General features: G+C 33.2%; 3 protein-coding genes and 1 long non-coding RNA gene across 4 annotated transcripts; 3 read left to right on the forward strand and 1 right to left on the reverse strand.

Annotated features, from left to right (window-relative positions):
- Positions 1 to 10,765: 10,765 nt before the first annotated feature.
- On the forward strand, positions 10,766 to 12,734 carry LOC114712428 (uncharacterized). The gene is made up of 7 exons (XM_028896964.1): positions 10,766 to 10,986; positions 11,139 to 11,213; positions 11,729 to 11,856; positions 11,946 to 12,030; positions 12,116 to 12,251; positions 12,343 to 12,506; positions 12,602 to 12,734. Exons 1-7 carry the CDS (start codon positions 10,871 to 10,873, stop codon positions 12,732 to 12,734), a joined length of 837 nt encoding a protein of 278 aa, XP_028752797.1. The 5' UTR covers positions 10,766 to 10,870.
- A 123-nt stretch (positions 12,735 to 12,857) lies between these two features.
- On the forward strand, positions 12,858 to 13,315 carry LOC114712447 (uncharacterized). The gene is made up of 3 exons (XR_003737240.1): positions 12,858 to 12,965; positions 13,078 to 13,110; positions 13,195 to 13,315. It is a non-coding gene; the product is annotated as an uncharacterized LOC114712447 (long non-coding RNA).
- Positions 13,316 to 14,853: 1,538 nt separating this feature from the next.
- Positions 14,854 to 25,252, forward strand: LOC114712429 (uncharacterized). Its single transcript, XM_028896965.1, has 16 exons — positions 14,854 to 14,986; positions 15,284 to 15,472; positions 15,563 to 15,751; positions 18,623 to 18,721; positions 18,796 to 18,882; positions 18,970 to 19,411; positions 19,502 to 20,427; positions 20,639 to 20,694; positions 20,921 to 21,599; positions 21,857 to 22,621; positions 22,973 to 23,497; positions 24,134 to 24,313; positions 24,414 to 24,499; positions 24,811 to 24,858; positions 24,959 to 25,094; positions 25,223 to 25,252. The coding sequence occupies exons 1-12, from the start codon at positions 14,854 to 14,856 to the stop codon at positions 24,160 to 24,162; spliced, it is 4,119 nt and encodes a 1,372-aa protein (XP_028752798.1). The 3' UTR covers positions 24,163 to 24,313; positions 24,414 to 24,499; positions 24,811 to 24,858; positions 24,959 to 25,094; positions 25,223 to 25,252.
- A 1,260-nt stretch (positions 25,253 to 26,512) lies between these two features.
- On the reverse strand, positions 26,513 to 29,361 carry LOC114712448 (ubiquitin-conjugating enzyme E2-17 kDa). Its single transcript, XM_028896989.1, has 5 exons — positions 29,174 to 29,361; positions 28,283 to 28,369; positions 27,772 to 27,899; positions 27,184 to 27,288; positions 26,513 to 26,893 (listed from the first exon to the last, which is right to left on the reverse strand). Exons 2-5 carry the CDS (start codon positions 28,350 to 28,352, stop codon positions 26,750 to 26,752), a joined length of 447 nt encoding a protein of 148 aa, XP_028752822.1. The 5' UTR covers positions 28,353 to 28,369; positions 29,174 to 29,361; the 3' UTR covers positions 26,513 to 26,749.
- Between the last annotated feature and the right edge of the window lie 24,177 nt (positions 29,362 to 53,538).

Genomic DNA, 53,538 nt, shown 5'->3' on the forward strand with positions numbered 1-53,538 from the left:
GGGGAAACCAGACCAACAAGTTACAGAAAGGAGCTAAGAGAAGTTCTGAATTGCTTGAGATTATATATACCAATATTTACTGCCTTGATTTAACCGTGCATAGTTAAAAGTATTTTATTATCTTTATTGACGATTACTCGTGATCAGGGATGGAAATAGGTCAGGTGGCTTGCCAGAGGCTTGCAACCTGGCCTGTATTTGGCTTGGCCTGGCCTGGCCTGGCTTGTTTTGAAATAGAAAAAGGCTCAGGCCTTTTTAATGGCCTGTTTAGTCTAATAGGCTAGGCTTAGACTTTTAAGAATGCCTGTTAGGCCTGTCAGGCCTAGCCTTTTTTTTTTTAATCTTATTTTTAATTTTTATTTGTGCTTATATTTAGTCTTATTTTAAATTTTAATATATAATTATAACTTGCTTCCAATAATATTAACTCTAATTAAGATTTAAAATATTACTTATGACATTAAAACTTAAATAAAAGATAATAATAAAAATAATTATTATGTAGTATGTATATTTTATATTTTTTATTAACTTATGTATTTTTTACTATGTATTTTGAAAATTTTAAAATTATAGGCTTTTTTAACAGGCTTAGGCCAGGCCAGGCTTTTATACAGGCCAGGCTCAGGCTGGAAAAAAAAAGCTTATTACAGGCCACAAACTAGACTTAGGCCAGTGTGTCACTAAATAGGTCTAGCTTGTTAAGGACAAAACCAAGCCTGGCCTGTTTCTATGCCTACTCATGATATATGTATGTCTACTTGCTTGATAATAAAAGTGAGACACTAGATGCCTTTAAGGAATACAAAGCGGAAGTAGAAAAACAAATTGGAAAATCGATTAAAATTGTAAGATCTAATAGAGGCAGTAAATACTATGGTAGGTACACTAATAAAGGACAAACACCTAGTCTATTTGCAGATTTTCTTCGAAAGCAGGGTATAGTTGGCCAATATACCATGCTTGACTCACCAGATATGAATGGTATAGCTGAAAGAAAAAATAAGACCTTATTAGACATGGTTAGAAGCATGATGAGTAGCTCTAAACTTCTAATTTCACTATAGAAAGAATCACTCAAGATAGCCGTATACATATTAAATAGGGTTCTAACAAAGGCAGTGCCTAAAACACCATTTGAAATTTGGAAAGGTGGAAAACCCAGTTTAAATTATTTGAAAGTATGGGGTTGTCTAGTAGAAGTAAGAGTGTATAATCCATAAGAAAAGAAATTGGATCCTAGGACTATTTTGTATGCTATGCAGGAAAGTCTAAGGGTTTAAGTTTTATTGTCCTCCTTCTTCGAAACGTTTTGTAGAATCTAGGAATGCTAAGTTCCTTGAGAATGACGCGTTTGGTGGGAGTGATCAAATAAAAGATGATCACATAAAAGAAGCCATTAACACGAATGGTGAGGAAACTTTAATGATCAATGACTTTCCTCCAGTTAGAGCTTTTAGAGAACATAGTGTAGATTTCATAACTCAAGTTGATAATGCTAAATATCAAGAATATGTGCAAGCTGATCAACCTGTCACACAAACTGAACCATCACAAAATGTGATAGGGAATGTTCTTAATAAGCAATTGGAACCAACTCAAGAAGTTGAATTAAGAAGGTCAACTAGAGAGAGAAGGCCATCATTACTTAGTGACTATGTTGTGTATTGAAAATGATCTTTGATGTTTACTCAAGCTGTGAAAAGTGAAAACTCCAAATTACGACATGATGCCATGGTTGAACAAATGGACTCGCTGGCAAACAACCACGTATAGAAGCTTATAGAGTTACTTGATGGGTCTAAAGCCATTAGCTATGAAAGGATTTACAAAACCAAAAGAGACTCACGAGGTAACATTGATTGCTACAAATTAAGGTTAGTTGCTAAGGGTTTCACACAAGTGGAAGGAATCGACTATGAAGAAACCTTTTCTCTTGTATTAGAGAAAGAATCATTATGCATTATCATGTCATTGATAGCACATTTTGACATGGAGTTGCACCAAATGGATGTTAAGACTGCCTTTCTTAATAGTGATCTTGAAGAAGAGGTTTATATAAAGCAACTTGAGGGATTTGTTGCAAAAGACCAAAAAAAACGTATGGTATGCAAGTTAAAAAATCAATCTACGGTTTAAAGCAAGCTTCATGATAGTGGTATTTGAAGCTCCATAAAGTGATAACATTATTTAGTTTTGATGAGAATATCATGGATGAATGTATATACCATAAGGTTATAGGAGCAAAATCATATTTCTGATGTTATATGTCGATGACTTGCAACCAATGATCTAGGACCATTGTACTAGGTAAAATAATTCTTGTTTAAGAATTTTGATATGAAATATATGGGTGAGGCATCTTGTGTTATTAGCATTAAGATCCATAGGGATAGGACTTAAGGCCTTCTAGGCCTGTCTCAAGAAGCCTCTATAAACAAAGTTCTCAAACGATTCAAGATGAAGAACTGTTCTACTAACATGACTCCTCTAGAGAAAGGGAATAAGTTCAATCTAGATTAGTGTCCCACAACCGAGCTTAAGAAAAAAGAAGTAGAAAGGGTCCCATGCGTTTCAGCAAGAGGAAGCTTAATGTATGCACAAGTTTACACTAGATCTGATATACCTTTTACTGTAGGCATGCTAAGAAGGTACCAAAATAATCCTGACGAGGTGCATTGGATAGCTGCAAAGAAAGTGTTTAGATATCTACAAGGCACTAAACACAATATGCTAACATGTAAGAGGATAGAGAATCTAGAAGTGATTGGTTACTCAGACTTTGATCTAGGAAGATGCATGGACACAAACAAGTCCATAAATGGTTACATCTTCCTATTGGTAGAAGGAGCTATTTCATGGAAAAGTACAAAACAAACACTAACAGCTGCTTCCACTGGTGACGCTAAGTACATTACATGTTTTGAGGAAAGTTTACATGCAATATGAATCAAGAATTTCATTGTTAGGCTTAAGATTGTAGAATTGATCTCTAGGCCGATTAGAATGTATTGTGATAACACAGCCGCTGTGGCCATATCAAATAACAAAAAGAATAAAAGTTGAAGTAAATTTGTTGAACTGAAGTTCCTATGCTTGAGAGAAAAGGTTATGCATGACCAAGTTTCGATGGCATATATCAATACAAAGAATATGCTAGCTAATCCTTTGACTAAAGGATTGAGACCGGATGAATTGGTTTTACATGTATCTCACATAGGACTTCGTCCTTCATTTGATTAGTTGAGGTATAAGCAACAAGATTAATTACTCTAATTGCAATTATATATACATTTGTATTTTGAGATTAATAAACATGAGGCAAGAATCGAACAAACATTGAGTTTATTCATAAGGCTATACCTATTAAGTGAAGGTGCTGCTTGTAATGCATGGAAGATAATACTTGACTTAAGGGACTTGTCACCATGATTCTGGCAGTATAGCCTGAGCTTATCTAGGGTAAGGCAATTGATCTACGGTACACAGGCCAAGTGGGAGAATGTGAGATATTTGATTATTATTAAAACTATTTAAATATTTAATAGGAAATTAATAAAATATCCTGAGTGTGGCCCATAGTCAAATAAAGCCTAAGCCCAGTAGGGATATTAATTTAAGTCAATATATTGTATTTACTCTGATGGTGAGAAACACAATTAAGTTTTTCTGATGGCTAAAAATATTGAGCAATACATTCAGAGAGTGAGAACCCTATCTGCTCTTTTGAGATTCGCTGATTGGTGACAGTTAATTCTAGTTACCGTAACTATGCTTTTTTGCCAGTCAGAAGAGACCTGAACAATTGTTTTCTTCTAACTCTAGTTCTGTTTTGCAGTTCCCATCTCCTATCTCAGATCCCAAGATCAATTAAGCAAAAGCTATGACAAGAGGTAACTTTATAGTCTTCTGTTGTATTTTTATAAAAGAATTTACATTTGTATTATCTAGTTTATGTGTGTGTGTGTGTGTGTGTGTATATATATATTTGAATCTGTCTTACAACAAAAACCAACAAAAAATGATCAGTAACAAGGTCTAGTTTGGTTTTAGACATTCAAAAATGAAGTCATTTGATTTGTGTTTTATCCAAAGCTAAACCAAACCAAATCAATTGGTTTGAATAAAAATAAGATTTAATAGCTTCTTTGATAATATCAATTTAGGAATTGATTATACTTAAAAAGTAAATGACAACATATTTTTGTAGTAATTTTTGATTTGAGATTTTGGAATTTAAGATTATTTTTTTTGAGGATTTTCTCAATCTTTAGACGCCCTTGATTGTGTGATGGCCAGAGGCGCTGCTCAGTGAGAAAGGAACTAAAGAGTAACCCTTGAGTTTATCTCTCCATAGCAAGCATTGCATATAGCATAAGAAATCAGTTATTTTTTCAAATAAAAGAACATTAATGCAATAAAATTTTAATGAAGACACAAAAGTATGATATCCTAAATCCTGTTGGCAAAAAAAAAAAATTCTAAATCCCAAAAGTAAAATTAAAATAAGAAGAAAAATACGCCATCAAGTTAGTTGATTTGATCTTTAATCATTTTCATTCTGCCATATATATAATTTCGCAATATAATTTTTCCTTATTTTGAATTATTGTTCATAATTTTGGGTTATAACAAGAATTAAATATTTTGGAATCACATTAGTGAAATTTGATTAGCAGCATAGCATCTCATCCTAAGGGTTGCGATTAGATGTTGCTAGCTCCGACCTTATTTTCTTCTTCCTTCTAAAAGATATATGTTGTGATATATTCACAAGTTATTTGAATTTGCTTTCGAAGTGAATCAATACAAAGAATTCTCTAGAAAAAAAGTCCTCCAACTATAACTCCTATTTTTTATCTTCACGGTTTCAGATCTAATTTATTCTGAGGTGGGAATTCCATGTTCTTTTATACAGGAGCTTCAAGATTGCAAGTACACTGTATCAAGAAGCGATTAATTTCAAGTCTGGGTGCGAACAAATTATTGGCCAGCTTTTTGCACCTAGATATTTTATCTTTACTTACTTTTTTCTCTTTCTCTCGTGTAAAATTGGGTTCTAGGATAAAATTAGGGGATCTTTCCACGCTTAATTCTTGTCAGTTATTTACAAGTTTTCTGAGTTGAGTTTGTATCTTCTATTTTATTATTAATACATTTTGATTCTCATCCAAAAAAGGAGAGGATATATTTTAAGAATAATGTCGGGTGTTACGATTGAAGAATGGAACTTTTATCTTTTTAACTCATATTAAATCACTATTTCCCATAACCCCAAAATTAAAATTTTTTAGTGTTTATTCTTCATATTGGAAAAATTAATTTATTAGTCCTTATAGTTCTATCTAATTTTTAATAAGTAATTTTTTTATTAAGTCTTTAAAGGCTTTCAGTTATAAGTATTAATCTATATACCCATAATTTATTAATTACGATTGATGTAGGTGTTGCATAAATGAATTAAATTATCACAAAATACTATTACAATGTAAAAAGACCGATGAAATAAAATTTATTTATTATCAACATGAAATTTAAAAATCATTATGTTTATAACTGTTTTTTTTAATCAATAGTTTGTAATTGTCTCTTTGCATCTACATATGATATGTAATGTGGTTAGTTTTGATTTTATTTAGATTCATAAATAAAATTAATTCAGGTGCATGTTGAGTGAGAGCCATGTTACCAACTACTAATATCTTTTCTTTTAACAAATTAGCTAATTATGAATATGGGGATCAATAATTATAATTGAGAAAACTATAAATATCCAGCAACAAAATTTATAAAGATTTTAATTAAAAATGAGGAGAAATTATAAGGTGTTTTAAAATAATTCTCCTTTTGAAAGACTATGACTTGCATATGCTTGGGCCTTGATGGGCTTAACGTGCTCATCAAATCAAAACATTTTCTTTTTTTCACACTGCCAATGACATCAAATCAAATCATGCTTGTTACAAAAAAAAAAAAAAATCAAATCATGCTATGAGAGTTCTTTAGTTTGAACCACAAAACAGGGGAGGCAGTGTGTATGGAGAAAATTGTTGGGAAGGATCTTGCTACGGTGCCTGACAATGCCTGAAATATTAATCTTTTAGTGTTCAGGTGAAACGATATTCTAGGCAACAGAAAAAAAAAAAAAATCAAAGTTGGGATATGAACGAGTAGAATGACATTTAATGAAGGGAAGATATTTTTTGTTGGCACGAAAAAAAATGAAGGCAAATATTTTAATTTAAGACTTGAGTTATCCATTCCAACAATTAAGAACAGAAAAATTGAATTTGGGAATTTATTGTTTGTTAAATTAACACTGACACTGTTATTATCGTTGAATAGGAATTTAATATTCATTACAACAAGATTAATTAATTAGACCAAATTGATAGATTTTTCAATGCAATTCAATTTTTTAGATTGAATGTCTAAATAGTAATATTTTTTCTGCCTATTATACGGACTGCATAGGTAAAGGGATCCGACGTGATCTCATCTCATCTAGTACTTTTATTTCTTAATATAAAACCCAGTCAATTAATTTAAAAAAAATAGTAAAATAAATTTTTTTAAAAAATATTATATTTATTATTTGTAAAACTAATTTGTCTGACTTATAAACTGATATATAATCATTACATAAGCATTTCAACAAGATCATGTAACATATATTAATTATAATTAAATAATTTTTCAGTTTTTTAAAATTAGTCAGCTAGATCTTATATTAAGAACCAACAATATATTTAATTTAAGTGGAACTTAAGATTATTTTATTTAATATCGATTCAATTTAAATGGAAACTTTTTTTTTAGGGGGATTTGCTCTTAAATGTCCTTCCAGATAGGACCAGGGGATTTAGGAGGATATTAATGCTGATATGGGACCATGCTGGAGCAGGAGTGCATGTGGAAAACGTGCCGCGTGGAAATTGACGCCGAATTGAGAGAATACCAAAACAATTTTTCAATCATGATTTATAAAATTACAAGATAACTATGTGACAAAAGTTGTCTCAAATTATGTGAATGAGTTTTTAAAACATTACTATTTATATTTAGAGATCGTAACATGATCTTGCAATGATGCTATCAATTTTTTTTTAACGCTAAACACATGGATTTTCTTAGTAGAGATAATTCTATTTGAGTCCTTCAGTGTCGGCAATTCTGGAGGGCTTCCAGAATGGATTAAAAATTACAATGCATAAAATTACAACTACATCTATATATACAATAAATAAAAATCAAAGCCAAGCTGAGCCATTTTCTTATTCATAATGGCTCCTCACTCATTTTACTGTTCTATGAACAGTAACGGCTGTGTGAACAGTACAGGCTTACATTTCGGGCTGCGTGTTGCTTACCTATTGCGTGTAACTCTATTGAAATAACATCCACATGTGCATGACAGTTTTTGCTTAGTATTGTACGTTAGTTACTCTATCCGGGTTTCTTATAAATGGTTTTGCAAATGGGTTGGCGCAGCTACTTCATTTTTGAGTTGGGGATATCTTTAGTTGAGGTAAGTTCTTTCCTAATTCGCTTCAACCTTTTTTTTTCTTTATACTATTTGGCAGTAGTTTCTTGACTCATCTCGGTGGTAAGCAGGGCATGAAAACACCGTTGAACGCACGAATATGGTTGTGTTTGATGATGATGTAACTGCACTTAGGTATTTTTTTTCTTCCAGAATGAATACACTCCTTGCATTTTCATGCGTTCTGTTGTTTGTGACCAATTCCCTCATATCTTGCTTCATCTTGTCCTAAAGATTGATAATTTTTTTATGGTTGGTGCTTTCAGAGGTTTAATGGTCTCGCTTTGTCATTCATTTCATAAAAATCGAGTGTTTAATGTAGTATGATTGATTTTATAACAATGTTTTTTTTTCCTCGCGGGGACAGCTTCTTGGCAAATTACACAAATGATACTAGAGTGTACTGGAACCCTTATTTTTATGAGATCATGTATCTGAAGAGAGAATTGTTGATCCCTCTGTTCGAATCCCTTTCAAACCAGTCAGCTTTTTTTCTTCTCTCCCCCTCTCTTGTACCTTCTTGAGCAGGTGGGAGCCGTTTCTCTTGTCATCTGGGCGAGCTTCTTCTACGGCGTCTCCCTCTCCGGCTTCGGCCGAGGGCGGAGACGTCCGTATACTTTGTAGTTCGTTGTTTTTCTTTGCGTCTCTTTGGGTTTTTTAAGGTGGTGTTGTTGGTTTTTACGGCTATTAATAGATTTGAGGGTCTCTATGGCGGCAAATCTTCCATGCCAGCTTTGATTCGTATTTTTGGGGGTTGGGGTCCGATGATTATGGTCCTTATTCTTGTTGGCTATACCTTTCAAAGGACTACGGGTGGTTTTTGGTGGCGAATCCGAATGGTAAGCTGGAGCGTAACAGTGTATATGTCGACCTTTTTGTTTGCCGTGCAACTGTTGGTAAGGTTACTTCCTTCTCCCTCTTCATCTCCTTTGCTAGTGACTGCAGATGGTCTTGCTTCTATGAGATCCTTTCATGGAGTTTGTTCAACATCCAGTTTGGATGATTTCTTGCCAACAAGAGGTGTGGATCCTTTGGGATGGTTCTTCGAACACCCACTCCTTACAATGGCGTTGTTGCCGGTGGCGGTACTCTTTCCTCTGCAGTTTTCTAGTGAAAAGATGACGGGGGCTCTGGAATCCTTGACGGCAGCGGTGGCAGCTCCCCTCTAATCTTTGCTAGGGTTAGGCTCTTTTAGGGTTTCTTTTGTTTGTAGTGTTTGGGCTCTTTTCCTGTAGACTTTTGTTGGGCTTTGTACCTCTCTTTTTATCTATTGAAATTACTATATTCTCTGGTCAAAAAAAGAAGAGAGAATTGTTGAGGCCCGATTAGAGAAGATGAATATGATTTGGAACTGTATTAGGGTAGTTAGGGCCATAGCTTTTGTATCTAGTGGTTTTGGGCTATAAGTTGATGACAAATGTTTTGTTAGGTCCTTACTAGTGGTGATCATTCATATGTAATGGGGTACTTCATACTTAAGTTTGTATGGGTTGTTGGATGTTTTAACTTATATGATGTATTAATTATTGATATATTAGTTATGACTTTCCGCGATGCTTACGCATTGTATATGATATGCGTGAGCTTGTATTAGTTATAATTATTAGGCGGATTATATGTTTGCTAATTATTAACAACAACATGAATGACTGATGAATGCTACATATATATATGCAGGGAACGTGTTCCCTGCATATATATATGGTTCAAGGAAGCATTAATATCAGCTTTAGCAGGGAATAGTCGGCTGCTTGAGTACTCAATGTAAACATGATTATATGGTTCAAGGAAGCATTAATATTTTTTTTTTGTATAGTAATAAAGGTGTTGGTGACGGTATTTAAATAGTTAACCCGTTAAATTTTTTTTCAGCTATTGAATAATTTTTCCAATCCAGCAAGTAATGCAAAATTGATTTCTTGAGTTTCTAGTGTTATGTAGTTGGTTATTGTGGTCCTTTGTTATGAGTTAAATGGCATAATGTAATGGCCGAACTAAATATATCCTAATGATAATGTTATTCTATCAAGTTGATGCTGGTGATTGTACTTTGGTTCTATTTTTGCCAAGGTACATTGACTTTTTTTGTTTTTTATTAATAAATAATGCAAGTAGGCACATAAAAGCTGAAAAAGTAGCCTGATTCATAGTTTCAAAGGAGTTCCCAGTGCAACAACTGTGTGGAACTAATCTGGTGGACAATTAGTTTGTATGATGTAAAATGAAGTTGTGAGCCCAATTTTTTTTTTTTTTACCAGAAAGATATTACCCAATTCATAGTAGTACTTTTGGACAGGACAGTGAATTTTGCCTCTGTCACTGTCATTGCTAATTAAAAGAATGTGGTAGCCAAATTTATTTAATATAATTTCTTATAACAATGTCTTTGAAGGTGTTCTTAGTTTATCGATTTGCTTGCTACTGGTCATATATTATTTTTTTCATATTTTTCTGACTTCTGGATGCTAAATCATTAATGTGAAGATATGATACCATATTCTGTTTCCATTACTTTGTTCAGTATTGAACCTGTCATAGAGTGATGGGTCAAATCATTTTCGTGAGGGTCATATAGCGATGGTTCAAATCAGTATTGGTAGTTTGTTAGAGTCATGATAGATTCAGGGATGGCACATATCAGTAAATTAGTGTAGCAATAGGCCATTTTGTGTTGTCTTGAGTGTGTTGCTTATTATTATCTTTTTTGAGCAATGTGAAGGCATGGCTACAATTGATGATTACAGTCTGACATGTTATGCGTGTCGTTGGATCAATGTGAATGCTCACTGCACTTCTGCATACAAAGGGAAAATAAGCAAAGCTTATTGTCTAAGCATGCATAAATGTCAGAACTTTTGGATATTGATTTCACAATCTGTGTTAGGTACTGAATTCATTAATTTTGTACAACTTTGCAAGTAAGTTAAGTGTACCATGTCATGGTTCCTAGGGTTTGCTGATTTTCATGAATGGCAGTGACGTGCAAGAGATTTGTGTGGCATGCATGCATCTTTTTGCAGTCTGTTTATGTGGGTTGACTTTTTCGTAATACTCAATGAATCAATGAATTGATTTATTTTATGTAGCTATCTTTTGTTGCCTTAGACAGATGATTCATTACTTTATTGATTGTGTTCTGGTTTAGTCATGTCAGCATGGTTGTGACATTTCTTATCAGAAGTTATAGGTTCACGCATAGATCATTATAAATTGATGTCAAGTGTTTGAATGTTTTCTACCTGTGTGGAGCTTCAGATCTTGTAACTTGAAAATCCAAACAGTTAATGACTATGTCTTCTTCAAATATATCAATGCTTAGAGTTGTTGATGATTCTACCGATCGTTGGAAGATTGTTGTTCGTGTTATTAGGAGGTGGAACGTATATCAAAAGGACTCACCCAATGACATTTTCTGTATTTGTTTCCTTCTCATCGATCATGAGGTTTGTTATAACAGCTATGAAATTAAATTGACATATATTCAATGTGTTATTCATTTGTTTTATTTACAATGTTAACTTGTATATGCCATTACTTTGAATTATTAAGCTTATGCTAAATAAATGTTTGATGGATGGATACTTAAAAAATACAGGGAACAAGGATCCAAGCGGCTGTTACAAACAGGACTGCTTTCAAGTTGTATGAGGACAAGCTCTTGGAGGGGAAGGTTTACTTCATTGCTAATTTTTCTGTTGTTAGAAACACTAAGGGGTACAGGCCCACTAATCATTCATTCAAGATTACTATGGGTTATCATACCTATGTCAAGGAAAGAGAAGCTGATATCCCTGAATATTCATACAATTTCTTACCTATTTCTGAGATTATTGAGCTCACCCGACAGAATAACATTGATTATCTGATTGGTGGGTATTCTAGATTGGATATGGTGTGTACTTTTAAAATTTTCTTAATAATATTTGTATGTAGAAAATAATTTTAAGCATCTAATTATTGTATTTATTGACAGATGTTATTGGATTTGTCACCACCGTTGGATCTCTTGAAGAGTGTCATTTCAATTCTGAGACAAACAATAGGATATGCTTGACTTTATTTGATAACCTGTATGAAACTTAAAAAATATTTGTGTTAACTTCACTTTTTCTTTGGGTAATGATAATTGTGCATTGATCTTGCATTTTTTATGTCAGTATATTAACTTCATTGTCGCATGTTTAGGGAAAATTCTGTTTCTTGTGTTTTGTATGATGAGTGTGCAACAAATGTGTGCATGACTGATTTTACTAAGATGGACGCCCCAGTGGTCATTCTCATTCAGCTTGCAAGGATTGGTTTTGATGAGAAAGGTGATCATTGTAGACATTTTTGATAGTTTGTTTGTGTAGTTTGCAAGATGCTAAAGATTAAGATGGTAAATTGTCATTTTAATATGCAGGGAAGGTAGAGATTTGTAGTGCTTTCCATGCAACTAAGATATCATTTAATATGAATTATCCAGAGGTTAGGCAATTTATTGAAAGGTATGAGTATTTTTTAATTTATGTTTATGTGTAATTTTCTTATGTTTTCCTAATGTCATGTTCTGATGAATTTCGGTAATGACAGTGCAAAGACATTTCCCTCTCCAACAATCAGTACGATATCTGCAAGTGTTGCATCTCAAACTTCCAATACTTTTGAAAGCACTCTTCTTAGTAGTCACCCTTTAATTCCCATTGCTGATATACCAAAACAGCGTGTGGTATATAAATACTTGATTCGTTAATTTGTTTGTTTGCTTATTTTTCATAAATCTAAGGAATACATTTTTGTGATTTATTGCATTGGTGTAGGATGATTTTTTCCTGATTAAGTGTAAGGTTATCAAGCTAGAGACTACTCATGATTGGAAATATGAGGCATGTACAAGGTGCGGCTGTAAGCCAAAGGAAGAGGCTGGGAAGAAGACATGTTTGAGCTCAGTGTGTAGGAAGAGGCCATTGTATTTCGAGTGGAAGTAATGATATTGCAATTATTATTGACTATTGATGTTATATAATTTTGTGTGACATCGATTGGCATGAATTTATGTAATTTTTTTTTCATGCTTAGGATGAGGGTGCATTATACAGTGGAAGATGAGTCAGGAAGAGTTGTTGTTGCGTTCTTTGAAAAGCTGGTTAGAGAATTTGTTGGTAAAACTCTTGCACAATTGGAAGAGGAGCTTATCAAGGTTGAATCATAATATTCAATGACTAATGCTTTATGTGAATGAGTTAACGGGTTAAATATTTAGGTTACTCCATTTATGCAGAAGGAGCGTCACTATGATTTTCCTGAAGACCTGGACATTCTTGTTCGTAAGACACTACTATTGAAGCTGAAACTCAAGAAGTATAATGCTGAATTCCCAAATTCAAGCATTTCTGTATCTTCTTACACTCATATTGCGGATCTTATGGATGAATTTAACAAAGTAAGATTATATATATTAAACTATTTTGTTTTGTGTTTTATATGTTATTATCAATTTATGTTGTAATTCAAAATTTTTATGATGTCATTATTATTATTATTTTTTTGCCAAGGTTGGAGAGACAAGTGAATATGTTGCGGATAAGGTATATTAATGGTTATTATAATAATCTTTTAGAATCTTATCATAGAGTAGAGATTTTTAAATGTGATTTTAATGTTTCATGTAGGATTCTCAGTATGTAATAGTTGATGAAGAGTTGACTGAGGGCAGTGTTGTCCCCGAGTCAGTACCATGTGTTACTAATGCCAGTATTGATTTTGAGTCTGTGACATGTTTCTGAGCCCAATATTATCCTCGACTCTGTGCAACATATTACTGAGGGAAGAAAGGAGGAGCATGCTGATCTAGATGAGGTCCCTTTATCTCAAATCAATCCAACAACAACATATAAAGGAAAGAGAAAGATTGGTGTGAAAAAGAGTTCTGTTGTCAAATCCAAGGATGTGATTAAGTCTGACGTATCACCTGTGAAGAATGCTTGGAAACCTTTGAAGGCTATCAAACAGGAGAAGAACTGAGGACTTGAAGTTATTCCTGTTGCTTTTGTTTTCAAGAATAGGTGGAATCACCTTTGTTATGTATTAGTTTCCTTGTCTGTATTTTGCTGTCATGGTCGTGTCTGCAGCAATTATGCTAAGTTGTTGTTTGCATCAGTTATTTTGGCCTTCAGTGGCATTGTCTTTAGAAGTTACTTGACTTATCTGTCATTGTAATGGGGAATGAATTCATGTCATATTATGCATGTACTATGTCAAATTATGAAATGCAGTAATATTATGGTATTTAGCTACTTACGAAAACTTAGTGTGTGTTTTATCTAGATAAATTTCATGAAAAAATTTGCTAATCCAATTTAATATAGTTTGATAAGTAGTGCTTTAAATTTTCATAGTTATCCAAATTATGAGTCAAGTCAGTCAGGTTTATGCAATATAGCTGTTATAACTATTTATGTTAGATTAATGGTGGTCTTTCTGGTAATATCGATCAAAATTTTGATCATAGGATGTCAATTTTTATCCAATTATATTCACAGCTTAGTCACTGGCAGAATGTTATATATATTAGTGAGATTTGTAATGTCGAAATGAGCTTTTTTCTATAGTATCTTGGTTTACTTTATAATTAATGGGAGCTGTTGATAAAATAAGCATACCTGTAGTGACACTGAAGTAATGTTAATGACCATTTACATACTCTAATTTTGTAATTTTTGTCAAATATAACTATTCTAATTGAAATTCAAGTATCTAAATAATTCTAGATGCTGGTGAATTTATGTGTTTTTTATAAGGAAGACATCGATTACATCAGTAATTATTCATGCACATACAGTGATGGGAATAATCATTCTTTATAGTCATATCTATTTTTTTTACTGTCATATATGGTAAGTATGCTTATTTGTTAGATTACTATCATCTTTCGTATCATGTGAAGGAAAACATTACATAAGAAGAGAAAACTATGAAAGGATTGGTAATGGTGAATGACTGAGTAGGGTGCTATTGTCCATATGATATATTTTGTGTAATATATATATATATATATTATTTTTCAGATATATAGAAGGGCTGAACAAAACTGACATATGTAGCACTTGTCATGTCTAAGGATAGGGTCTATGATGACTTGTGATATACACATCTGTTGGTAAGAAGATTATAATATCTTATACTTATTGCAGGACGCAATGCAGAGAGAAGTTACACATATGTAAGCTTCATGGTTTGAACTTTTCAATAAGTATATATTGAAGAATCATTGGTTTTATAGTAAATTGGCCACAACAAATTAGATCTTAGTTTTCGCTTTGTGTTTAGTCATGGTTAGGAGAAGAGTCATCAAGGACCAGGATGATACTGTTGATTCTGACAGTAATTTTGCTGATTATGTCCCATCTTCATCTATGAGTTTGATACTCAATTCTTCATGTGCAGTTTCTAATCCAGAGATAAGTAAGTGTCTAACTTAGAACTGATTTGTTGTTGTAGTTTATTTTTTTGTGATGGCTATTTTGACATTACCTCTAGGTGGTTCAGCAATCATGAGAACAAATTCATCGGGCAATGTTTTAGCTTTGAACAAGTTAATTAATCAATCTCCTTATACTCCCGGTATGATTTATTTTTTTTAAGTTTTTAATGTACATTTGGTTTTTTTTTTCAATTTAAGTACTGAGTTTATATGAAATATGAAAATAGTCTGATTTGGTGATGAGGGTGCTAATTACGACTTCAATGCTGTGAATATAGAATCTATGGAAGGGAAGGAGAACTTGTATGATGAGAATAGGATACTTTTGAGAAATACTGATGCTAGATCAACTGTTACGAACAATGGATTATTTGGATGCAAACGAAGAGGAAGAGCTATTGCTTTACAAGAGATGACTAATATGGCTTCTAACCTTGAATTCAGCTTTCAAGAGTTATCTAAATCTGGTAATATGACAAGTTTTATTTATAACAGAACCATACAGAGGGGTATCATTTATTGTATGAGTTTTGTAAATCTGGGATATTTGTGTATAGGTGATATACAATCGAACGGCACAAGTGGTAAGAAGGCTCGGAAGAGGTTATCATGTGTCAAGAATGATAAGTTCCCAAGTCAGTTAACAATGTCTGATTGTGACAGCACAATGCTTTGTACAAATAGTCAGCCTCAAACATTAACACCTTCCTGTTCAGCTACATTAAATCTGGGGAGCTCTGTTCCAGGTTTTATTTCATATTGTATTATTAACTCCTTCCTATTCAGCTATATTAAATCTGGGTAGCTTTGTTCCAGCTTTTATTTTATACTGCATAGCATCTTACATGTGTGGTGTTCTGGAATATTATTTTGATTACATGTAATTGGTTTGTTGAGGTTCTTTTATCTTGTCTGTTGTTTCTTCAATTAATTTCAAATTTATCTTTGTATTAATCTTGTCTATAATTAGTCTTTTGTGATGTTCCCATAATCGATGTCCATATATTCAGTTTAATTGTGTATACCAGTCCATGTTAACTATTATTACTGACTTAATTTTATTCTGATATACCATTGATTATGTTTCATGGTTCATTTGCTTAATACACAAAACTTTTTTAAGTTAAAGGTGCTGCTAGAAGTAGCAAGAGGAGTTCATTTTTTTCTTCGGAAGAATTAATGCATCAATTCTCTGAAATGGGACGCTATCATAATACATTTAGACCAGAGAGTGTTAATGGTTCTCAACATTATGATTTAGTGTCAGGTATGTCTTCCTTGGCTATGTTGGTAACCAAAATTAGTCATAGGGATATTCAAATTTTTTTTTTTGCTTGTCTTTATTGTCGTATACAATTATCTCATAGTAAATGGTTTTTATTGATAGTTGGGTTTGGAATGATGTCTATGTTTTCAAATTTTTGCCATGCTGCGTGTAAACATCTTAGTTATGCTTTATGTTAATATTTGCTTTAAAATTTGTCAAGTTATTCAACAGGGTCATCGAGGTGTTAAAGATACATCCTTATGTAGTTTAAATTGGGTATGTTGAGGCGTGGCCCAATACGTTTGATAGGATTGTGGACTTCAGTATTTTAGGTTACTAAATTTTGGTTAGCCCAAACACCGAATAAAAAACTATGGGTTAATTTAGTAAGTCCAGGATTTCTTTATTAGCCTAGTATTCAGTATGTTCAATTTAGATACATTCAAAAAAAAAAATTGGGCTGATAAGGAAGATGCATGATTTGAATGTTTATTTCTTACTTCGATGATTTATTATAGGTTTAGTACAAATGGTAATATCTAACCAAAAAAATATAAAAGGTAACAAGTATGAAATTGTTTCGTTATAAATTTTTTTAGCTTTAAATTGAAGAGAACAGTTACCCGAGTCAACTACTCAAAATTAATGTGACATTTTTATTATGTTTTAATTACCCTAAAAAAATAAAGATAGAAACAAAAAAAAACTTCTTATTTACAAAAAGGAAAAAATAAATTGTTTACAAAGGTGGACTTGATCTAGGATAAAAACCTAGGACCTATGTACCTTTTAGAGGGATCAAAACCCACGTAGTTCAGAGATAAAAATGTTTGTCACTTGTTTGTCATTTTTTAGAAAATATTTATTCAATTAATAAAGGTGTTCTTTTGTGGATTGATATTTTTTAATACATGAAAATAATTTTTGTATTTTTATTTAGAAAATATTGTTTTGAAAGAAATTTTGGATTACTCTTCCTGTGGAGATTTTCATAACCTCACACAGAGAATAATCATTCGAGCTTGCAGAGGTTCTAAAAACCTCACACAGCTTTGAAAAATATTTTAAGATTATGTATATACATATTTTTTTAAATTTTTTTATTATTCATTTATAAACATGTGCCCAAAATTTTTTTCTTTCTTTTTATTTCAAAAGGAAAACTTGCACAACCATATTGGTATCCCTGCGGAGACTACTATAGTCTCATACTGTTTACCAATAAATCTAGATACCTACAAAGATTCTGAAAACCTCACATGGTACATATTTAAAAAAAAAAAGCGCCTTTAAAAATAGAGAGAAAGAATACCGAAAAACAATTTATTGAAATTCAAGTTAAACACAGTAGCTAAAAATGAAAGTCTATACCTAATGCTCTATTTATTAATTGGCTTATCTTCTTTTTTATGAAAAAAATTCTGAGAGTCTTTCTTCAACCCTTACTCTCTAATTTATAGACTCTACCTAGGGTTTTTTAATTTTTTTTTAAATTTTTTTAAATTATAACTCATAATATAACTTCTTATTTAAACACTAAATCGTCATCAAATTGGGATTTTTTTTTATTTTCATTCTTTCTAAATTTTTACAATTATGAACCCAAAAGGCATTTCTAAATTGAGGAGTCAATTATCTTTAATAAGGAACTTTGATTTTCATTTTTAAATTTTCTTATTTTATTTTTTTAAAGACTCTACCTTGTATTTTCTAATTTGGAGGTCAATTAGCTTTTAATTCTTATTTTTTATTTTATTATCATTTATTGTAAGAGGGATATTCTTATTTACTTTTTCCTTTTTAATTTGCCACATGGTGGATTTCTCAAACTTAGCTTTCAAGAAAAAAACAAGGAGGATATTATTCTTTTATTTCTTCTTAATTTGTTTATTTTCATTTAATATTTTTGTGGGGCGCGCACAAAATTGGGTGTTCCAAATGGGCTATTTAACGGGGTAGTCATTGAAATGAGCTAATTAGCCGAAGTATTTGGATTTTTTTCCCAATATTGGTCAAAGGATGGAAAAATATGTTACGTTATTTGATATGTTTTCAAAAAGAGCAGTGATAATTGTGATTAATTTTCCATATCGCGAGGAACACTGTAAGTAGTACTTTAGTCCCAAAGTATTTAGTGTCTATATATATATTAGTATTAAATTGTAAACTTGTCGATATTATAAAGAATGTGTAGTATCTCATCTTTTATTATGCATTACTAATGTAGTATCTCAACTAAGATAAAACAATATTGCTTAGAAATAAATGGTGATATAATTGATATATATTCTTATTATGTGTGATTTATATATTGAATATTTATGTAGTGATCTATTTTATGTTGTAATAGGACCAATAGATTTGCGGTACAATGATGTACATTTTGCATATAATGGGAACCATAGCATTGATAGTGAAAGTGATGGTAATTTGTCAGATCAGTCTGAAGGTAATGATATGTATTTTTTATTTTGCATGATTATTTGTATTATTACCATTATTTGAATTGTCTCCTATATGCAGTTGATGAATCAGGTGGTATGCATTTCATATCTAACATGGTGCATATTTCTAGTGAGGATAATTCTTCCAACCCCCATTCATTAGTCGGTATGATTAGTGTCTGTTTCTTGTGTTAGTTTGTTTGAAAAGTCTTGTCAATACATGTATTATTAATTTATACCTTGCCCTATACAGATTACATAGATGAGGGTGATCCAACTTATAGATGTCAATCATGTGGTGCTATGATGTGGTTCAATGAGAAAGTTGGGAATTGCAAATCAATAATGACTCCTAGATTTTCAATGTGTTGTTTGAATGGAAAAGTTCAGCTTCCATTGATGACTCCACCTCTTGAATTGTTCATCAAGTTATTCTTTGACAAAACATCAGCTGAATCAAAGAATTTCCATTTGAATGTGAGGTCTTACAATAACATGTTTTCTTTTACTTCAATGGGAGGCAAGATTGATCATTCAATGAATCGTGGAGGCAGTCCATACACCTTTGTTCTTTCTGGTTTGAACTATCATAAGATTGGCAGTTTGTTACCTCCAGAAGGTGCAAAGCCTGTGTATTCTCAGCTATATATATATGATACTGAGAATGAAGTTTCAAATAGAATATCTGCCGTCAGGTATGCATTGTTATTTTACTAACTGTCATAATATTTATGTCCTTATTATTAACCTATATGTTTACTTATATTTTTATTATCTTGGTACAGCAAGCATATAAAGGAGAGCACTATTGATCCTCACATTGTTGACAAAATAAAAGATGTTCTTGATGAGGTTAATCCACTTGTCAAACAATATCGGTTGGCGTCTTCAATGATAAATGTGCCACAACATTCTGAGTTGAAGTTATGCTTAATCAGTACCAGAAATCAAGATGGGCGTAATTATAACTTGCCATCTGCATCTAAGGTTGTAGCTTTAATAGTTGGTGACATTGATAGGAATTTTAGTAGAAGAGATGTAATTGTTCATGAATTGTCAGGTTCACCTCAACGTATAGATGAGCTGCATCCATCATATCTCCCGCTTCAATATCCGATTTTGTTTCCAAGAGGTGAGGATGGTTATAGAGATGATGTTGAACATCATGCAGAGACTCTTAGTAGAACCAAAAAGAAGAAAATGCTTAGCATGAGGGAGTATTTTGCATATAGACTGATGTCAAGGGAAAATGAAATCTCAATATTGCTACATGCAGGAAAACTATTCCAACAATTTATTGTTGATGGATACACAATGATTGAATCGCAACGATTATTATGGGTGAGGACACACCAGAAGGAACTAAGGGCTGATTTATATCAAGGGTTAACAGATGCGTTATTAAGTGGGGAAAGGAATGCTTCATCAGTTGGGAAACGTGTCATAGTGCCTTCATCATTTACTGGGGGCGCACGATATATGCTTGGAAATTATAAAGATGCCATGGCTCTTTGTAGATATTTTGGATACCCAAGCATTTTCATTACATTTACATGTAATCCAGCATGGCCTGAAATAACAAGATATTGTGAGGGTAATTCTTTATTATCATCTAATAGGCCAGATATTTTGTCACGAGTATTTCATATGAAGTTGAAAGCCTTGATGTCAACAATTAAGAAGAAGAAGATATTTGGCAGAGTTTGTGCAGGTATATGAATTCTACATCTTGCTTTACTTTTTGTAGTGATAATGACATTAAAATGACTAATTATTTTATCAAAATTTTATTCCTTTCTTGTGTAGATGTATACACCGTAGAATTTCAAAAAAGGGGTTACCTCATCCACACATTCTGTTGTTTCTTGATAAAAATGATAGACCTAAAGATGCAAATGATGTTGACAAAGTTATATCTGCAGAGATACCGGATGAGGAACAAGATCCTGTTTTGTTTGAACTAGTGGAAAAGTTTATGGTACATGGACCATGTGGTCATTTGAATAGGAAATCACCTTGCATGAAAGATAATAAGTGCAGCAAGTATTTTCCTAAAAGATTTGTTGACAACACAAGCATTGATGATGACGGTTATCCGACGTACAGGAGAAGAAATGATGGGAGAACTGTAGAAATAAGAGGTATTCATTTGGATAATCGCTTTGTTGTTCCGTATAACCCATCTTTGTTGTGGCAATTCCAAGCTTATCAACGTTGAGAAGTGTAATCAATCTTCTGCTATTAAGTACTTATTTAAGTACATTAGCAAGGGTAATGATCGTGTGGTGGCCTCTATTTATGATACTTCACAACATCACAATGGTGAACGATCCTTTGATGAGATTCAACAATATTACAACTTCCGATATATTTCTGCATGTGAAGCTGCTTGGAGGATTTTTGCCTTTGAAATTCATCATAGGTATCCCGCTGTTGAAAGGTTGAGTTTCCACTTGCCTAATCAACAATATGTTATATATTCTACTGGTGATGATGTATCTGAACTTGTAGATAAACCAAGGGTGTGTGAATCAATGTTCCTTGCATGGATGGAAATAAATGTACATGATGTGTTTGCTAAAACATTGACTTACTCTGAATTTCCTCATCATTATGTGTATATTAGAACTAAACGAGCTTGGAAGCGAAGGGAAAAGGGGTTTGCAATTGGAAGGATTACTCATACTCCACCTTTTTCTGGAGAACTCTACTACCTTCGTATTCTAATTACTAAGGTTAGAGGTCCAACTTCATATGAGGATATTAGAACTGTGAATGGTGTTCTTTATCCCAATTTCCAAGCTGCATGTTATGCCCTTGGATTGCTAGATGATGATAATGAATACATAAATGGCATCAAGGAGGCATCATTATGGGCTTCAGGTTCAATGTTAAGGAAGATGTTTGTTAGCCTGCTTCTTTGTTCATCATTAAGTCGGCCTGATTATGTATGGAAAGAGACATGCAAATTATTGTATGAGGATTTGTTATACATTCCGTGTAATGATCCGATGTCTACATGTGAGTTTCCAATATATCTTTTATGCTTTAGTTGTATCTTAAAGTTTTATTGTGTTGTTGCATTAAACTTTATGAATAACGAAGTATGTAGTTGATTCATGTTGTTCTTGTGTCTACAGGTATATCTATTTCAGATACCATGAAAGAACAAGAAGCGCTGAAAGAGATTGAATTATTGTTTCAACAGAATGGCAAAAGTCTTATTGACTTCCTATCACTTCCTTGTCCTCCGAAATGCGTAAACCTGGATGTAAGAAATCATTTGATCTTACAAGAATTGAATTATGATCGTGATGTGTTATTAGATGAGTCAAGCAGGCTTATGAATCTGTTGAATATGGAGCAAAGAAATGTTTTTGAAGTAGTGATGTCTTCAATTAATTCTAAAACTGGAGCATTTTTCTTTGTATATGGGTATGGAGGGACAGGAAAGACATTTCTATGGAATGCATTAACATCAACAATTCGTGCTAGAGGTGATATTGTCTTAACAGTTGCATCTAGTGGCATAGCTGCTACTCTATTACCATCCGGAAGAACAGCTCACTCAAGGTTTGCAATCCCTATACAAGTCAATGAAGATTCTGTTTGTAATATCAAACAGAATTCACCTTTGGCTAATCTTATTATAGCTACAAAGTTGATTATATGGGATGAAGCTCCGATGGTTCAGCGTTTTTGTATTGAAGCTTTTGATCGAACATTAAAGGATATTATGCATTCAAATCATCCTTTTGGTGGAAAATGTGTATTAATGGGTGGTGACTTCCGTCAAATTCTCCCTGTTATTCCACGAGGTACAAGAGCTGATATTGTTAATGCATGTATTAACTCTTCATATTTGTGGGAGTATTGCACAATTTTCCATTTGACAAAGAATATGCGTTTGTCTTCATCGTCATCTAATGATAGTTGTGATCGGATACAAAAGTTTTCACAATGGCTTTTGGACATTGGTGAGGGTAAGGTAGGTATGTCGCATGATGGTGTAGCAGAGATAGAGATACCATCTGAATTGTTGGTTGATAGTTGTGAAGAACCTATTTGTGCCATTGTCTCATCAACTTATCCAGATTTGTTCAATAACTTGAGTCGTACCTCTTACTTCAATGATAGAGCCATATTAGCACCTACAATTGATGCTGTCAATCAAATCAATGAATATATGTGTACAATGATGCCTGGTGATTCTGTTGACTACTTTAGTTGTGACTCAATTTGCAAAACATCTCAAGATGAAGATGGTGTTGAAGATCTGTATACTCCTGATTTTTTGAACACTATAAATTGTTCTGGATTACCAATGCATAAACTAACTTTGAAGGTCGGAATGCCAGTCATGCTATTAAGGAATATTGATCAAGCATCTGGGTTATGTAATGGGACTAGGCTACGCATTACTCATCTTGGTAAATCTGTTGTTGAGGCAGTGACATTGAATGGATCTAGGCCAAATGAGAAGGTTTTAATACATCGAATGGATATGAATCCTTCTGATAGTTGTTTGCCATTTATCATGAAACGAAGACAATTTCCCATTGCTGTTTCATTTGCCATGACAATTAATAAAAGTCAAGGTCAGTCACTTCATTTTGTTGGCTTGTATTTGCCTAGACCAGTGTTTACACATGGGCAACTGTATGTGGCTCTTTCTAGAGTGAAATCAATTGAAGGATTGAAGATTCTATTGCACGATGGTGAAAGGGGAAGGAGTAGGACTACGTCCAATGTTGTTTACAGAGAAGTGTTTCAAAATCTTGGTATGCGTAAGTGATATCTTTTTTTAATGATCAGAAAATTTGTGATATTGAAATTATATAATTAAAACATGTGCTATATTTTTTTAACAGACATTTGATTATAATATGTACTAATGTTTTTTTTTTGCTGATTTGTTAGTTGTCATTTTTCTTGTATTAAGTTTTATATTTGTTCTCAATTACTGTTTTAAGTTCCGTTTTACTATCTAAATGATCAGGTTTAGATTTTAAGAATTTTTTATGTCATAACTCAATAATTTAATGTAAACATATATGTTTGATTTGGCATTGGCCTTCAAGGTACCTCATATAAGCCCTATATTTCATTAATGATCATATCAAGAGGTTAATTTTCCAATGAGCAAACTGATTTCAGGATAACAATCATGTCCCTGCAGTTACTTTTCCCTAGGAACGTTTACTTGCAATATTTAAGTTTCTTAATTGCTGTTTTGAGGGAACATTGAGTTGTAATTAACATTTGCTTAATCTTATTGTATTTTTAAGAAAGGCTTCTATAGGTGAGTTCTTTCATTTTAAAAGTGTGTTTCTCTATATAGTATGTTTTTTTTTCATTTAGTTGTTCTGATGGTTCACTAATAAGTTGCTTCATTTTCTGTCACTGTTTTTTCTCAGTGGACTATAGTGATGGAGTTATATTGTAATCTTTCCTCTCTTAATCTCAGCAAGTGCAATGCAAGTGTGATTGTGAAAGTAGACCAGAAGAATATCAGGAAGAAGGTGTGGTATACTTTGGAAAATTGTCGTCCTGTTTTTGAAGTGGAATCTGTGGACATATTCTTTTTTGATGCTCAGGTATGCCTTTTGGAATCTCTTATTAATATTGCATTTTTTTGTCTATTATAGAGATTATATGTGGACCAATAATGTTCCTTTTTTTTTTTTTCAAGAACAGTCGTGTAATCATGCAGTTAATGACCAATGATCACATTGATCGATTTGCATTGAAGTTCGTTGAAGGTGGTGTGCACCAAATTTCTGGTATGTTCATGTTGGTGGTCTTAGTCTGCATGACAGATAGTATATATGTTTTGTCGCTTCAACCGAGGTTATAGAGAGAATAGATGAGTTTCCATGTTATTCATTTAACTTGAAAAATGTTTTTGACATTTGCTATGGAATATTGGAAGAATTTTTTTTATGGTAAGATTTTGTGATGATTTTTTATTTCTAACCGTTGAAGCCTTGAAGGAAAATCTGATTTCTGAAAAAGTTTTGGGTGATAAAGATATTTATGGACTTTTGAAATATTGGAGTTTTGTTAGTCCTATAAAGCTTATTGGAGTATACAGGGAGGAATTGGAGATCGTAAGACATGAGATGGTCACGTTAGAAGGATGGTACTATGGTTTTGATCTTGTAAGCTTAATGTGTTATCCCATTTGAATTTACATACTGATACTTTCATCATTTTGCGTTATGGAAATTAAATTTTGTCAGTCAGCCGAAGGAGTTGACTATTAAGCTTCATGATGAGTGTGCTGCGATTACTCTTGCCAAGATAGAAGCCAGGGGGTGAAAGCTGAAGATTTTCTGATTATATAATATGCTATTGGCATGCTTCATAAGAACGATGGTACAACAATTTTCCCTTCATTTGTTAATAAGTCACAAGTTCATGTTCGTAATTTCTATTAATAGCAAGATTCAACGTTTATTAGACGGAGTGAGATATTTTATCCTACTTATAGTTGTTATATGCAGGTGGACCCGTGCTTAGCTCATTTTCAGGTGCAACAAGAGTGTTATCTGATGATGATCTTAAGTAGCTGCTGTACTTGTGCACCACGATTGCTGTCGGGAATATGTACCTCCATAATATTTTTCTTATTTTCTTTTTCTGTGTTGTATGTATCCCTCCCTTTTTTAAATCATTGGGTAATTTTTGTGAAGTTCATGGCCATGTAATTAGCGGCATATGCTTTGAAAGAGTTGCTCTAATCTCATCTTGACATGATGTCCCCACATTAAGTGATGGATGGTAGCAGTCATTGATCGATATTCTTGTGGCCCGTGCAACGCACGGGGGATTTTGCTAGTTGGAATAATATCAATAATTGTCACTGGCTGTACGATGGAGCATTGAGAATACTACCATGCAACCTAGAAGAAGAACCAAAAATTGACCGACATGATACACCAAAATCAACTGAGACAAATGAAAACTTTTAAATAACTACTATAATTGGTGCTGTGAATGTATTTCCAAGAGCCATAAGGAAAAGAAGAAGAGCAAAAACATTTGAAAGAAAACCCAGCCATATGATTGACGGAGAGTGAGCAAAGCATACTCTCTGTAAGAAGAAAATAGTTAATCAAATCAGTACACGTTGGGTATAAAGAAGATAATATTTATAGATAATAATATTTACTATATGATAGACAGTAAAACTTATTATTCTACTATATCTATACAATTTCCTTTTCAGACAGGAATTCAAATTTCAAAGCACCACCAACGTCTTGCTAAATCCAATCCTCGTACGTAAAAAAGGAAACATATTTTAATACAACTCCTAATAATTTAGGCCTTACTTTATATTTTAATTTAAAAATCATAATTACTTTGCAAATTTATTATGATTAATGATTAATAAAAAAACATTATGTGAAATTATGAACCATCTAAACTAGATTTTGCTCAGCACCAAATCAAAAACTTCATTTATTTTTTGCATACTTACATTTTGAGCTTCATACTAGAGTTAACAAGGGAAAAAATTTCACTTGCATCTGGCTGCGCCTGCGAACACAAGCCAAATTTCGTAGAAAAAAATCGATGGCGCTAAATAGGTTCTTCATGAACATCCAAAGCACAAGGCAAAACATGCAGCAGGTAAAAAAATTTAAAAAAAAAGAAAAAGAAAAGAAGCAGCTTGGGCTGCTTAAATACAAGATCGATTCCGAGTCTGTGGAAATGCAGAAAGACATCTTTGACAGAACTACTCCCAATTAGACCTGACAATGCTCAAATAGCCAGATAAAAAAGAAAGGTGGCAAAAGATGAAGGATAATATGTAGCATATATAGACACTTTTGTCCATAAACTCAAGTCACTATAAAATAACTGTTGCTGATTCTGCAAGATTAAGGAACAATTTCAGAATACAAACCATACTAGAGTTTCTTGTTTCGCTTACATGCACAATTCAACACTATTTATTTACTAAATATATGGTGGCAGGCATTTGCGCAAGATAGATATCTATCTCGCAAATCAACCACAGAACCTTAGCCCATGGCATATTTCTGGGTCCATGATCGAGCAGTGGCCTCATACTTGGCTCTGTCAGTTTTGTACATATGAGCAATCTCAGGTACCAGAGGATCATCTGGGTTGGGATCTGTCAGCAGAGAGCATATGGACAGAAGCACCTGCAAAATCCCATTGTTTCATCTTACAGCAAAAATTTCTTCAAAATCAACATCACTAGCTCTCTGATAATTTTGCCATAAATTTCTAGTTCTGATGAGACGGTTTAAACTTTGGGACTGAGTTGCAGAAGTAAAGATTTCAAAGCCTAAGTTGCAACTCAGTTGAATTATACAGCCTAAATGATTAACTTCTCCAAAAATAAATCATGATCAAAATGGCAGAGAGGCATCCCAAGTATAGAAGTGGATGAAATTTCAAGGGGGAAATAGAAGAAAAGACAAGACTTTACCTTGGATATTGTGAGGGCAGGGCTCCACTGCTCTTTGAGGATATCAAGGCAGATACTGCCGTTACTATTGATGTTAGGGTGAAAAACCTTAGTGCGGAAGGAAACCTGAAATGTGATGGTGGATGGTACACTAATCATTTCCACAATTAGGAAGTTAAAATGATTAAGAGCACAAATGCCCAATTGTGACCAACAACATACACATGTATATTGGGGAAAGTGATCAACATTCGTCAAATGCTAGCCCACATCATTGGAAACCCTGATATCCTCTCTCAACATCAATGTTGATACATAAATTGCCATTAAGTTTGAAACGATATCTAACTAGAGATGAAGTTAGTGATAACACTGTAACAAATCATTCTAGCGGCCAGAATTAGACTGTTTAAAGAATAACTAAACTTCCATACACTTTTTGTTTAACTGGGGCTTCAGCTAAGAACTTCTAGGATTGTTCAACAATCTTATTAGAGCAACTCAACACGGATATTACAAAAGCAATCATATGACGCTAGTACTATTATTATTATTATTATTTTTTTTTTAAATGAAAGTAATAAACACATGAATCAGGTTTTGGATTACCTTGGGCGGCTTGAAGGGATAATCTGGAGGGAAGTGAATTGATACAAGAAACACACCACCAGCAAATGGGCTATCAGAGGGGCCCATAATTGTAGCTTGCCAATGGAACATGTCATCAGCAACAGGGCCTGAACATTGAAAACCATTACACCACAAAAGTCAAATTTCCTTCAGGTTTTGTAATGTAGTCATCATGGATGTGCAGGACATGTTCACGTATGTTGAGTATACATTCAAATTTAATAAACTTGTTCGTGACAAATGAAGCTATGTAGGCATTAACATGTACAAGAATGTTAGACGCACGCTATGCGCACAAGTGCAACCATGTAATGCATAACTTCTATGGACATTCCAAGTTTAAAGTTGAAGTCTATTCCTGTAAAGCATCAACCATAATGCTTTCATTGCTTGCTCTTTGCATGTAGTGGTCTGTTCATTCAATTGATGTATGTCCAAACCTAATCTTCTGAAGGAAAAATAAGGGAAGACGGAAGAAAAGAGCACAAACCAGCGCTGCAAGACGCAGGAGGGTCTTTCTGCAGATCCTTCAATTCCTTGTTGATTCGTTTTGAAGCCATTGGTCAAGGCCTTCTCGCTGCAAGAAAATATTTAGTTAAGGAATAAAATGGTCATTCGGGGCACATGGCGCAGTTGACTAAATCATTAAACATCCGAAAATTGCGGAAGAATACAAAAGCATTAATGACAGTGACCACACGGGCCAAAAATCAACCCCTGCTCAAGAATTATGAGCGAATATCCACAATCACAAGGCATATTTGCTGAAGGATATGAATATAACAAGAATGCAAATTTTCAGTTAAGTCTGAACACAAAGGTTCTACGCTACCAGTTAATTCATTCTATTCGTAGTTTATTTATTTACTAAATGTTTTGGAGACTCGTCCAATCGTTAGCACAACAACAAAACAAAGACCAAGACCCCAATTTAATCGCTAATTCACCCAGATGAACTTCCTATCCATCTACCCCTACCTAGCTTCTACCGACCAGTCAAATATCTTAAGAACCGTATGTGTATGTATGTAGAAGCAAGAAATCGCTTCTAGCATGGGAAAAAAACAGATCAATTAACTCTTTACCCCGGAAAAAGACGAATCAATTTTTAATAAGGAAAAAAATATCAAGCATAATATCTGAGACCAGAGACAGAACAGCCGCATATCATTTCACACCCTCCAACTCTCAATCTCTTTACAGGTGAATTACTCTATCCTAAACGGCAACTAAACGAGAAAAGAGGGGAATGAACAGGAATCGAGGTTAGAATCGAAAGAAAGAGAATCTTGAAACACAAAAGTAACACAGTAAAAAAAAAAAACCAATAAAATCGGATTAAGATAAGAATCAAGCAAAGGAGGGAGAGAATCGGAGAAACCTGTGACTAGGGTTTGAGGGATGATGCGTGATGCTGATGATGAGAGAGCTGCCAAACGGAGAAGGGGACGGGGAAAAAGAGTAATTATACGGTAGCGAGTATAAGAGCGTTTGCGTGTGAAGGTGAAGGTGATATATAGGAGAGGGAGATCGTAATTCGTAAGGCGTGAGGCCGTTTGTAGCTGAGCCCCGGTGCTTCGCGGTACCTCCCTCCCTCTGCCACGCACTGGGCTTACCTGGCAAAGCTATACGCCGATTTGATATGCCCTTTGTTCTCCTTCCCAATATTCTCACTTCGAAGTTAAATATAAGAATTAATTAATTAATTAAAATAAATTAAAAAAATAAGTTGAGTTAGTTATTTGTAATAAATATATACTCCTCTGATCCTTAATATAAAATCTATATAACTAATTTAATTAGATTAAGGAAGTTAGGTACATTAGTGAATTATAAGAAATATGACACGTTTTTCCTAAAATACCATAATCATCTTTCTTAATGTCTTCTCTTCCTCTTCTACTTGATTATGGTTGAGGGAATATCCATAGGGGTAATTTAGAGAAAATTAATAAATATGAAAATGGGTCTTATATTTAGGACCAAAACTAACTCAACAATTAGATCCTATATTAAGGACCGGAGGAATATTATTTTTCTTAAAATATCTTTATTAATAGAATATATTGGTTAGAATTGCCATTATTAAAAGGATTACTTTGAAAAAATACATAAATTTGAGAAATAAAGTGGACTGAGGTCTTATATTTAGGATCAAAATAAAAGTCAAATGATGCCTTATATTAAGGACCAAAGGTAGTATTTCAGACATACTAAGAAAAATTTTAAACTACATTAACTTTATGTTAAAATATGACAACTTTTCAATTTTATTCCTATATAATATTTTAAAAATAAAAATATTAAATACTCTATTCACAAGTAAATAAATAATACTCCTCTAATATTAAATATAAGATCTATTTTGTATTGTAAGACGGGAGGAAGATTACATTGTGCACGGATAATTACCAAACTTAAATGCATCATGGCCCTTCATCAACCAAACATTTTTAAAGATAGTGAACCAATCATTTTCAAAGATAGTGCACGGATCGGTGGTTCCATGTGAAGCAAAATTTTGTACTCTATATATAAACGTGGATGTGGCACGGTAAGTCTGAAAATTCGTTTTAAAAAATGGTGTCTTCACATTTTAAATTATTTCATACCTACCATCTAAAAAACTAACTATAAAACTAACATTAATCAACTACAAAAAAAAGTAATCATCCAATGAAGTATTGGCGTCAGAAGAAAGAGAGTAGAAAAGGTGAATAAAAGGGAGAGACGGGGGTGGAAAAGATAGAGAGAGAGAGAGAGAGAGAAAAGGAGCGGAAGAAACGAGAATAATGACACAGGAAGAAGACAAAATTCAAAGATATTTAGCACTGGAGGGAGAAACGAAGAAAATATACAAACTGTGTAGTGTGTAAAGCAAGAAATGCCAATAATTTAATAAGGATAATTTTGTACATCTACATCTAAAATTACATTAGGCATTTTATATATAGGACCAAAATTTATACTTTTTCTACCTTATAAATAATACCAAAAAAGTGTATATATAATATGTATATATGTATATATATATATATATATATATATATACTTTGATCCTATCAAACAGAGCTTTTGCAACTTATTTTCCTAACCACAAGATTTCAAATTTTTGTATCAAGCAAGAATGGAAATAGGCTAGACTAAGTTTTAGTTAAATATGCTTGGGCTTGTAAGATTTCAAATTTAAGTTTGTATGACTCAAGGATGAAAATAGAATAAGCTAGATTTTAGTTAAATAGGCTTGGCTTGTAACAGATATTTAAAGCTTAAGTCTAGGTTAAGCTTGCATATAAGTTTTTTTTTTTTTTTTTAAGGTTTGAGTCTGAGTTTTTAAAAAGCCTAACAATACCTAAGGCCTTTCTACTTAAAATGCGAGCCTTTAAATAGGTTTAGAAATCTATGTTTTCAAGTTTATATATAACTCTTCAAACCAAATCAGAAGTTTATGTTATTTTTTAAAGCATAGAATTCATTCTTACTTGCAATATAAGAGTTTATTAAGCAAAAGAAAAGATCACTATAATTATCCTAACAAGTAAGAATAAGAAAAACTAATAATCTATTTACTAAATAAGTATATTTTGTAAAATTAACCAAGCATAAAAAGTAGTGTGTAAAGCTGGATTTTATCTCTTTTGATTTTCCTATAGAAATTATGGCAAACTTTTCCTATTGAGATCATAATTTTTCATTTAGGCATTGCTAAAATAAACTTATAGCATTCGTTATTGAAAGAAATAAAAATAAATAAATAGAGAGATGAGAGAGGCGTACAGTCACACCTTCTTTTTAAATCTCATTATACATCAATTGGAACCATTACAATGCATTTCTCAAAGCTTCAAGGTGAGAAAACTCAAGATCAAAATTTTTCGTTTTGATACTATTTGTCACTATTCACAGAATTTAGGGTCAATTTTAAAAATTCATAACTAATTGTAGAAAAGTCAAAATTAAGTGGTTCTAATTTTCACTCGAAGCTTCCCTTGAGTACTTTAAGGAAAAAATATTCACTGGACTCAATTCTATTCAAAACAATACCAAAAAAAATCGACAAAGTGCACTGTTTATATGGTCAATTTTAGTATTTTAGTCCAACCTTAGAAAGACATAACTCTACGCACAAAACTTTAATTTGAACGTTCTACCACTTAATTTAAAGCTAAAAATATGATCTATAAACCTGCCAAAACTCAGGTCCAGACTCAAAGAAATACTTATTATTTTATGTGTACTAAATTTGGCCCTTTTTAGGGACATTTTATCCACTAATTAGGTCTAACTTTTCCTTTTCTTTACCTTTTTCCTATCCTTAACCTTTTGGGCCTTATAACATACTTGCACATACATTCTCACATACTTGGACATATTCAGACATGTTCATACATGTTCAACTCCATAAAAGAGCTATTATCCAACAAATACCAAACATTCAAAATATTATATAACATAGCATAATATTCATTAATAATGTTACTAAGCATTTACATGCCTTCATTCACCACTTCTTGGCCCTTGGCTTTGCTTGATCCTCCTCCTAAGGTTAGTTTAAACATAGGGGAATGAGATTTCAAAAAAATCCTAGTAGTAAAGAATTATAATTATCATGCAATCATGCAAACATGATATGACATGCTTTTGTGTATATAACTTTTTCATTCATACTTAGTGAAATGTCATGGCAAATAAGCCAATTCATACGTATTCACATAACATAATGCCAAGGTATGCATAACATAAATATTGCAACCATAACTTTACAACATAGCATTACTATTGCAATCATAACTCAGCAGCAGAGCTTAGTCACATCATGGCATTCATTGCCCATGCACACATACACATAAATGAATGTAAGAAAGCACTTTAATCATAATTCAGTGCTACCTCTTATGTACTTAGTGACTTGTTCCCTTTTGATTTAGGGTGTCTCCTTGATGATTGGGCAAAGTGCCTAACAAACCAACATCAATGCAACCATTACAACCATTCAAGCACATTACACAATACTTTGAACATTAAACCCCTTTTTCTTAGATTTTTGACCTAATCATTTTCCTTTTGATTCAATCAATCTTCAGGTCATCCCTACATGATTTTTCATGTAGAATCCAAATATCCAATTAGATTTTACAAAATCACATTCCTTTCCCATGAACATGAATTGGCCGATTAGTACATAGTTTAAGGTTCAAAAATTCATTTTTTATTCTAATGCTCCCAAATCCATTCTCTCAACATAACCCTACACAAAATCACTATATAAACTCATTGGAAGCGTCAAAATTATTAAAATCCAATCCTTTATCCAAGAACTCATCATGGCCAAATTATAGGGTTTAGAGTTTCAAATTTTCATTTTGATTCTAATGATTTAAAACACTTTTTCTTGATGTTTTCCTCCATAAAAAACACATTTTAAATTCATTTGAATTATCAAAATGCATTGAAACAAACCCTAACCCTAAGAACAAGACTTGGCCGAATTGGGTATCATAAATCCTAACTTGATTTTCTTCCATAAATCAATCCAAATAACATCCAAACATACCAATCCAAGCTTATAATCAAAGTTTGTATCCTTCCCCAGTGTTTCCTCATGTTGGCTGAAATTCAAGCATGGTTTCCCCCTAGGATTAGTCATGATTTTACCATTCCAATTGCATAAAAATCAAACTTACACATACCTTGATTAATCCTTGGTGGAAACTTGATAGCTTGGCCTTTGCTTGAAGTGGATTGAAGGTGATTAGAGGTGAGTAGAAATTTTGGCAGCACTTCCCCAAGGTCTCCCTATTTTGGCCGAATTTGAAGGGAATGGAGGGTGTATTTATAGACCTCCATAAGCTGTCCAAACTTGCCCTTGGTCAGCTATTTTTTCTTGCTCAAAATTCCCTCCAATTTTTGGTCAAAAAGCAGAAAAAATATGAGCTACATGATCATTTCTTGCTCACCAAGTAAATTTAATCCAATGATCAAAAATTTGCCACCAATTCAACATGTGGCCTTGGGCCCTAGGGAGCATGTCCTTCCTAACCAAATTGGGCTAACTAAATGTCAAAATTTAGTTGGGAAGTAATGGAGTTGGTTTGGTTCAAGTTCAATTACAATCTTCCATCCAACTTACCCTTTTTAGCCCTAAGTTAGGAAAAATAGCTCGGGGCTCCTAAAAATTTATTTCTTCCTATGATAAATACTCATTTATTCTAAAAGTATGATCTGGAAATTTTGGAAAATTTTCACAACCTCTAACTATTTATTTCACATTTTTCTCTGAAATTGGGCTCCTATCGATCGAATTTCGGAAGTAAATGCCCCATAAATTATTCTCTTCATTTTAAATGCTTAAAAATAATTTTATAAATTCATATATATTTCCAAGGAACTCATCCATATTTTTTCTTAAATTATTGAAGCCCTTACATAATTAAAATAATTATATTTCCTCAAATCTCACTATTTCCCTTAAAAATAATTATTTTTGGGAAATTTTACCATAATTTATTTGGGGCCATTTTCACTCCCAAAATATCATAGGTGCCTCAAAAACCTCTAATTTGGCCTTTGTCTATTTTTGGGAAATTTTTGGGAGTTTTTGCAAAATTTCCAATTTTACCTCTGGGAGTCTAGTATCACCAGTCCGACTCTCTTCAGTGTTCAAATTTTGGAATGTGACATGTACTGGGTTGATTCTTGGTCTTGATGCTGATAGCTCATATAGTATCTTGACCACTAGAGTCTCAATAAGAATGGGTGGAGGTATCTCCTATTTATAGGGCAAAGGTAACCATTATTTTAGGAAGGTGCAATCTTCCTCTGGGGCAATGTTCTAATTCCATAATCAACAATTAATATCCCATTGATTTCTCTCCAATCAATCAAGTCCTTAATGTTTGATTGTAGATTCCCTAATAAATCATTTATTGCTTCTAATTTATGATTGATTTTCTTGATCAGAGAGATTCTCCTCTCTTGGATCAAGTAGTCTGCCCCATCAAAGGTAGACTTAAGCCTAATGTCCAACATCTCATACTTGCACTTGATGGGTCAATCATTATGTGATTCTCCTTCTCACTTCATACTTAGTGCTCTACTGTGATCGCGCAGGCATGATGTCTTCCACTTTGGATGCTTGTTCATTGGAAACTCCTAAGGCAAAGCCAATGTATAAGGACATCTCAAGTATACTTGGATACTGCCTTAAATGCCTCAGATTTACCTTACACTTTTCTCATGACGTGTGTAATCCCTCTCGAGTTAGGTTTATCTAACTTAGATCGTCTATGCGTAGCATCCACACTTGTAAGCTACTCAAAATACTTACAAGGGATATGTTACAAATACTAGTATAGTTGTGTAATTTAGGGTTAATCTTCCTTTTGACTGATCATCATTCAGGTATAACTCCATCGCTTTCTTGGCATTTGGCCCGTTAGACTGGATCTCTTATGATCATAAGGTGCAAGCTAAGGTAGCAGGCACTAGGTTATCCTTTTATAATACTGTCTAAGTCTTAAGGGCACCATGAAAGGTCTATTCCTTTCAAGAACTCACACTAAAGTGGGATTAGGGATCTTCCTACTCGCATCCTAGTTGCAGTTAATAGAAGCATATGCAGTATGAATTGCAAGTCACGATATTCTTCTTAATTTGTTGAGAGTGTGTGTTATTTTTCTTTGTTAACATCATGTAGACTTTAGTTCTAAGCACACTTAGTACCTAAACTAGAACTTTTTACTTGACATAGAACGACGTCTTCCAAGATGAGTTCTTTATTTGGCCACATGCTCCATGAACTGTTCGGCTATAAGCCTTATCTCAAGTGTACTTAAGGCAACATGTATGCAGTGATACTTCTTAACTATTCCATGGCTCTTGCTACATGGCTGAAGATCACACAATGTCTCATCTTCTGTGTTCCTCATAAACATTTGAAGGTGGTTACTTGTGTGTGAGAGTTAATCTTATCCTGTATGACACTACAGGTATTATATACCATTGAACGATCTGAAAAAGGAAGTACATAATTTTATTGAATAAAAAAAAAACTTAGTACATCAGGTTCTACATATGTCTATTGCCTTCACATGTGTTAATAAAAGTGTTTCTTGCTATAGGCTTCGTAAGGGGATCAGCTAACATCTTTTAAGTGGAAAGGTGTTTAATAGTGACTTGCTTCTTAGCAATCATGTCTCTTACAAAATGATACTTAATGTCTATGTGTTTAGTCCTAATATGATATTTTAGGTCTTTAGCATAAGTTATTGCTACTTGGCTATCACAATGTATGAGAATTGGTTCCTTGTTCATGTTGTTCACTGGTAATTGCTCTAAGAACCTCTTGAGGTACCTCATGTTTGTTTCTTACTTCTCCAGAAAATTACTCTGCTACCTAGGAGGAATGCATATCTTGAAGTAGAGTAGGGCTCATCGAGACCTCCTACCCAATCAGCATCAGAGAATCCTTCTAAGTGCAGGGTGTTGCCATTATAGCACAACTCATAGTCCATAGTTCCCTTCAGGTATCTCATGATTCTCTTTGCAACTTCCCAATGTTTCACACATGAGTTTGATTGGAAACGACTTACAAGTCTAACCGCAAAACATATGTCCAATCATGTATAGAGCATTGTGTACATCAAACTATCAACTACACTTGAGTATGATACTCTTTTCATTCGCTCTATATCAGATTCTTTTGTAGGGCAAATATCCTCAATTAGGTTGTGTCCCTTAACAACAGAGGTATCCACAGGTTTATAATCTTTTATGTTGAATCGTTCAAGGACTTTTGTTATGTATGTCTTTCGAGATAAAAATAATAACTTTCTCGAATGATCTCTTCTTATCTTGACTCCTAAGATATATTCTGCCTCACCCATGTCTTTTATTTCAAAGTTCAAAGATAACTAATCTTTGATTGCTTTAACTGCTTTCAAACTTGATTCAACTAGCAATATGTCATCGGCATACAGGGATAATATAACAAAGTCTTTGCCCGGCCACTTTATGTATAAGTAGTGATCCTCTTTAATTATTTCAAAGTTGAACGAGGTTATGGCTTTGTGGAATTTCAAATACCATTGTCTAGATGATTGTTTCAACCCATAAATAGACCTTAGGAGTTTACAAACTTTCTCCTCTTTACCCTTTTCCATGAAGCCTTTTGGTTTCTTCATGTAGATTTCTTTATCTAGTTTCTTATTCAGAAAAGTAGTTTTTCAGCTCCATCTTATGCAATTCCAAGTCTAAACTTACAACTAAAGCCAAAATCATTCTAATTGAGTTAAAGCGTACCATGGGGGGAAAGATATCCTCATAATCAACCCCTTTTAATAGCCTTTCGGCTAGGCAGTAGATCAACTGACTCCCATACTTAGTTGGATTTCATTGAATCTATTTTCTCTTGTATGGAACTCTGCCATTTTCCTTAGTAGGTCATGTCAGTACCCCTTAAACACTTTTGGGATCTTCCTTGTCATCTTCTGGGCTGATGATAAGAGCTACCCTCTTGACTGAGAAACATCTTTAGGGGGTCTTATCCCTCTTACATCTCCAAAGTAGAGTTTCTTGTGCAAGATTCTCTTCCTGTACTTGTGTCTAGGTGAGGTTTTGTGGTAGTGAAAATGTCTCAACCCTCCTGTAAGAATGGCTGATCACCCAAGAGGGGGCACATTGGGTGTTAATTAAAATTAAAAACCTTTTTGTAATGTAATGAAATTCATAAGAAATTATGAGTATAAAAACAATGAATTGACATAAGCATAATTACAGTAATAAAATGGTTTAGCTAGAAATATAAAGAAGTAAGGGAAGAGAAGATGCAAACCATGATTTATCCTAGTTCGATCCTCACTGGCCTACATCTAGTTGTTAGTGGCAGTCTCATCCAAGAGGGGGTGAATTGGGTGAATTATAAAAATTTTGCAAAATTAAAACAATGAGCTAACGAAAATAGAGAGTGTGAGTTAGAGAGATTTCACCGTAGAAAAGTGGATACAGAATTTATACTGGTTCAATCTCAACCACTTGACCTACGTCTAGTCCTTAGAACACCTTTGAGTATTCCATATGATCCAAGATTGATCGGGCTCTTGGTGCCACAGTACAGTAATTGATACTCTCAATTACTCCCCCTTACTACCCGTAAGATTACAATCCCACTCAAGAGTTCACACTTTTAAGTTTCACACAGAACGTGATTAATGATAATGGATATAACCTCTCTTACAGAATAAATAAATGATAATCACTGAAGCTCGGTGTATGGAAGAACAGAGTATTGAATGTAACAGTAAATGATCAACAGAGGGTAGGTCGTGTATTCAATCTGTTCATTTAATGCTTCTTCATGCCTTTTATAGTTAAGGTAGTTTAGTAACCGTTAGATGAAAGAGCTTCTAGCCATTGAGAGTCCGGTTGCGTGTTTTCCCAGTTGTAACAGTTTCTGCCATTAATGCTTTTGACAAGGTAGGTTACAGGCTACTTAGATAACCGTTGGGTTTTTCTTCGTAATCTGCAATATTACATTAATTCAATAAGTTTTTCTTTGCAAAGTAAGATCAAAAGCAGAACCGAACAAATGATAAAATGAACATTCATAGTTTACAAGTAGAATCAATTAGTTGTTAAACGTGCTGAACGATAACTAGACATGCTTGATCGAAGTATTGATCGATTACTGGTTGATTGATCAGGTTATTGATTATTCAGAGTAAGAACTTTTGAAACAGATAACTAAGTTTATCAATCAAGTGATGGATTAATGATTTATCGATCAAGTGATCGATAAAATGAAACAGTGACTTTATACTGATATACAGAGAAGAAGAAGATCAAGGTCACTTTTGATTTTGAATCTCTTTAAATAGAGATTTAAGACAAACATGAAGGCTAAGAAAAGCTTGAATGAGATAGATGATACATTTTGAGAAACATCATGACTGGTTGAAGTTTAAACTGAAATAGCTCCATGATCGAACAAGTGATCGAACACTTGTTGATCGATCAGGTTATCGATAAACAAAGCGTTATAGAACAGAATTTAAAGTAATAACTTTCAAACACATTATCGATAAATAGATGATGGATAACCTTATCATAAACAATAAGCAAAAGTATATTCAGTGAAAACACAGAGTATGTAGGTTGATCGAATAGGTGATCAATTAATGAATGATCGATCAAGTGATTGATAAAGAGATTTAATCCTGTAAAGTCAAAGAACTGATTTATCGATCACATTATGTGAAAAACAAGGTAGACATGTAAATGCGATGATCGATCATATTATCGATAATCTGATTATCGATCTAGTGATCGAAGAACCATGATTTAAGAGCGATGTAAACTTAATTCGGCATTTTAGCATATGATGTTGTAAGCTCAGACTATCTCCCTTTTTTTTTTCTCATTTTGAATGCTCTTCTATTTATAGATGACGTTGGGCATTTGACCGTTGAACATTTTCTTCTCGTTTGGCTTGAAGAATATGACCATTGAAACTAGCCGTTGGAAGCTTCTGATAAAAGTTGATTCTTCACATCATAAATTCATTATGGCTCTTTACTTGAAATAATCTTCCTTAAATCAAGTGATAAATATTTGATAATCTTGGAAAAAATAAGTTGGAAAACATGGAATCAATCATCAGATATTCAGATATTTAGAAAGTAAGATGAACTTACTTGATCGATGTCTTGATTGATAACTCTTTCATCGATCATATTATCGATTAATTAACAAAGAGATAGATTCAACAATTATATGTATTTATCGAGTTCATTATGGATCATTCAATGATAGAGCAATTGATCGATAAATGGTAAAACATGAATATAGTGAGCCATAGATGATTTATGCAAGAATAAACTTTTTCAAGTTGCATTTTCCTTCATATCCTTTCAATAAAGAGTTATGTGTAAAAGAAAAGCTGAGAAAAGCTTAAAGATAAAAAGATGAAAGATTTTGAAGAACAACGTGAATAACTGTTATGAAATGAACTGATTCAATGATCAAATAAATGATCGAAAAATGTTTGATTGATCATATTATCGATAAAGCTAAGTATGAGAGAAATAGATTTTCAAAGATCATTGATCAAGTACTTCATCGATAAATGAATGATAGGAAAACTGATCGATAAAAGGTTTAAAACAGATTTTCTCAAATAAGTCACAAAATATACGATGATCGAGTAAATGATTGATTAAAGATTAATCGATTAACTGATCGATAAATTATCATTGAAAACTTATTTCAAAAATACCAGGAAAAACCTTATTCGATCATGTTATGTGAAAATGGAAGTTTTAGAAAATTAGATGATCGATCATTTAATTGATAAACCAATTATCAATCAGATGATCAAAAAAATGGTTCAAAATAAGTTAATGCAGTGAAGATAATGATCAATCATTTGATCGATAAATGTTTGATTGATCAATTGATGGATAAAAGATTTTGAATGAATGCTTTTGACAGAACACTTTATCAATTAACCAGAAGTAAGATGACATATAATATTCGAACAAGTTATGGATAAAGGTCTGATCGATTAAGTGATCGATAAAAGAAGAATTGTTTAGAGCATTAAGCAAATAGAGAGACTCTGCCATTTATTTGAGCTTTCATCGATAACAGCTTTATCGATCAGGTGATTGATAAAAGCTGTGTTATGCTCACAAAGGTTTTATGGCTCTTTCCTGATAGTTTATGGAACAATAAATTATCGATTAAATGATCGATTTTAATCGATAATTTGCTGTAACAACTTATGCTCAACCAATGTTATCAATGATGTTATCGATAAAGTTTCAGATGTAGAAAATAAAATATTCCTCAATGACTCGATAACTTTATCGATTAATCTTTAATCGATAATGTTATCGATTACTTGTGCTTTCAGATTTTCAAAGATAGATTATAGCTTGAGCACTTTAGTAATGCATATGAAGATAAAAGAGAAGAATTGAAGAGATAGTACTAGGAACTCGATAAAGTGATCGAGTACGTAGTTACTTGATCAGGCTCGAGTAACATCTGATAATGGCTTTTCATTTCCTCATTTCTTTTAGTGCTTTTACTTAATAACATGTTTGAGTAGCATGTTTCTCGAGAGCTTAATCAATCAATGTAGAACTTCTGGTCTTTGCCTCAATAAATTCAAATTCTGATTCAAGCAAAATAAAAGTCAATTTTAAGTGACCATGAATCTTCCAATTCAACTCCAAATTTTGCTAATGGCCTATCCCTAGAAAGTTCTTTGAGTCTACTTTCTAATACAATAAGAACCACCTCAAAATTCTTTGTAGTTGCAAAGTTATCTTCATCACAATGACTAAAGGTTGGAATAAAGGCGTTAATCCTTACTACAATGTTTCGAACAGCATATCTCCCCTACATAAAACTCTTTAAAGTTGATTTTGGTGTCCATGAACCGTGTTCTAAGTACAGTTTCGTATGAATCAAGTTTCACTTCAAACGGATTTGTGGTTTAAGAGATATTAGAGAAATACCAAACCTATGTCAGAGTTGAACGAAGAACAGAGCATAACAGAGTATGTCTTTGATCGATAAATTGATCAATAAGTCTCTAATTGAGTTCTTGATCAATAATTGCCCTTGAAAATCACCTCTGAAACTTATTTTCAATGTTTATATAAAGGGCGACTCAATATATGATGATATAACTTTTGGTTTGTGCATTTTAGCTTCCGATTGAGCCATTTTCTAATTGAGCATAACAACCTTCAACATCAAATTTATGGATTTGAATCTTGATATTTCCATTTAATCTTGCAAGTTCTTCTTTTCTCAATCTCTATTCTTCTTCTTCCTCTTGATCATTCTCCATAACTCAAAGTTCTACATAATAACTCCTTTCTTTTCTTAAAGAAACTACACAAAATATTAAGTACGATAGTTAGTCCAAATATGAGATAAAACTAATCATCATATTTAACACCTCCTACTCGGATTAGTGGATTGAGAAATGTTTGTTGCTTCCTCCTAAGGTACAAAGATATCGTGTGATCAATACTCCCTTTGTTAGGAATTTTGTCTCTAATAATGTGTTGTCTCTTGATATTATCTCAATCACTAAGCCATTGTTATTTTCACCAATGAAGATGTACCTTTTAGAATGTTATGATGAAAATACATTTCTTGCCTTTTGGTCCTAATTTCCCAAACTTATTGGAGGAATCATGAACATATGTAGCACATCCCCAAGGTCTTAGGATACTCAGGTCTAGTTTGCATCTCATCCACAGCTCATAGTTAAGTATAAAGGCAGTAGTTGAAAGTGCATCTCCCCAATATAAGATTGGTAGCTCTGCTTGAGCCATCATAGACCTAACCATGTCGAGAAGGGTCTGATTTCATCTCTTGATAACCTCATTTTGTTGCGGGGTACTTGGAATAATTAGTTGCCTAACTATTCCTTTGTTATCACAAAGTACTTTGAACAGGTCAGATAAATACTCTTTACCTTGTTAGTTCTTAAGGCCTTGACTTTGTAATTCAACTAATTTTTACAAGGTTGAGGTATTTCCTGAAACATTCCAGGGCCTCTGACTTGTGTGAGATCAGATAGATGTGGTCATATCATGAGAAATCGTCGATGAAGATAATAAAATACCAAGCTCTATGCCTTGCCCTCACACTTATAGGTCTATAAATGTCATAGTGTACTAACTGGAGAGGATATTTTGCTCTGGATGCCTTTCTAAAAAGCTTCCTTATGGCTTTGGTGGCTAAGTATGCTCACATAGAGACATTTCTTTCTTGGATACATTTTGAGCAGACCCTCTTTTGCTGGTTTAATCATATGTTTTTGACTAATGTATCCAAGTCTAGTATGCCATACATCATAGTTCGTATCAGAAGTAACAGCATAGCAAGAACTAGAATTGAAATTATTATTAAAATTTTCCAAAATGAAAAATCCATCCAAAGCATAACCAGATCTGATAAATTTGGTCCCATGTTTAATGTCAACGACATAATTATGAAAGTGAATACTAAAACGAAACTTAATTAAAGGCATGACAGACATAAGATTTCTCTTAACATCTGAAGCATAGAGCATATCCTCTAAGACCAGGCTTCGTCCTCCTTGCAAAGTTAGCTTGCAGGTGCTAATCCCTTTTACTTCCACCTTTGTATTTTTTCCAACGTAAAGCCATATGTTCTTAGTGGGTAGCTAATGAAAATATGTGAAGTTCCCACAATCTCTACTTATATGGTATGTTGCACCGAGCTTATAACCCATTTAGGATGAACTTTTGCAATAAAAGCAATAACTAAAAACATATGAAAAATGTGAAGGGTTTGAAACTTATACCTTATGCTCAGAGCAATCTTTGGCAAAGTGTCCCTTCTTATGGCAAGCATAACACTTGACCTTCGCCATGTCAAGCTTCTTCTTAGCAGGTATCTTGCCTTTCTTAAAGGTTTTCTTGGCTTTCTGGGCCCTTAGGCCCCCCTTTGCCTTTTTGTTGGGATCTCTTCCTTTCTGTATCTAAGGTTTAGAGGATGAACCCTCCTTGTCTTTAGCTAAATACACCTGGTTGGTGGACTTTATGGCCTTCAGCCTTTTATCCTCTCGTTTGATGTGTTGTGCCACATCCGCAAATGTTACTATGCTCTCATTGTGTGTGAGGTTAACATTCATTTGCTCCCAACTAGCTGGAAGTGATCTTATGATAGTTTGAACCTATTGCTCATTAGAAAGAGCATACCCTGTCTTCTTCATTTCTCGAATCATGTTCGACATGTCCCTTAAGTGTTGCCTAATAGGTGTATTAGGCCTCAACTTGTAAGTGTCAAACTAGATGGTAAGCCTTCTCAGTTTAATGGCGGACGTGCCATCAAACTTATCCTTCAAGGCTATTCATATGGCCTGGGTAGTTGCACAATCTTCAAACTCACGTATAATGTCGTCTGTCATAGCACTCAACATGGTTACACATGTGATACTGTTCTTCTATTTCTAAGCAGTATATGCCATTTGTCCCCTCTGTGATGCCACAACATCAAGTTGCTAAAGCACAGTTGATAAGACATCCATAACGTTTTGTTCCTCTAGGATATAGGAGATTTTATGATGTCATATACCATAGTTACCTCCGTTAAGCTTATTACCTTTATTCATCTTAGCTATTATAGATAGAGCTGGTAATATAGGCTAGCCCACCAGTTACGGGCTGGCCTGTGGCCGGCTGGAGGCTTGACGAGTTAGTCTTTTTAGGATTGAACTTTACCATGCTAGAATTTTTCCAGGCCAACTAGCCAAGGTGGGTTGGCAGGTTACGCCCGCTAATTTTTGTACTTTTTTTAAACTTTTTTTCTTTTAATAAAATCTACTCAAATTTCTAAATACCTAAAATAAAACATGCAAATGGAAATTATCATAAATAAAATATGGAATCCAAAGTTTCAAATATCTCCAAATATTAAACATATGATTACTTGATACATCCTAAATGATTTAACAAACATCCTAAATTAAAACATAAATCCAAATCAACAACACCATAAAGTCACAAACACATTGTGTCACTATACAAATCACTATCAAATGCTCAATCATGAGTCATCACTTAATATTGATAGGGTTGGAAGCATGATTTAAAGATGTGAAATTATTTGGTTGAGCTTGAGAAGTAAAACCGCCATCTTTTTGCTGAGCTGACTCTACCATAAATAAAATTCATAATACACAGTGAATAATACATTACATTATGGTAATTTTAAATAATGAAAATGAGATAAAGAACTAATGAAGTATAAAAGGGTGCGTTTCAAAAGGGAAAATTAAAAAAAAATGGGAGGGGCGAGAGAGTAAGAGACGGTGCGTTTCAAAAGAGAAAATTTAAATTTAAAAAAAGTAAAATGGACTGGCCTGCCAACCCTTTGGGTTAGCCCACCGCAGGTTCGGTCTTAGCGGTTATAGGCTCAAAAGATCCGTTTTACAATGGTCCCAATTTTTATCAACCCAACTCACCACTTCTTGGCAGGGTTGGCAGGTTGAGCCCCATATTACCAACTCTAATTATAGACTTCGTGGCTATTTGTGACATATCACTGTTATATAGACAATTATGCACTTAAAACAATAGTATATACATTCAATGTTCAAAGAAGACCAATAGTAACTGGATGAAAGGATTCTGAATTTCACAATCAGGCATTAACTAGGTTGGCTTCTATCTTACTTATGTTGGTTCTCCTCTCATCTCCACATGGTTGGTTTATTCAAACTTATCCCCTTGTTTAAGCATTTGGATTTCATAATCTGAAAGCAACTCCTACTTAATTAAAGCAATTAAAAGATAAAATATTATCAATAGAAAATACCCAAAATTGTAGCAAGGTTCGCATTCTCTCAACAGTTAAAAAGAAATGTAACAACCTCTAATAAAAATAGTACTTAACAAGGATAACTATGATTTAAAGCTCAAAAGTATGATTGAACAAAGTCTCTCTATGTTCTATGAGAGCAATTTCAAGGTGCATGATAATGACAGCCTTCCAAAAGTTTGTGCTGAAATTGGTGCCATATCTGACCAGTGCCTTACAATATTAGATTATCATATCCGCATAAAACACAATATTGTTATGGTTTGTGATACTTGAGGTGTATCAGTGTAGGGTATCATGCAGATTTCCCATATATTTGTAGTCATAAGTGACCCTCTTTGCCACTTTCTTGATCACCTCTTTGTCGATCTCTCTATCTATCTCTTTGTTGATGGCCTTGATAAGCAAGGACTCCTCCTTATCGCCTTCTATATCCTTAGGGATATTAGAGGCTTGAGATAACGAGGCTTTCTCCTTTTTGTTGGTACTTCATGCTTCTCTACTTTTCATATTGTCGGTTTCGCTACCAGACAATAGAAAATAAGAGAGGAAAGTCTCAGAGTCATGACTAGCCATAACTTACCTATAACTCATTAATTACATTGAATTTTCTATCAGGAGATTTTTCTTGGAGCAAAATTGGGAGAAAAACCCCAAAAATGTTCAAAACATATGACAAATGCAATAAGAAAACACATATTATTTGTAAAAATGTCCAACATTCATATCAATATGAAGCTCACAAATTTAGGAAATTTTTAGATCAAACGGTGTCCAAAAAGGATGCCCTCAAATTCCCCTAGACACCCTAGGATTTAAAAATTCATGAAAAATGGGAAGCTCCAGCAAAATCCACTCTCAAGGGTGGCATATGACGTCCATGTGCCATCGTGCTGGCCTCCATTGCCTTGGGACAGCTTTCCCTTAGACTCTATGTGTTATCACGAGTACATTGGTGTTTTTATGTTGACCATTAGGCTTTGGTGTGAGGTGTACACCCTACCTAAGCGTATGGACCTACCTCCTCCCCTTTTTCCTCCCTTAACACGGTCAAGCTGGGCAGATCTAGACCCTTTTTTTTTTAAAAAAAATTGACTGGGCTAGGTGGCCCAGTACACTGTGTTTTACTAAGTGAAACGCAGTGCTTGGGGGTCCCAAAACAATGTCATTTTGGGCACCTGGGTTGTCTTCTTCCTTTCATCGAGTTGAGGGTTGCCTCAACCCAGTTGGAGGTCTGGCAGGTCCATCACAACCCGCCATGTTCTCTCCTTTGTTTCTACCTTGTTCGATGCATATTTGACGTGTTTTTGGTATCGTTAGAATCATCTTTTCACAAACTACATGTCTATGTCCTTTTTTCACGCACAAGGACTCAATTTTAAAGACCCAAAAACTTCACTTCCATAAATGTTGCGACCATTGATTCAGAAGCGCGAGGGGTAGTGTTTTTATTTTGAAAAACATTTTAAAAGGAACTTTCAGGCTTGAATGAAAAAGGCTTTGTCTTGTTTTTTTCCAAAAATCCCATGAAAGCCTTAACCTTTCATATGAAAACCTTTGGATTTTGAAAAACAAAACATCCTTGCCTTTCGGGGCAAAAAAAAAATTTCAAAAAGTTTATATTTTTTTTTAGTTACTAACGAGGCCAGTGAAGAATGAAATAATGCCCTTAATTCGTCGCCTTAGGGTTACTCCAAAAATTAACCAAATTAATGCAATATAGTACACGATCCAAGTCAGATTCACTTTGAGGAGCCAAAAACAAAATTAAATTCTAGTAAATAAATGCAAGTAACCTAAACTATAAAAAGGATTTTTGATTTTGATAAATTGCTAACTAAATGTCATGAATTAAATTGAAATTAAAATATTTTTTAATATGAAATTGATTAAAATGAATGATGGTGAAAGCGATGAAAATAAAATACATGAATAAACAATAATAGTAATCAATCCTCCAACTCAACAACGTAGGTAATCCTCACTTCAATAAATACAGGAGTTAAAACAATGAATTAAGAATTACAATTAAGCTTTTAATCCAATAACCGAGTCACCTGGAATTGCCACAAAATATTTTCCAAAATCCTAAATTACTAATTGCAACCAGCGTAGTAAAATGGAATTAAGGATGATAAAAACCAATGCTTAACAGAACTCTTAAATCCAAAATAACAGAATTAAAGCTAGCAAGAGACATTACGATCTAATATTCCAAGCTACCTCAGAAAATCACAATATATTAACTCTAAAGTCAATGCAAATGTCATAACCACAACATTATAATTAAAATTAAAGCTGTAAACAGCCCAATGTCAAATGGTAAATGGTAATCCAGCCACAATAATCTCCAAATATAATCAGATTAAACAATACAAATTTTTCAATAATCATAATAACTATCTCAAGACCTAGGAATTGTTAAACAAATATTGGACAGGAAATTAAAGTAAGTAAAACTCCCCTTTGATGATCCGAGCTCCTGCCATTATTGTTGAATTAGAGAATTATGAAGCTCTAGCCACGATTAGCCATGAAAAATGCTACCACCAGCAAGTTCACACACTTAGCCATGAAGAACAATGAAGAAGTTAAAGATGATGATAATGGTGGAACTGGACTGATAGAAGATGCAGACTCAGCGAGAATGGGATATGGAGGTCTGTTTGCAACTTCACAACGTAGCATGTCCCTCTACTCATTGTGTCTCTCTTATTTGCTGTTATTGATCTCTAGTCTCTCCTCTGTCATCGCTCTTCTGCATTGCTCACACCTCTCATCTCCTTCAAGCTCCTCTCGTGTGTTTTTCTGCCTCACGTCTAGCTCCTGTGCACCATTGCTGGTCTGTTCAACGTTTTGCTCCCTCTTTTTTTTTAATATATTTTTTCTTTTTTTCTTTCTTTTCTTCATTAATGTTTTTTTAATTCTCCAAAAAGTTGCAATCAAAAATTCAAAAATAAGGTGCAGTAATTGTCCTTAAAAATCAATTAGTTACAATTAAACCAAAATATGACAATTTTGTCCCTATAAAATAATAATTCAAAATGAAAACATATTAAATCAATTAACAATCAATTAAGCCTAAAAGGACTAATTAAGTTGACAAAACCCATATAAAAGATATTAAAATATATAAAAATAATTGAGTTTGTCAAAGAGAAAAAAAGCATTTGGTTCTTTGGAAAAAAAAATAGAACCACGTGTAAAGAAAAACTTTTTCTTTTAGAGATAGTATGTAAGACCAATAAGAAACACACACACACACACACACAGCACATATAAATATGAATAGGTAGCGAACATAAAAAGGATCACGTGCAAAAGAAACACAACCACAAGATCAAGCAGGCTTTGATGCCAATGAAGAAAATAAAAGAAATAGAGAGAGACTAAAGAAGCATACTGGGTCCGTTTAAGTCTTAATACTGATAGCTCATGCAGTATCTTGACTACTAGAGTCTTCATAAGAATGACACAGCAGATGGACTAGAGAGAGAAGGAGAGAACATGGGAAAATGCAATGGTTGGGATGAAGAGAAATGGGTGGAGGCACCTCCTATTCATAGGGCTAGGGTGACCCTTATTTTAGGAAGGTGCAATTTTTCTCATTTATTGCGGGATAATGTTCTGATTCTGTAATCGACAATTAATATCCGATTGATTTCTCTTTAATCAATCAAGTTCTTCATGCTTGATTGTTTATTACCTAATCAATTATTTATTGCTTTGATTTATGATTGACTTTCTTGATAAGAGAGATTCTCCCCTCTTGGATCAAGTAGTCTGGCCCATCAATGGCGGACTCATGCCCAATGTCTAATAGTTATACTTTAGCAAATAACACAAATCAGGGGGGAGAGAGAGAGATAGAGAGAGCTAGCGTTGCTATCTTGGATGATAAAAGAAGAAAAAGAAGAAGAAGAAGAAGAAGAAGAGATGTAGAGGTGAATGATTGTGAAAGAAAGTGTTTATCTTGTGTATGAATGTTGTGATGTCAAACTTAAGGTCAAGCCAAAGTTAGTATTTATAAATAAATTTATAAAATTGATTTAGATTATATTATACTACATTTGATCTTTTTAATATAAAAGCTAGTTTAACTTTTAATTTGCTTCTAAATATAATATCCCAATCCACTTTTTTTTTCATATTTATCTAATTTTCCAAGGTAATCCTTGTAGTAGTTGCACATATTAAAATTTTAATCATATAGTAGTTCTAACTAATATATATAATTAGTAAGGATATTTTAAGGAAGACAACGCTTAATTATTATGAATAACTAACTTAACAAATTTTCATAATCTCCTCAAATTAGTCAACTAGCTCTTATATTAATGACCAGAGATAATATGTAATTGCGTAAATTTAAAAGAAAAAATAATAAATAGTTCAAGCTTGTAAACTGGGCCTCATGAAAAAAGGCCTCGCTTGTTTGTTTAAAGAGGCACTTGGTTTACTCAAAAATCACTTTTGAAATTGTGCTTTCACTCAAATCAAGACAAAACTTTTCTAACATATTCGTATATCATAAAATTACTTTAAAATCATGGTTTGATCTTCACCCAAACATCTCCTGAATATGCTTAGAAATAGGCCTGAATTTTGAGTTGGCCTATTTACTAAACAAGTTAGGTTAGGCTTTAGGTAGGCTAGGTCATAGGTCTTGAATAATGGGCTTAGCCTGCTTTCACTCCTAGTATAAACACAGAAAACATTTTTTTTGCAAAGCTACCCTAATTAGGTCACACAATGCTTAGATTGGATATAATTACATAACTTTAGTACTAGGTTATGAATAAATCCTGACCAAGCGGATCAATTTTTATTGTTTATACATTATATATAATTAAAAAAAGGAAAAAGGGCAAACTAATTTGGAAGTCCCTGTAGTTTGCTTTGATTTTGAATCAATTCCTCAGAATTTTTTTCTTTTTATTGAATCCTTATACATTTTACTGTTAGATGAGCTAATCACTAACATTAAAAATTGTTAAATATGTACTCATAGTGTTGAAATCTTCTGTTTGGAAGCCAAAATAAACCATTCTTGGCTGTAAAGCAAATTGTGGCAAAGATTACTGAAGAAATTAATTCATTAGTACTGACTTATGGATCGATGGATTGGTGCGATAAAAGGTTATGCAATTTTCATGGTAAACAACATTTAAATAAGATATTATAAGTGCCTTGAAATAGCTCTATTCTTCTATTACTAAAACAAGGGCTAAGCTGTGAAAATAATTAGATTGCTAGAACATACTCATCAGTTATTTCAGAATAATTGTCTAAAAGTACAGGAACAAATCATGCTGGTTAATAATTTTGTCCACTACTAAAGGAAAAGTCATAAATTGTTTATGGTAATCATGGCAGTGAACTGTTTAGATTTCTCTTCCTAATCTTAGAAAAAGTAAAAAGTAAGGATGAAGGAAAATTGACAAGCTTCTCCTTCCTTCCATATTTTGCAGGTCCTTATTTTCGTTCCTTGTCTTACTTCTTCTATAATCTATCTCTCACTGAAATAAATTGGAGTGAAACCAAGCCCCTGTTTTAGTTATAGAAAACAGAGCTAATTTGAATCCCTTCTTTATAGCAATCTGCTTTACAGCCAAGAACAGTTTATTCTAGTTTTCTAATGGAAGATTTTAACATTGTCAGCACACATTTAACATTTTTTATCATTAGGGATTAACTCATCCAATAGTAAAAAGTATAAGGATCCAATAAAAAGGAAAAAAAAGTATAAGGACTTGATTCAAAATCAAAGCAAACTATAAGGGCCTTCAAATTAATTTTTCCAAGGAAAAAAATGAATTTTGTGAATGAAAATAATTCTTGCTAAAAGAATTATTTGCAGTTAAGTTCTAAAATATGATTCCATGATTCTTAATTACATATAATTTTAAAAAATAACATAAACACAGGAAATAAATTATATTAAATTGAGGTTGGATGCTATAAAATTAAAGTATTTTTTAATTGAAACTGAAAATATAATAATTAATGAAATATCATACTACTTTCTATTTTTTTGACTAATTTTATTTCTTTTCTTTTTTCTATTCAATGTGTGCGTGTAAACTTTTCCAGTACTCTTTTCAAAAGCAATTCACAAGCCTTTTAAAATTTCAAAGATCCAAATTCATTTGGATTTCTTATAGCGTGAAATATATGAATAACACTACTATGTGATTAGGACTTTTAGTGATTATATATTTTCTTGGGTTAAGGTGCGGCCAGCACCCCGAACTATTTTTCCATATGTGCCCAATATCCTAAAGTAATTTTTGGTGCATCTAGTGTCCCCAGCTAATTAAAGTGGTGCGCCCATATCACAGGCTAATAGAAAAGTTAAATTTGACTGTTACCTTGCTAACTCAGCTGAAAGTTGATCGGAAAATCCTACATGGCAGCATTTGATGTGTATTATACCCATTGAAATTTTGATTCATTTCCTCTTCCTTCTAGAGAAATTCTTAGATGTTCCCGGTGTGCCACATCATTTGTGGTCTCACCAATGAAACAATACCACCTTGCTAAATTTTAATCCAAGTGTCTACTGACTCATATGCTCCCATGCTATTTAGATTGCCCTAGCCTAGCATCTTCTTCACCGACAGAGAGTTCGTCGATGAGCATCCTTTCCTTCTCCTCCTACATATCTTCAATGTTGTTCTTACTGAAGTTTGTGGCTCACATCTTGCCTCCTTCTGTCGCATCCTCCTTATCGACTTGTAATCAAGCCTCTATTTTCCTCATCACTCAGTCTAAGGGGTTTCTTTTTGTTAAAAAAGAGGCCCTTTTTGTTACATATCCTATCAAACATGCAATCATCACCCCCATATTTCTCATTTTCATTAAGAAACAAAAAGAACAGTATGTTGATTCGGCAAGAACATTCTAAAGAAGAAATAGAAGAATTAGGAGAAAAAGGAACCTCAAAGGCCTTAACATTGAAGCCATGATGGACTAGTAATGATGCCACATCCAAGCTTAATTCATCCAAGTCGACGAAACTGGTGACCAGTTTTTACTGTGAATTGCTCTACATCAATACTCTTTCTTTTTTTAAGTTTAAAAACTGGCAGAACATAAACATTAGAAGGAAGAGGAAATAAATCAAATTTTCAGTGGGTATAATACACATCAGATGATGTCATGTTGCATTTTTCGATCAACCTTCAGCTAAATCAGCAGGGTAATAGTCAAACTTAACTTTTTTATTAGTCTGTGATATGGACGCACTGTTTTAATTAGTTTAGGATACTAGATGCACCAAAAATTACTTTAGGATACTAGGCACACCTGGAAAAATAGTTCAGGGTGCTGAGCACACTTTAACCCTATTTTCTTTTAGAACTCAGTGATTTCCTTAAAACATAAAACAACCCCTCCATATACACATGCAACTGTGACCCAACCAAATTGGAATGGGGTTTCAGCATGAAATTTAGATCTTCGTAATATCACTTATGGCCTTTGGTTGAGAGGGAAGGAAACAACTTGCTTCGATTATGATGAGCATCCAGGAAGCCAAGCAAACTAGTGGCCTAGTTCACCCAACCAATTTGGGTACTCAAATTTTGTTCATGCCACCTCTTTTATGCTTTTTGCATTATTGTTGTTTTTGTGGTGAAATTTATTAGACACTACCTCTGATTCTTAATATAAAACTTAGGGATTATATTTGGTCTTAAATATAAAATCTCAATTCGTTTTATCTTCTATATTTATAATTTTTTTTCAACTATTCTTATTCATTGTACATATTAAGAGGGTTCTCGTTCAAGAGGTGATTTTAATACACATGATTTAATATGGTAGTTTAGGAAAGCCAACACACATATATTACAAATAACTAATTTAACTAATTTTGTTAATATACACAAATTAATTATCTAACTTTTATATTAAAAACTAAAGGTAGTATAATTTGATTGGTTTGGTTTATTTGGTTCTCAATTTGACTAAGTTTAATTTTTAAGTTTTAATTCGGGTTTACTCATGATAAAATGATTGTTAGAATACTGCCTTTATTTAAAATTCGACATCTACTAACTATTATTATATTAATATACTAAAAGTATAAAAAAATAAAACAATATTGAGCTATTGTGACTCTTCCAGGGCCTTATAGAGAGCATAGAATATCAATTTTTTTTTAAAAAAACTCAGAGTCTCCACAAATTATTTTAGACTCGAGACTAATTTCTATATGGTTAGGAATATTAAAGCCATCTCAATAAGTGTGTTTCTCAAGATTCAAACTTCTATTTTTCTCTTCATGAGAATAAGATCATTGATTATTTCAACCAACTACATGTTGGTACAAGACATTAAATTTTAAGCAAGTAGATTACCATCTTTTAGAAAAAG

This window comes from Neltuma alba, unplaced genomic scaffold (assembly GCF_004799145.2).
Source record: "Neltuma alba isolate B1F8T4 unplaced genomic scaffold, ASM479914v2 tig00011361_pilon, whole genome shotgun sequence".
Classification (NCBI taxonomy): domain Eukaryota; kingdom Viridiplantae; phylum Streptophyta; class Magnoliopsida; order Fabales; family Fabaceae; genus Neltuma; species Neltuma alba.

What these genes read in the sequence shown, in the direction of transcription:
- LOC114712428 (XM_028896964.1), top strand. Translation starts at nt 10,871, where the DNA reads ATGATTCTACCGATCGTTGGAAGATTGTTGTTCGTGTTATTAGGAGGT. An exon ending in ACAAGCTCTTGGAGGGGAAG is followed by an intron (nt 11,214 to 11,728) that starts GTTTACTTCATT and finishes TCGCATGTTTAG; the next exon opens with GGAAAATTCTGTTTCTTGTG. An exon ending in GATTGGTTTTGATGAGAAAG is followed by an intron (nt 11,857 to 11,945) that starts GTGATCATTGTA and finishes TTTAATATGCAG; the next exon opens with GGAAGGTAGAGATTTGTAGT.
- LOC114712448 (XM_028896989.1), bottom strand. Translation starts at nt 28,352, where the DNA reads ATGGCTTCAAAACGAATCAACAAGGAATTGAAGGATCTGCAGAAAGAC. An exon ending in TCCTGCGTCTTGCAGCGCTG is followed by an intron (nt 27,900 to 28,282) that starts GTTTGTGCTCTT and finishes TTCAATGTTCAG; the next exon opens with GCCCTGTTGCTGATGACATG. An exon ending in CTGCCCTCACAATATCCAAG is followed by an intron (nt 26,894 to 27,183) that starts GTAAAGTCTTGT and finishes GGGATTTTGCAG; the next exon opens with GTGCTTCTGTCCATATGCTC.
- LOC114712429 (XM_028896965.1), top strand. Translation starts at nt 14,854, where the DNA reads ATGGTTAGGAGAAGAGTCATCAAGGACCAGGATGATACTGTTGATTCT. An exon ending in TCTGGGGAGCTCTGTTCCAG is followed by an intron (nt 15,752 to 18,622) that starts GTTTTATTTCAT and finishes ATGTTGTAATAG; the next exon opens with GACCAATAGATTTGCGGTAC. An exon ending in CAACCCCCATTCATTAGTCG is followed by an intron (nt 18,883 to 18,969) that starts GTATGATTAGTG and finishes TGCCCTATACAG; the next exon opens with ATTACATAGATGAGGGTGAT.